The 60,948-nt window shown below is 45.6% G+C and overlaps 2 protein-coding genes and 1 pseudogene across 5 annotated transcripts; 1 reads left to right on the top strand and 2 right to left on the bottom strand.

The window, feature by feature from the left end:
* Positions 1-12,464: 12,464 nt before the first annotated feature.
* On the bottom strand, positions 12,465-14,753 carry LOC133066801 (DNA-directed RNA polymerase III subunit RPC9-like; annotated as a pseudogene).
* Positions 13,948-47,221, bottom strand: LOC133065994 (ergosterol biosynthetic protein 28 homolog). Of its 3 annotated transcripts, none has more exons than XM_061156579.1 (5): positions 47,083-47,221; positions 22,141-22,304; positions 19,673-19,763; positions 16,381-16,499; positions 13,948-16,254 (listed from the first exon to the last, which is right to left on the bottom strand). In XM_061156579.1, exons 2-5 carry the CDS (start codon positions 22,271-22,273, stop codon positions 16,175-16,177), a joined length of 423 nt encoding a protein of 140 aa, XP_061012562.1. In that variant the 5' UTR covers positions 22,274-22,304; positions 47,083-47,221; the 3' UTR covers positions 13,948-16,174. The 3 variants fall into 3 exon arrangements, with proteins under 3 accessions (XP_061012562.1, XP_061012563.1, XP_061012564.1); XM_061156580.1 differs by lacking the exon at positions 47,083-47,221 and adding an exon at positions 46,889-47,072; XM_061156581.1 differs by lacking the exon at positions 47,083-47,221 and adding an exon at positions 37,720-37,764.
* LOC133065996 (ergosterol biosynthetic protein 28 homolog) lies at positions 47,130-58,989 on the top strand. 2 transcript variants are annotated; one of them, XM_061156583.1, is made up of 5 exons: positions 47,130-47,258; positions 49,847-50,010; positions 52,386-52,476; positions 55,377-55,495; positions 55,622-58,989. In XM_061156583.1, exons 2-5 carry the CDS (start codon positions 49,878-49,880, stop codon positions 55,699-55,701), a joined length of 423 nt encoding a protein of 140 aa, XP_061012566.1. In that variant the 5' UTR covers positions 47,130-47,258; positions 49,847-49,877; the 3' UTR covers positions 55,702-58,989. The 2 variants fall into 2 exon arrangements, with proteins under 2 accessions (XP_061012566.1, XP_061012565.1); XM_061156582.1 differs by lacking the exon at positions 47,130-47,258 and adding an exon at positions 47,462-47,502.
* Positions 58,990-60,948: the final 1,959 nt, after the last annotated feature.

The following is a 60,948-nucleotide window of genomic DNA, read 5'->3' on the forward strand; positions in this document are numbered from 1 at the left end:
TGAGATAAGAGGAAGGTGATATTAAAAGGGTTTTTTTTTTTTAACCTTAAATACTATACACAAAAAGGGCTAGAACTGATAAAAGAATTCAGCAAGGTAGCAGGATATGAGATTAACAAACAGAAATCATTTGCATTTCTTTACACCAACAATGAAATATCAGAAAAGGAACAACAGAGGATGAGTTGGTTGGATGGCATTACCAACTCAAAGGACACGAGTTTGAGCAAACTCTGGGAGATAGTGAAGGGCAGGAAAGTCTGGTGTGCTGCAGTCCACAGGGTCGCAAAGAGTTGGTCTTGACTTAGTGAATGAACAACAATAAAAACAATGTTTAAAAAAAAGGAATACCTTTTAACAGTGCTCCAAAAAAAAAAAAAAAAAAAGAGACCAACCTTTAGAAATAAACATGACCAAGGAGGTGAAAGACTATGTGGTGAGAACTATTTAATATAAAACATTCATAAAGGAAAATGTTTCAAAGAAATGGGAAGATATGCCATGTTGTTGGAATGGAAGAATTAATACTGTTAAATGGCCATACTGTTATAGCACTGGGGCAGGTCCGAGCTATAGCAGCCCTGCTCAGCCATTGGTTGGCACTAGAGTGGGCCCCTCCTCAAGCAAGCAACCATTTACAAGGAAGTATACTGTGAAGAAAGCTGAGTGCCGAAGAACTGATGCTTTTGAACTGTGGTGTTGGAGAAGACTCTTGAGAGTCCCTTGGACTACAAGGAGATCCAACCAGTCCATCCTAAAGGAGATCAGTCCTGGGTGTTCATTCATTGGAAGGACTGATGCTGAAGCTGAAACTCCAATACTTTGGCCACCTCATGCAAAGAGTTGACTCGCTGGAAGAGACCCTGATGCTGGGAGGGATTGGGGACAGGAGGAGGAGGGAACGACAGAGAATGAGATGGGTGGATGGTATCACCTACTCGATGGACATGAGTTTGAGTAAACTCTGGGAGTTGGTGATGGACAGCGAGGCCTGGTGTGCTATGATTCATGGGGTCGCAGAGTCGGACACGACTAAACGACTGAACTGAACTGAATACTTCAATAAAAATAAATAAATAAAAAAGGCTTGTGTATACATATGTGCATAATCTACAGAAAGCCCATTGGTGTGTAGGAGCTGCGATCCAGTTGTGAGCAAAACAGATATGCTTCCTCCAAGCAGAGAGCTTACACTCTTGGGAGGACAGCCATCAGTCAAATAATCACACCTGTAAATAAAATTAGGGTAAGTACTATTAAGGGTTATTTGTAAGAATTTATAAAGAAAAACAGGTGAACTAGATCTCAAAGCAGATCATAAGAAACAGTGAGAACTAAGTAAGTGAAAGGAGGGTGAAGGCATTCCAGGCAGAGGAATCAGTGCATGCAAAGGCCCTGAGGCAGGAGGGAGCTAATCCTTCAGGAAGTTAAAGTCCATGTGACTGGAGCAGAGTGAGGGTGAAGATGACTGGAGAGAGAGGCAGCTGTTAGTGCTGCAGGATCCATCAAGGACTTTTCGTTTTATCTGAGAGCAGAGGGGAGCCACCGAGAGGTATGAGGCACAGGAGGGTCAGATCTGTCACTGGGAGAGGTTGCTCTGGCTGCTTCCTGGAGAAGCCAGTTGGGGTGGGGGGGCGAGCGAGGAGACAGAGAGACCTCTCATGAGGCCGCCGTGTCACCCAGGTGAGAATAGAGACTGTGGATGGAACACGGGCAACGGCAGGAGGATGGGGAGCACTGGGCGGTGAGGGCGAGGGCTGGACGGGATTGGATGGGGAAGGGGAGGCACAGGGAGGACTCGGGATGATGCCCTTGGAGGGAGGGGAACGGCCTCCTCCTAGAAATCTTGCCGAGACAAGTTGTACAGGAAAAGCACCTGCATTATACCCGCGCCTCCTGTTTCTCTCTCCTGCTTCTCTACTGGGCCTCCCACCCCTTCCTGCAGCTGCCTCAGGCTCCTCAAGGTCCAGAGGCTCCAGAAGCTGGCTGAAATCACAGTGTGATTCCCATGAAAATCCAATAATCTAATTTGAATGGAAAGTAAATCCTCTCAGGTTTCACTCTTCAGGCTTCACATGCCCTTGAGGCTTCAGGGTGGGACACTTGGCTCAGGTTCACCTTAATTCTGGGAGTAAATGAATAATTAGAAAGAAACAAGCAAGTCCAAAATTAAGCCCAAGGATTTATGGATTCCCTGCAGTTTTTCAAAGCTGGGTGATGTCTCTGCAGTTGATGCCACCAGCTGCCCTGAGCTCCAAGCAGCCTTGAAAGTGCCTCCTAGTATCTCAAACAGGGAGACCAGGAGTGCTGACTGCAGCCTAATTTTTTCAAACATCTTTTCCTTTTACTGTTACATTGACTGCAGATGACAAATGCTCAAGTTAAACCAGCTTAGGCATAAGGGGAGTGTGTTTTGAGGGCAGTAGGGGAGCTCAGACTTCAAGGAGGTGACTAGGCAAGTGGCAGAAAGGTCAGACCTGCCAGTGCCCTGGGAACTGCCCCAGCCAGGGCTGGACGGCGCTCAGGACTCTTTCCTTCACTCTGTCTCCCTGTGTCTCAGTCCCTCTGAACTGCTGTAACCAACATACCTAACACATAGCAGATATTTATTTCTCACAATTAGTTCTACAGCCTGGGAGGTCCCAGGTTCTAGGTGATGGCAGATTCCATGTCTGGTGAGGTTCCAATTCCTGATTCTAAGAGGTTTCTCTTGCTGTGTCCCCACATAGAGAAGGGGCGAGGGAGCTCTCTGGGGTCCTTTTTTATAAAGGCACTGATTCCATTCATGAGGGTTCCACCCTCATGACCCAGTCACCTCATACAGGCCACACCACCTAACACCATCACATTTGGGGGGGTGAGGTTTCAGTATATAAATTTTGGAGACACAAACAGTTCATAGCACCCTGCGTGTCCACTTTCTTGGTCTCTCTTCCTGAAGACTAGTTTTATGCAGGCTGAAGTTTCACCTTTTGACATCTTCAGCTGCCTGAGAAAGGCTGCCATGATGTTCTGACTGAATACAAACTCCCAGAATACTAGCCCAGTCCTAGACTCATCAACCATGACCATGGGGCAAGGGAGCCAATTCCATGGGGGCCACATTGGATCAGAGGAGGGACAGTTCCCAAAAGGAGAGGGCCAATCAACCAGGAGATGAGTCCAGCAGCACACAACAGTTAACTCATATGTCCTGAGAATCAGGGGCCTGTAGAAGTGAGGGACCTGCTTCCCCTCTTCCTGGGGCTGAGATGCATCCACATTTTCCTAGTAAACACCATCACATTCTCCAGAGTAATGACTGGGACCACAACCACGTTGCAGTCTGCCCGTGTCAAATTTCTCATGCACGACAACTTGTGGATACTGCAGACGCCTCCAGAAGCCAAGCACAGCCCTGTGTCTCTGCTGTTACAGATGTCCCTGTGACAATTCACCTTCCTGGACCCTCCCCCTCTCCTTTCTCACTCCTTAACGTGCTTCTTAGTCCCCAGTGCTCCCAAGATCTCCTTTACCTGCCCAGGGGAAGAGCACAAACAGCTTTCTGGCTCACAAAGGCGCTGGCTGATCTCCTTTGGGGTAGGAACCATGTACCAGGCGTGAGTGAGCTCATTTCAGACATGAGCAACACAAGGGCAGCTGCCCCGCCAAGGCCAGCAGGCTCCCTGTCCAGTCCCAGGAGGACAGCCAGGCCCATCCGTGAAGGGGGGCATCTAGCCCCATCTCTCCCCATCACTGCCCTTCCTCCAGCCCCTTTTTGGCCTACCCCACTGGGATCCCTTATCTGCAGCTTGCTCCTCTGCATTCCTCCCTTAATTCTTAGGGCGGCCCTCACTGTGCCCCGCTCCCCGCAGCCCCTTCCTCTGACCGCTCTTGTCTCAGCCTCCCCCACCAGCTCCCTGACCCCAACACCCTGCCTAGGTCCCCCGCAGCCTCCACCCTGTGTCTCACTCACATCTCACCCCCCAACCCCACAAGCATAGCACCTCAAAGTCAGCCCCCACCTCCCTGCCCCTCAGCTTCCCTGGCGGCCTCCCCAGTCCAGCTCCCAGTCCCAGGCCGCCCCCTCCTTCTGCCCCTCCTCCCAGGGTCCTGGGCCCTCCCCTTCCACCTCCTCCACCCCCTGCTCAGCCCCTGGGACCTGCCCCCCACCCCCAGCCCCTCCCTGTCTGCAGTGTCAAGGCCCCTCTGCCTCAACTGGGCAGATGGCTCCTCCTGCTGGCAGGCTGCTCCCACCTTTCCTGTTGGCCTCACTTGTCTGCGAGTTTCCTTTTCAGATCCGTGGATTCAAGAAAAGTGAGTGGATTTAAAAAGGAAAGTTACAGTGCAGAGAGTTTATGGATGCTGCAGAAATGGGGTACTGCTAATGGTACCTAGATGACTGCAGTGTGGGAAATGCCGAGTGAGAGGAGTGGGTACACACTCAGATGGAGAACATCCAGGCGGCGCATACAGTGACATGGGTGACTGCAGTGTGGGAAATGCCGAGTGAGAGGAGTGGGTACACACTCAGATGGAGAACATCCAGGCGGTGCATACAGTGACATGGGTGACTGCAGTGTGGGAAATGCCGAGTGAGAGGAGTGGGTACACTCAGATGGAGAACATCCAGGGGACGCATACAGTGACATGGGTGACTGCAGTGTGGGAAATGCCGAGTGAGAGGAGTGGGTACACACTCAGATGGAGAACATTCAGGGGGCGCATACAGTGACATGGGTGACTGCAGGGTGGGAACTGCCGAGTGAGAGGAGTGGGTACACACTCAGGTGGAGAACATCCAGGGGGTGCATACAGTGACAATGATGTGTCATGTCATTTCAGTGTCGGCACACCTCCTCTCTGAATCAGGTAACCACACACGAAACGATTGACACACCCTGTTTCCATCCCCCACAGCCTCCGTGGCCTACGAGCCAGGACTCAGTGTCCCCTCAGAGCCTGGCCCCAAGTCCCGTCACGGAGCTTGCTTCCCTCTGTCTCCCAGACACTCACTCCCTTGGAAGCTGACATGTCCCCAGCATCTCCACAGTCATCAAAACCCAGCACCCAGCCAGAGTCCTGGAAAAGTCTGAGATGTCACAAGGAATCTGTGGGGTCCAGAGATTCAGCAATCTTTCCCTCTCCTTCGTGAAAGTCAGTGAGAGGTGGGAAGAGGCAGGGATGGAGGGTGGTCTGGGGCTGGTGATATCCACTCATTCATGTCTTCCTTCAAAAAGTGCATTTAGAACCCTGACTATGTGCCACGCACTGGTCCAAGCACAGAGGAAGAGATGGTGAACACTGACAAGTTATTCAAACTGCTGAGGCTTACAGTCCTGTGGGGAAGACACTCAGTGGATAAACAATGAGTACAACATCACGCAAGACAGCAAGACAGAGTGAGGGGGCGGGTAGGGAAGGCCTGTCTGAAGAGGTGAAGTTTAAGCAGAAGTGAGGAAAGAAGTCATACGGATATCTGGAGTGAGTGGACCCCAGACACAAGGACTGGCAGGTGCAAAGGACCTGTGGAAGGAACATGCTTGGTACATTCAAGGCAAGGCAGGGAGGTTGTGTGGCTGGACCAGAGAGACTGAACAGAACAGCGGAGGACAGACAGTCAGATAGGAAGGTGGGGGCCATAGTGCATGGGGTCTTGTGGGCTCTGGTGAGGACTGGACTTTGGTTGGGGTAAGAAGCTATAAGAGGGTTTTAAGTGGAGGAGCGATGTGGTCGACTTGCACTGTAAAATGATCATGCTGTATCGAAAGTGGTTGGGGCCACTGACTGGGCCTTGAGCTGTAGTCTCCACATGGACAGACAGCAACGTTTGCAGCTGCATCTTTAAAAAATAACCCACTAGCATGGTAACATCTATGTCTACAGAGGACCACCTTCCACAGTGTGGAGGAGTGCCTCCTCTACCCCGAGCCCCCAGCCCTCCAGCCTGTTCCCACCGCCAAAGCCATCTCTGCCCCAACAAGTGACAAGGCAGACCACGTGGAGGATATTTTATTGCTTTAATATATCTGGTATATAAATCGAAAATACTAATTATGGTTTCCAATATAGCAATGGTTTCAGTAAACATTTTGTCTATACATTTAAGAGGCTCAAGAGTAAACACTTTCTCCTTATGGGAAATTAAGGCATCATAATTTTCTACCTCCTTTCCACCCCTAACACAGATCTCACACCAGAAGTGTGGACTTCTTTTATGTACAGAGTACTGTATACACACATACACACACACACACACACACACACACACACACACACACAGACGCAAGCTACCCTTGGGCAGTGGCCCAAGCACCCAGCACCACTTCCACGCAGGCAGCTCCAGTATGCTGAGCCTGGGGCAGTAGTCACAACAAAACAGAACAGGGGTCATGGCACAGAGCTCAAGGACATAAGAAACAACCAAAATGTCTTATTTTGAGGAGATTCTCCCCAAGCCCATGACTAGAGCAAGACAACAGGCAAGGCCAGAGGGGGCAGCTTGGGCTGGTTTGAACAGGTGTGTGCATGCATGTGCGCTCAGTCATGTCTGATTCTGTGTGACCCCATGGACTGTAGCCCACCAGGCTCCTCTGTCCATCAGATTCCCCAGGCAAGAATACTGGAGTGAGTTGCCATTTTCTACTCCAGGGGATCTTCCTGACCGAGGGATCGAACCTGTGTCTCTTGCATCTCCTGCATTGGCAGGCAGATTCTTTACCACTGGCAACACCTGAGGGCCCCTGGTTGGAAGGAGTCCCTTTAAATTCAGGATATCTGAGAAAGGATTCTTGATGGAAGAGGGGTGGGGAGAAGGGCTGGGGCTGCAAACACTGTCCCCACCAGAGGTGGACGCGCTTACCTAACCCAGCAGACCCAAGTCCCATTCACGGGCCACCTCTCCTTTTGCCCCTTCCCCTCATCTCTCAGGAGATTTTTGCAGTTCTCACAGGGGAAGGACCCAGGTGAGTCTGCAGTGAAGGTCACAGGCAGTGGGCTGACCCCTGCCTCAGGAGAACACGAGCCCCTGAGTGGCGTCTGGAGAAAGGCAGCAGAGGTGACAGTGAGCACAGAAGGCCCTGGGCCAGGACATCTCCTGCAGAAAAGAACCTTTCTGTTCCCAAATCAGGCTACCAGACTCCCCAGATTCATAAGCACCATCACATCCCAAGGAGGGCAATGCCCTGAACTGGCTTTTTCTTCTCGGCCACATTAATGCTTTTGTCAAGTTTACTGATGTTTGGTGTGATCAGCTCTGAGGAGAGAGGGTTTGCAGACAGATGCCAACATGAGCCGGAAGAACCTGGTCCCGGCGTCCTGGGGGGTGTATTCTGAGAATGTTTTCTCTCTCAAAGAACGTCAGTGGTCAGTCTGGGGCCCAAGAATGACCCTCGTCCAGAGCAGCTGCTGCTCCTGAGAATTGGACTCCTAAGGGTCTTCAGACACTAGAAAAATTAATCTGAATAAGCTTTCTTTCGGGATAATGTGCAGGTTTTGTCCCAAGGGATGGGCTGGAACAGGAAGGTGAGGCAGCAGCCACGACTGACTCTAGGATTCTCTCTGCCTCCCCAGCTCCCAGAACCTGCAGGGGGAAGGCAGGGCCCCCACCTGTGTGGTGGAAAGTGCATCTCCCCCACGGAGACGGGGCAAGCTCTGGAGTGGCTTCCAGGAGGCAGATCTGGGAAAGGGCGGAGGAGCGACTTGGGGGACTCGGACCATCCCCACCTCTTCAGCCAGCCCAGCTCTGCCTGCCAGCCCCACAGCCTTCACCCGAGCAGCTTCTGGGGGAACTAGGAGGAACATCTGTGTCTTGGAGGACAGAGCCTCTGCCTCCTGGAAGCCACTCCAGGACTTGCCCTGTCTCTGTATGGGAGATGCACTTTCCAGCACACAGGTGGGGGCCCTGCCTTCCCCCTGCAAGTTCTGGGAGCTGGGGAGGCAGAGAGAAGCCTGGAGTCAGTCCTGGCTGCTACCTCACCTTCCTGCTCCAGCCCATCTCTAGGGAGATGTTCTCCAGAGGAAGGGTGAGCCCAGCCCACTGTCTGTCTCTTCACTGCAAACTCACCTGGATTATTCCCGCTGAGAACTGCAAAGGTCTCCTGAGAGATGAAAGGAAAGGAGAGGTAGTCATTGAATGGCCCTTGAATGGCCCTTGGGTCTGCTGGGTTAGGTAAGTGTGTCCACCTCTGGTGGCCACAGTGTTTGCAGCCCCAAACCCTCTCCTCATCCCTCTTCCAGCAACAATCCTTTCTCAGACTTCCTGAATATAAAGGGACTCCTTTCAACCAGCCCAAGCTCACCTCTCCTGCCTTGCCTGCATCTGGCTCTACTCATGGGCTTGGGAAGAATCGCCTCAAAATAAGACGTTTTTGCCAGTTCTCCTGTGCCGTGAGCTCTGTAATCAAGACCCCTATGCTGTGTGTTGTGCCCACTGCCTTGGCCTCAGCACATTGGCGTTGCCTGCGTGGCAGCGGTGCTTGGGCCGGGGCCGGGTGAGCCAGGGGTGCCTGCGTCTGTGTGCACACATGCTCTGCCTGAGAGAAGTCAGACTTCTGGCAGGAGGACCGAGTCAGGGGTGGGAGGGAAGTGGGGAGTGATGGTTTTTACTTTTTGATGAGGCTGAAGTGTTTACTCTTCAGTCCCTCAAAATACATAAATAAAATGTTTACTGAAACTATTGCTTTATTTTTAAAATATAATTAGTTATTATCTACTTGTTAATAACAGATGTTTCAAGGCAGTAATAGATTCTCCATGTGGTCTGCCCTGTCATTTGTTGGGCCAGAGATGGCTTTGGGCGTGGGAATGGGACGGAGGGGTGGGGGTCCATACCATGAGAGGTGGTCCTCTGCTGACATAGATGTTGCTATTGAGTGGGTTATTTTTAAGATGAGGCTGGAGAGGTTCACTTCAGTTCAGTCGCTCAGTCCTGTCTGACTCTTTGCGACCCCATGGACTGCAGCATGCCAGGCCTCCCTGTCCATCACTAACTCCCAGAGTTTACTCAAACTCATGTCCATTGAGTCGATGATGCCATTGAGCCATCTCATCCTCTGTTGTCCCCTTCTCCTCCTGCCTTCAATCTTTCCCAGCATCAGGGTCTTTTCCAAGGAGTCAGCTCTTGGAATCAGGTGGCCAAGTATTGGAGTTTCAGCTTCAACATCAGTCCTTCCAATGAACATTCAGGACTGATTTCCTTCAGGATAGATTGGTTGGATCTCCTTGCAGTCCAAGGGACTCTCAAGAGTCTTCTCCAACACCACAGTTCAAAAGCATCAATTCTTCGCTGCTCAGCTTTCTTTATAGATCAGCTCTCACATCCATACTTGACTACTGGAAAAACCAAAGCCTTGACTAGATGGATCTTTGTTGGCAAAGTAATGTCTCTGCTTTTTAATATGCTGTCTAGGTTGGTCATAACTTTTCTTTCAAGGAATAAGCGTCTTTTTATTCCATGGGTGCAGTCACCATCTGTAGTGATTTTGGAGCCCAGAAAAATAAAGTCTGCCACTATTTTGACTGTTTCTCTATCTATTTGCCATGAAGTGATGGGACCAGAAGCCATGATCTTTGTTTTCTGAATGTTGAGCTTTAAGCCAACTTTTTCACTCTCCTCTTTCACTTTCATCAAGAGGCTCTTTAGTTCTTCTTCACTTTCTGCCATCAGGGTGGTGTCATCTACCTATCTGAGGTTGTTGATATTTCTCCCGGCAATCTTGATTTCAGCTTGTACTTCATCAAGCCAGCATTTCTCATGATGTACTCTGCATATAAGTTAAATAAACAGGGTGACAATATACAGCCTAGACCTACTCCTTTTCCTATTTGGAACCAGTCTGTTGTTCTATATCCAGTTCTAACTGTTGCTTCCTGACCTCCATACAGGTTTGTCAAGAGGCAGGTCAGGTGATCTGGTATTCCCATCTCTTTCAGAATTTTCCACAGTTTATTGTGATCCACAAAGTCAAAGGCTTTGGCATAGTCAATAAAGCAGAAATAAATATTTTTCTGGAACTCTCTTGCTTTTTTGATGATCCAGCAGATGTTGGCAGTTTGATCTCTGGTTCCTCTGCCTTTTCTAAAACCATCTTGAACATCTGGAAGTTCATGGTTCACATATTGTTGAAGCCTGGCTTGGAGAATTTTGAGCATTACTTTACTAGCATGTGAAATGAGTGCAATTGTGTGGTAGTTTGAGCATTCTTTGGCATTGCAGAGGTTACACCTGGCCTATTTGGGGACTGCAACTCAGTGCCCAACACGTGACTGGGACTGCTTTCCATATAACGTCCACACAAAGACGGTTTACCTGCGTGTGCCTGCTGCCAAGAGGGCCCACTGTGCTTTCTGGCTGTATGTCCAAGGTGGCTGGAATGTCTGTTCCACAAGCACAACAATCATGCAGCAGATCATCTGGGCTGGAATCCAGTTTTGTTTTCTGCAGTTCTGAATTGTTCCGCTTCCTGTCACTCTTCCCTTTGTAATGCATTTACCTTATGTGCGTTACAAAAATGGGCTGCAGTCATCACTTTCCTGGATATTTCTTGTCTAGTGAGCTGCACTGCATTTGGGACACTCTGGTACCCTATCTGTCAGCAACCCTTAGGCAGAGAAACAACATTAGGATTCCACTGGTTTTTTCTTTTTTTAGTTTTTAAGTCAGATTTCATTTTATTTCTTACTACCCATGGTAAAATAAACTCTTCTAAGATTTTTAAAAATAGTGTAAGTTGGTAGTCACCTGGAAACCATTTATTAACTAATTAAACACTAAATCCATGAAGAAAAAGTACCAAATGCACTCAAGGTCAAAATGAAACAATGACTTAACACTTGTATGCCTTGACAAACCAGCAGCTCCTGGTAAAATTCCTGATACTCAAGATAGATTGAAAAATAAATGTTCTGTTAATTTCAATGTTGCCTGTAAGCAGATCTCAACTGATCTTTAGATGATAAGGCTAAGATTATGCCTATTGGGCGGCGGGTGGGGGGAGCTGAAATAACCTGGGAATTGTAAGAGGTGGGAAGTAATCCAATTAACAGAAGCGTTGAAAATATGTGATCTTACAACAAAGTGAGTACCAATTTGAAAAATGTCCATGGGCACTTTCTTCTCCAAATAGAGAGCAGAGTGAATACAGGGAATTAGTTTTTAACAGTACTCCTAGGATCTAAGGCAACCATATGTCTGGGCCACTAAACTCTCCAAAGCCTGAATATTAACAAGTTCCTTGCATGGTAATTATTCTAATATTTTAAATTGAAAAACTAATGCAACAGTCAACAAATCAGCCTCTAGTTCTTCATACTCAATCCACAAAAAAAGCTACGTAATTGTGCCCTCTTTATTTAGGGTTTTTTTGCAGGGGGAGTGCCACAGCTTGCAGCACGTGGGATCTTAGTCCTTACTACAGATGAAACCCAAACCCGCTGCAATGAAAGCACTGAATCTTAACCACTGGACCACCAGAGAACTACCCTTTTTAAAAGATGCAAACCATTTTGCCCCCCTGTGCAAATGAAGCTTACCTGACTTCAACAGGCTGGGCCTGTCACAAGGCAGAAAACAGGTATTGAGAAAGGCGGGTGACACAGTCATTCGGTCTGGAGTGCCTCTTTTCAACTGCAGTGAGCTGGTGTCCTAACATTGAAGAATAACCAGTGAAACCACTGAACAAAGCCCATGCCAGTAGAGGAGAGGGGCCTTTAGACCTGATGAAGAGTTGTCCAGGCCGTTCTTTTATTCAGTTATTTTTAAAATATTTATTTGGACATGGTATCTTCGATCTTCATTGTAGCATGCAGGGACTTTTTTTTTTTTCCTCAGTAGACACATGTGGGATCTAGTTCCCTGACCAGGGATGGAACCTGGGTCCCATACATTGGGAATGTGGAGTCTTAAGACACTGGACCACCAAGTTCCTAAGCCAATCTTTTCTTATGTCTATTGTTCTTAAGGAAAAGATTCCTCTAAGGTGAGCCAAGCTCAGCGGCTCATTTTAACTTAGAGCAACTCTGCTGCTTCACGAGTTGTCAGCCATCTAACAGGGTTCGCCTAAGTCAGCTCTCATTCCAGCAGTGCTCTGCATCCCTGCTTGGGAAGCTCCGAGGGAAGCAGATGCAATTAATTAGGATACAGCCCATCAAAGCCAAGGCAAGTATTTTACCAGCTGTGTACAGAGACCTTCCCACAACCATGGCAACGGCCACCAAAGAAGTATTTTTACCACTGAGAGGTCCACAGTCATTGTCCTTTTTGACTCACTCCTCTCTTCAGCTCTCTGCCCTGACAGTCTCAGCCAGTCCACCATGTTTGTTCTCCCAGAGGCACAAGGATTTCTTTTGAGCTTATTTTTGTGGTTTAGCCAGCCAATCGGGAAATCGGGCCTGCTGGGATAGAAGGTAAAAATCAAATAAACAATTCTCTGAATGTCTAGGAAATGGCTGCTGGGCCTTCAACTTCAGGAGACAGCTTTGCTCTGCTATGCGGGGTCCTCCTTGTCCATCGCCACGTTGTCGCTGGTATTCTGCAGCTGCTGTGCCTTTGGCCCTGCGGGGAGGATGCTTGTGACGGTGCGGAGCAGAGCTTCGATCTGCTCCTCTGTCAGTCGTTCCTCACTCTACTCCACCATCAGCTGGATCTCAACAGCAGTCACAAGCCTGTAATTCAGCAGCTGAAGCTTTTCAGCTCTGGTCAACTAGTGGCTTTTCATTGCTGTGAGAAATTCTCTCACAATCTCAGGACTCTGGTGCCTGCATGGTGTTTTGGACATGTACTTTAATGTTTCATATGTGACAGTGTGTTTTCAATATGTATTTTAATGTTGCATATGTGATAGTATTCAAGTTCTGTTGCCCAGAACTGTGTTTATTCTTTCCGCTTTCTTTGGCATCCTTCACTTCCATACCATCTCTGCCTCTTTGCCTCGGGTCAGCAGCACACACAGAGCTTCAGGTCGCCCCACCACGGCTCCTGGCTTAGGATTCCACTTTAAATCACCTGGGAAGGGAGACAAGCCTGGGCTGTTCGAGAAACCTAATAGCCAGAGTATCTGCCAAATACTCTGTATCATTTCTGTCGATCCTTTGGGATCTTGCCTTTATTTATCAGGAATCTGTTATGCCCGATGTCCGAATCCCCGAGCGGGAAGAGAGAAGACTTCCAAGACAATGCAACTCGCAAAAAAGGGAAGTTTATTGCTGGCTCGAGTCAGGGCTTACTGCCGCAACCAACGCAGTGGTGCAGGGTCAGAAAGCGCTGAGCCCGAGCTGTTACCCAATTTATAAGGTGTGCATAAGCAGTTGGTAGCTGGCTTAAGCGGACTGGTTACATGTTTGCTAAGTAATCTTATTGGCTCAAACCTTCGAGGGCTTTTTTCAAACTTGGGCGTTCGCGGGCTTTTCAGCTTTCCCCTGATAGGTTCCCTTTTCCTTACTGGGCGCATATTGATTGGCTGGCTCCAGGTGGCCTGATAATCATGTTACCCTGGAAAACCAGGCCTACTCTTAATCTAGGCTGCCTGTCATGGCGCAGCCTCACAGAATCACATTTCCTTGAGGCACACCTAGAAGATCCATATCTTCTTGTGCTTTCATTCATTCCTTTCTTAGATGGGCTCCCTGCAGACCTCCACTCAAACATTAACTCTGTAAGATCACTGCTTTTCTTACTGCCTCCGACAATGGCTGGTAAGGGAAAGATAGTTTGCACCACGGAGCTATTTTTCTAGGTGGGGACATGAGGCCTGGAATTGCTACAACCACTTTTGGTACCATAAAGGAAGCTAGCCTGTGGATGAAGCCAACACAGGAGGGCAGAGTCAAAAAAACGCCAGAGAAATGGAACTGAATCCTGACGAAAACATTTCTGAGGCTTATAATCCTCTTTTTAGTTTCCTCAGCCAATGTTATCTTTATTGCTTCAGCTAGTTCGTTGGGGTCCTTTAATGGACCGGAACCTGGTGGTCCAGAGTCGACAATAAGAAAGTGAAAGAAGGGAAGAGACTAATATTCCCTGGGTTATGCAGCAGGCCTCTGCGCTCCAGGGAATCAGCCAGCAAGAAAGAGAGAGAGAGAGAGAAGGACACGGGGACCCAAGTCTCTGGTTGAGCAAGGGTGCTTTATTGAATTCTGTATGAGTATATATATCATATTACAAGGTAGCTTCTTCAGATAAAGATCAAAAGACCTGACTTTACAAGTTACCATGGAAACAAGGAGCAATAGAGGCCATAAGGCCAAAAGGCAATCCATATCAAAAGAGGGTTGTAAATAATCCCTTTCACCAAATGGAAAAGCTAATGAAGGAAATCCTATGCAAGCATCCCATCTCTATGATCTCAGTCCTGGGAGCTGCTTGCTTCTTCTCTTTCCCCTGACAGGGACTGATAAGGAACAGAGGGCTCATGAGAGATAGGAAACAGCACGCAGGAATCCTACTGTTAAACATTCCCTGACACTAGTTTAAGGAAGATTTTGTTCCTTTCACCTAAAGAGCCTTAACTGATTGAGAATGCCCTTCACAAGCCCCTGCTCCCTTCCCATCTCCTGCCTTTCACTTCTGAACGTCCCCATCTGCAGTTAGTGAGCTTAGTCCTCCAACAAGACTAAGTGCTGCTCCATCTGCCCTAAATACTGCCTCACATATTCAGACATACGAGCTCTGTGATTCAACTCAGATCCCACCTCCTCAGAGAGGCTTTTCCCAGTGATCTATGTTGTGCACTCCCTCCCCTTCCGAATCACAGTACCTGGTTATCTAGAGTTCTCATCACTGCCTGGAGTGTTCTTCCAGGTGTGGGCTTGTTGACAGTCTGTTTCTTGACTACAGGGACATTGCCTGGCTCATTCATTTTTCCTTCCCAAGTGTCTGGCATGGAGTAAATATTCAATAAACACTTGCTGAAGTAGCGAATGGGTTCTCGTGTCTATACACTATGCGTGAGGGTCCGGCCAGTGTGGAGGTGCCCAGGGCTGTGTCTGGATGGCAGCCATCTGCTCCGGGGCCTTGTCCTTGGGCCCCAGGCTCTCTTCATGGTCATGCAGCTGTGTCTTCCATGTCGTCTGGTTCTGCTTTCTCAAGAACCTGTTTCTTCTTTGCGAAGAGAACAAGAGAGGGTTCTGGCTGTCCAGTTGTGTGCTCAGAATTTGGAAGGTGGGGATAGAGATGAGGAAGATTTGACTTCATGAGAAATGAACAAGAGACTAAAGGCAGCCAGGTTTGCCTGGGTCTTGCACTGTCCTCCTCATTATGGTGTATTTGATCTGCAGAAAGCTGGAATCTTCCTCTGCTAGGCCTCAGAGGAGGGCAGGGGCACTCTGGGCTTCAGTTCAGTCAGTTCAGTCGCTCAGTCGTGTCCGACTCTTTGCGACCCCATGAATCGCAGCACGCCAGGCCTGCCTGTCCATCACCAACTCCTGGAGTTTACTCAAACTCATGCCCATCGAGTTGGTGATGCCATCCAGCCATCTCATTCTCTGTTTTCCCGTTCTCCTCCTGCCCCCAATCCCTCCCAGTACCAGGACTGATCAGAGCAGAAGGTTTCTGTATTTATCACAAATCTCATTACAGAAATGCAGCTGACTGTAGGTCTAAAAATAGCCCATACCCTTCCAACCCTGATCCACCCATAGGCTCAAGGAATGGTCCGTGCTCACTGGCCGGGGAGCCCTTCTTAGAAGAACTGCTTGTCCCACGGATGGTTCTGAGTCTTGGGTCCTGCAACAGAGAGAAGTCCACCTGGGTGGACAACCCCTCAAGGCAGCCCTTGGTAGCAATGCTCTGGACAAGGCAGCAGCTTCAGGATTCACAGTTTGCATGCTACCACCACACAAGTCAAGTCGACAGTTAAAAATAAAAGGAAAAAGCAGAAGGCTGGCTAAGCAGTCATGGAAGAGACTCTGTGTGGGAGAAGGGCACACAGCAGGCTTCAGATATACTGGCAGTTTATTGATTTGGACGGAGGTACAGAGTACTCATTCTAAAATGATTCTTTACATACATTTAAATGGCACTGACTTTCTGTATGCATGTAATATGTTAAAAGTTTTTTAATTAAAGGAAAAAAAAAAAACAACACCAAATGTGAAAGGCTAGAAGTGGACGATGGAGCAGAAATGAAACTGAAGAGCATAGAGGAGGAAGAGGTGAGCGAAGGCGGGAGGTGATGACTTGGACATGGTGATGTTGGCCTCAGTTTCTCTTCTTCTGTCTGGATCCTGGTTCTGCTTTTAGGTGCCAGAGCCCCACTAGCATGCCCAGGATTGAGATACCTTAAATACAGACAGACAGGATTAGTGGCCGACATAAGCACCATGCTTTCTTATATTGCTTGTATAACGCTGGTCCTTAAGGCAGGGACAGCTCCTGTGGGAGTTCCAGGGTCACTCAATACTTACTTGCCACCGTGAGGGGTGCTATGATGCCAATTGTGGGAGCCATGATCCCAAATACAAACAGCTCAAACACTATGTGCCCCATGGCAATGAAGAAGGTCAACAGCGTGATGTAGTAGAGCCTACAGGGGAACAGACAGAAATGGGACTGAAGGTATAGCTTATTCAGTGCAGAGGAAGTGGTCAGACTTGAAACACACAAATCAAAACCCAGGAAATAACTATGGCTAAAGAAAAAGGAGACTTGGTCCTGTGAAAGACCTGGTTGCTTGATCCCATCACCTTTAGTCATGTCTAGGGCAAAACTGAAGCTTTCAACGGCTAAATTGAGAGGAGAATGACCCAGCCATCCAGAGTGGTTTTGCAAGTCTTAGCAAGGTGGTGAAACCAGTGACAGTAAAGCAGAGTCTGGAGTATGGCAATCCTACATAGTGTAGATGATTTTGGATCAACCACACTTACACGTTCTACTTGCTCAAATTGTCTTGACTCTAATCCAAGCCCGCTTTGCACGTGTCTGGTCAGGGGCTGGTCAGCGCTCATCTGAAGGATGCCACCGAATGAAGGGCATGAACGAGGAATGGGTGGTAAGGGCATTTCTGGGGCTTTTGGATGCTTTTGCAACATGGGTGGCATCTTAAAATACTTTGCATCTTAACCTAGCAAATTGGTCAGAGGGAGGACACAGTGACAACCTCACAGGAAGAGAACTTGTTCCTCAGTTTTGACAAGGAGGTGGGGAAGACAGAAGTTATAGGATGATGGGCCAATTTGATTGCTGGTATCTTTTTTAAAAACTATTTCATAATTAATTCATTTAAAAAATCAAATTAATTTATTTAATCAAAAATTTTAAAATTATGAAATACTTCAAACATACAAAATATCATACATAATAGAATTTGTCTCTATACAACCAATATCCTATTACGTCAAATCTCAGTGTCTTGACATTCTTGCTTCAGATACATTTTTCCTAAGAAATAAAATATTACAAAATTCAGTTAAAGTTTCCTGTGGATCCTCTTTCCACCCTGATCCCATTCTACTGCCTCCCTTCTCCCCAGAGGAAATAATATCTTAAGGTTGATTTTTGTTATTCCTGTTCATATTTTTACACACTTAATAAACATGTATGTAAGGGTTGATTTTTTTTTTGAAGTGAAAGTATTTTTTTTTTTTTTTAGAGAAATACACGTTAAATGGGCAGAATGCAGACTGTCTCAGAAAGTAAGAGCAACTGGGAATTGATTTCAAATTTCTGGTTAGGGAGAGGATAGAATCAGAGAGCATATCAGAAGCACATAGACCAAAATCCCAGGCTTTAAAAATAAAGTTGGAAATAGAAATCAGCATTTCCAGCTGTCCTGTGTTGGGTGAAGGGGAAATGAATGGGTAAGAGACGTAAAGATAAGTCTCAGCTGTCTCAGCTCATCCCCAAAGCACAACAAACAAAAGATACAACCCTTCTACTTGTCAGTAACTCTTCATCATGGTAAAGGTTGTTAAAATGATTGAAGTGAAGTGAAGCCACTCAGTCGTGTCTGACTCTTTGTGACCCCATGGACTGTAGCCCAATAGGCTCCTCCGTCCATGGGGTTTTCGAGGAAAGAGTACTGGAGTGGGTTGCCATTTCCTTCTCCAGAGGATCTTCCCAACACAGGGATCAAACCCGGGTCTCCTGCATTGTAGGCAGATGCCCTACCATCTGAGCCACAGGGAAGTCCCTAAAATGATTATGCAGTCCTTACTCCCTCCCAGTCACCCTGAGAGGGTGCAGGAGTCTCATTTTCTACATGAAGGGACTGAGATGCAGAGAAGGTCTATAATAAACTTGCTGCTTCAAAGCTATTACCGCTATTACCAATAGAAATGAGACCAGAGCCCATTTTCCAGTTTTCATTCTTGGGCCTCAGAGTGTTTCCACTAAACCATGTTGCTTCCAAAAATACATGTCAATCTAGAACAAGTAGTCCATAGTTTCAGGTTCAAAAATATGAAAAAATAAAGTTGAACAGATCACAGTACTAATAGCTCTCAAATCCCACTTGTCCTAGTCTTCCTCAGTTTAAATGAATTGAGTCTCTAATACACAGATCTACAGAATCAGCAAAAAAAATCACTGCTTTCCAGGGCTACTAGAAGGAGACTTAATCAATGTCATGTGGAAGCATCTGGTACAATAAGAGGGGCTCAATAAATATCACCATCTCCTCTCTTGTCCAGATGTTGAGAGTCTGGCTAACACAAAATAATTTTAGTATGAAGCTCTTTTGGTGGCCTCATTTGGGGACCTGAGCAGTTTCCACCTTGATTGAGGTGATAATTGGTGCTGGAAAGAAAGCTTGAGCCCCTTCTAGTGGCCAGTTTGGATTACAACAGTATGTAGTCTGTATGAGGACTTCCCAGGTGGCAAAGAGGTAAAGAACTTGCCTGCCAATGCTGGAACTCAAGAGATGCAGGTTTGATCCATCCCTGAGTCAGGAAGATCCCCTGGAGTAGGAAATGGCAAACTGTTCCAGTATTCTTGCCTGGAAAATACCATGGACAGAGGAGCCTGGTGGCTACAGTTCATGGGGTCGCAAAGAGTTGGACTTGAGTGTGCACCCACACATGCACGCCGTCTGTGTGAGTCCTCTGAAGAGGCAGAATACAGAGGAGTGCTCAGTTCTCTGTGACCCTCACCTCATGACTCTGTGTAAACATACAGCTGTTTACTGGTGGGCTCATGATGTCATGGATTGTGATTTTTTTTCATCCCTGCCTCTCAAGGAGGAATGTGAGAATAAGGTATGTCATGGCCTCTCTAAAAAGAGCAAGCACACTACCTCTTTAGTAGAAGAAAGGCTGATTCATTAGTAAAGAAGTAGAGGGATATGATGCAGGCCACTGGATCACAACATAACCAGTTTGCTTGTGTCCGTTTCAAAGATTTTTTAAGATTTAAAGACCTTCAGGACTGGAAGGAATGGTACCTAGTAATCTTTTATCTTCACATCCTAGGTTACTGTATCAAATCATAGGCCATATGATGGAATCATAGTGCATCATAATAGTGCTTCTTGACTCTGGGCACTTATTAGAATCAACTGAAGAAATTTTATCGAATTACCCAGACCAGGATACCAGATCAGTTAAATCATACACTCTGGAGATGGGCCCAGGAACCCCTGGTATTTTCTAAAGCCTTGCTTCGTTGATTTTAATCATAAACAAGTCTCCAAGGGAGGAACACAATGGCTCTGCTTAGCACCCATTGCCAACACAGGGAGATGCTGTTCCCTCCCTTACATACGTTTTGTTGTGAATGTCGATGGCACAGAGGCCGCAAACCACTGATGAGAGCAGCATCCAGATTCCGAAGGCCCGAGCTTGGAGGCCATTCACTGTGCAGCAGAAACAAGCAGGAGTGTTGAGAAGGGCGGGTCAGGGTTCCCTCCAAACTCCTCCAACTTCACTGGAGGAGTCAGAGAGGTGAGCCTGAGATCCCCTTGGCTGGGCAAAGTACAGTCTCTGAGGCTGCACGTGGGAACTAGAAGGAATGGAAAGAATTCCAGAAGGAGAACTGGTTCACCTTTTCAAATGCCTACAGTTGAATGGGCAAGTTACAAGAGTAGAAACACAATGAGTAGCCCACTTCAGCAGTACCTCCTGGGTTAGTGGTTTATGGCTCTGCCTGGAAGCTGCTCTGGTATTGGTGAAGCCCAGTGAGTCTGAATCAGGGTATGTGTGGGGCAACACGGTGGAGAGAGGTCTGTCAATACAAGATGCCTAGGAGGACAGCACACTTTCAGTGAGGCTGATGCAGGAGAGAACACAGAAATACTAAGCTCTGTCTAGAGAGCCACACCTGGTCTATAAGAGACCCAGGTCCCTGGATCTCCTGAATTCAGATCTATATTATGTGAATGAAGTCCTCACTAGGCTGGTCTCCTGTGCATGTGGGAAGGGAACAAAGTACTGGTGTTAGCCAGGGCCACTCTGCTCTTGCTAGCTTCATTCTGGCACTGCTGTGTTAAATTTCTTGTCCAGAGAGCTTAAATCAGAGTCCATCATAACAGTGCTTCTTGACCCTGGGCATTTATTAGAATCAACTGTAGAAGTTATAAAATTACCAAGACCTGGATACAAGATCAGTTAAATCATATAGTCTGGAGGTGGGCCCAGGAACCCCTGTTTTTTTCTAAAGCCTTGCCTTGTTGATTTTAATGTACTGATATTGATCTATGGTGTAAAGCAAAGATACCTTCTTTGCTAGTCTGGTGAACAAGAGACATTTTAAGGGGCAAGACTCACAACCAAAATACCTTTCAGGATTTTCCTTTAAGATTTTTCAGCCTTTGGAAAACCAGAGAGCAACACCAAATTCGCAACCCCACAGATCTTTAGATGGTAATCATTTTGAGAAAAAAAATCCCATATCCCAAACTAATATCTAGTGGTTAATCCTGGAGAGCTATATTCTTTTTTTTTTTCCTTTTCACATTTTTTATTAAGCATTTTGATAGCTTTTCTGATGAAAAGACAGGAAATTTCTCTTTTCTCTTTCTAAATATGTCTCTCTGAGTGAGAAATAAAAGTGGAGTATCTCAGTAATCCTAACCAGAGTAGACATCAGGTAAAATTCTTCCACTGGATGCTCCAGGGTCCTGCTATCACCAGCAAAGTACCAGGAGGTCATTAGGGACCTATTTCCGGGCTCTATGTGCATACAGGCCTGCGCAGGCTCACACACACAGTTCTGCTCACCTAGATGCCCTTCGGCAAATCACATAACCCCTGGGCTTTTCTGTCTCAATTTTAAATTCAAAGGGCTAGGCCAGATGACCTCTAAAAGCCTGTGAATCTATACAGAGTTCCTGGACCACCGGAGGACAGAACTGGAGGGTGAAAACTTCAATTGTTCCACCAAGTTTTCCAGGTTCTCTAAGCCTATTGTACTTGAGCTTTGTTCAAAGTGAGCCTTAGCCTGCTTACTTTCATTTTTATACCCAGATGTTGCAGAAATGTCAGCTAGGTCAGAGCCTGAATCTGGGTTACCTATAAATGTGACATACAATTGTCACTACTATGAAAGGGTGCTGCAGCTCAAGCCACCCCACATATCAGGGCAAGGAAGCACACGCTGAGATGTGCAACCACTCTCTACAGAGAGACGTAGGACACTGGGGGAAGGCATCAGGGGCCTGCGGAAGTTCTCTTTTCGAAACCAACCTGGAGGGATTTTGGATATCTTTTCAGGGTCTGTGTCATGGTTTGAGAAGACCTTGGCTTAGTAATTCTCCATATGCAATGTAGGGTATAAACGATATGCACCATGACCTGATTTCTGAAAGAAGCTAACAGGAAAACCTTCTTCATGGTTTCCTATCAGGCAGCAGAGTCATCAAGGAACTCTGTTTCCTCAAGTGTCCTTGTAATGGTATTTGTACAGACCAGCTGCCGAGGGCAGTGTAAAATGTAGGGAAAGGTATCCAGAGAAGCTTGCAGGCAAAAAGACCAACTGTTATCCACCACGTCTGTTACTCTAGTAGCTGAGGCTCCATAGCTTAGGCAGCATCAGAATCACCCTGGAAGTTTCTAAAAAGAACTTCCTGTGACCCATCCAGGGGGTGAAAGATTCACTAATTAGGTCTGGAGAGGGAAATGGCCGTCTGCGTTTTGTTTGGTTTTAGTTTTTCACAGCTATTGTGATGTACAGCCAGGTCTGGGACCACCACTTAGGCCACTCCCACAAAGGATGCAGATTTTTTGCTTTCTTACCCAGGTCTGGCTTGCTGATATAGATCTTTTCATAGAGAAAGGTGTGGTCTCGGAAGCCCTGCAGCGAGCAACACACAGCTATGACCGACGTCATCACCAGCCAGCTTCGTAACACGTTCAGGAATCGGCTCATGGCTCCCCTCCAACCTGAGAGGGCTTTTTGCCTTGGAAACAAAAGCAAAGGGCAGGAGACAACAGATGGTTAATGTGCTTCAACCATAAGCTCTGCAGTTAACCTGTGTCCCACTCATGAGGGCTGTACTAATCTTACTTGGTCAGTCATTTCATAAACTCTTCTCCCAAGTACCTGAGGCTCATCTACCCCCATGCACCTTTCATAGGGTTGGCACACTGCCTTTGAATATCTACCTTAAATCAAAGTGTGCTGACCAGAGTAAAAAGGCTAAATAATGCAGTGGGTGGAAATGACAAACCCAGTGGGAAAAATGGAAAGAAAGGAAACAGAGGAGAGGAAGGTGTCCAAACATCACTATAAAGAAACAAAATGGACTTTGGTGTAAGATTTACGGAAATTGGTCTCAATATTTCATCATACTAATAGTGGTGAGTCAAAAGTATACTCTGAAATAAGTAGCACCATGTTTATTTTTTTCTAAGGAATTTCCCCAAAATATTAGCCTAAATCAGAACTCTCTTCTCTTGGCTGAAATCAGTCCCCTGGGATCTTTACTTCTAACCTGGTGCTTCACATCATTCTTTGGTAATGCAAGTACCTCAAAGCTGATTATAAACTTCTAACAGAAACCTGCCTGGCTTCTGGTGACTGATCCTTCCAAGCACAGATAAGCCTTGTACGTCTGCATGGCATCTATGGTTTGAGGGCAATATTTACATGCTTTAAGTTTTCTCTTCGGACAGGGAGACCATGTTCCATAAATTAGGAAAACAATATAAAAGTTAAAAATAAAAAAATTGTGGTGACTTGAGAAATAGTGAGAAAACTAGAGAAGGAAACAGCTATTTTGATGTTGGGTTGTGGAAGAAATTAGTTATTGATTATTTGTATACACCATGTGCTGTGCCAAACACCTACCATATATTATCTCATTGAATCCTTAAACAAGGTCGGGAGACACTATTAATATTTCCACTTACAGATGAGGGCTGCAATAGAGATGTTAAGTGACATGCTTGAGGTTACACAGTCAATAGGTGAAAGAGCTGAGATACAAAGCATGGTCTGTTGGTCTCTAAGATGGTCTCACTGAGCATATTTTGATGAAGTTTCCATTTTTGAGAGAGGCAAGAAAACCATAGCCACCTGTCTTCAAGTGGCATAGGAAATACCATCAGGCTATGTACTTTTTATTTAAAAAACAGAACAAAATGTTAGATCAACCCTTGCTGAGCACTGATTCAAATTATCTTGGTTTAAATGAAAACCATGTAGATAAAAATCTAATCATGGAGTTGCTTCTTCCCATCTTTGTTATGTGACCCATGGTTTATCTACTGTCTGGTTAATTTCTTTGGCCTGAAGTGGCACTAAATTACCATGCTTCCTTTGTCACTTTGACAGTAGGCCTTTTGTTAGGGTCCTAAATTACTCAGCTGAAACAAATGATAAAGTCAGTAATGTCTCAAGACAGTGTGACACACCAAAAAACAAAGAAAGTTCCAGAGGTAGAAGGGTCAGTGGATGAACCTCTCAGTACAAATGGGTCACACAAGTGGACTCTGTCAAAGTCCAGAGAGAATGAAGCTCTAATGGAATCACAAGCAGCTACAGCATGGGCCAAGATACACACACTGGCCTCCCCTCACCATCCTCCTTGTTATCTCACCCTCCCTCAGTAGGAGACTTCAGCTCTCAGAGTCAGAAAAGCTGCATGGATGGCCTCCCTCTTTGACAGAACTTATGCCTGCTTCACAGACGCTCTCAGAAACTCCAGAAGATAGCTGATGAAGGCAGAGCCGGAGCATTCTTCCAGACTCCTCTGCCAGCCCCTCAGCACGGCTTCCTTAATGCTCTTGGGGGCCTCTGAGAGAATCCAACACGTGTTCCCAAATTTTGCCCTGCCCCAGGCCAGGAAAGGTGTGGTGTTTTGTAGAGTCGGGAGTGAGTGGTTCCTTTCCTGGCCTCACTATTCAGTAGCTGTGTGACCGTGGGCAAGTAATTCACACTTTACAGCTTAGGTTTCCTTACCTGCAAAATGAAGATTAAAATGACCTATTCCAAGGGTTATTATAAGAATTACTTTAGAAAGCAAAGGTACCCCATGGCTGACTCATGTCAATGTATGACAAAACCCACTGAAATGTTGTGAAGTGGGAGGAGCCAAGATGGCGGAGGACTGGGACGGGGAGACCGCTTTCTCTCCTACAAATGCATCAAAAGAATAACTGAACGCAGAGCAAACTTCACAAAACAACTTCTGATCGCTAGCTGAGGTCATCAGGCGCCCAGAAAAGCAGCCCATTGTCTTCGAAAGGAGGTAGGACAAAATATAAAATATAAAAAGTGAGACAAAAGAGCTAAGGACGGAGATCCGTCCCAGGAAGGGAGTCTTAGGCGGCATTGCTTGGGGTAGGGTCCGGGCCTGAGTGCCCTGAGGACAATCGGAGGGAGCTTCTGTGAGTTGCCAACTTGAACTGTGGGAGACCAAAAGAGAGAGGGAAAATTAACCGGCCCGAACACACTGCCGGCCGTTCGCAGAACAAAGGGACCAAGAAAGTCCAAAGAAGAGCTCGCAGGCTGCGGACCGGCCCAGCCCCGCCGGAGGCAGGAGGCAGGGGGGAGGGGAAGGTCGCGGCGAGACACAGGGCGCAGGCACCCGACCGGCGCGGGCGGGGACTGGGGCTGGGGACGCGGAGGGCAGAAGGCGCGCGCACCCGACTGGCGCCAGCGGAAACTGAGACTGGGTCCGCGGAAGGGAGGGGGCGCGCCACACCTGGGGAGAGTGCGCCCACCAAGCCCCTGGCTGCCTGGACCGCTCTGACGGGGAAGGCACAGAAAGCAGGCGCAGCTTTTCCTTCCGCGCTTTTGTGGAACACCCGAGGGCTGGAACCTCGCGCAGCGCGGGGCGCGCTCCATATAGAACAGCCGGGAGCCTGAGCAGCGTAGACGGAGAAAGCAGCGCCAGCCCCTCCCGGCAGCGCCGGCCCCTCCCGGCAGCGCCGGCCCCTCCCCGCAGCGCCAGCCCCTCCCCGCAGCGCCAGCCCCTCCCCACAGAGCCAGCCCCTCCCCGCAGCGCCAGCCCCTCCCCGCAGCGCCAGCCCCTCCCCACAGAGCCAGCCCCTCCCCGCAGCGCCAGCCCCTCCCCACAGCGTCAGCCCCTCCCCGCAGCGCCAGCCCCTCCCCGCAGCGCCAGCCCCTCCCCGCAGCGTCAGCCCCTCCCCGCAGCGCCGGCCCCTCCCGGCAGCGCCGGCCCCTCCCCGCAGCGTCAGCCCCTCCCCGCAGCGCCAGCCCCTCCCCGCAGCGCCAGCCCCTCCCCGCAGCGTCAGCCCCTCCCCGCAGCGCCAGCCCCTCCCGGCAGCGCCAGCCCCTCCCCACAGCGTCAGCCCCTCCCCGCAGCGCCAGCCCCTCCCCGCAGCGCCAGCCCCTCCCCGCAGCGTCAGCCCCTCCCCGCAGCGTCAGCCCCTCCCCGCAGCGCCAGCCCCTCCCGGCAGCGCCAGCCCCTCCCCACAGCGCCAGCCCCTCCCCGCAGCGCCAGCCCCTCCCCGCAGCGCCAGCCCCTCCCCGCAGCGCCAGCCCCTCCCTGCAGCGCCAGCCCCTCCCCGCAGAGCGACGGAACTAGCTACCTGAATAAGAGTCCACCTCCGCCCGCCTGTGTCAGGGCGGAAATGAGGCTCTGAAGAGACCGGGAAACAGAAGCCAAATAAACAAAGGGAACCGCTTCAGAAGGGACTGGTGCAACAGATTAAAATCCCTGTAGAAAACACCGACTACACCCGGAAGGGGCCTGTAGATATCGAGAAGTGTAAGCTGGAACGAGGAGCTATCTGAAACTGAGCCGAACCCACACTGACCGCAACAGCTCCAGAGAAATTCCTAGATATATTTTTACTTTTTTTTTTTTTTAAGTAAGGAAAAAAAAATTTTTTTTAATTTTTTTATTTTTTATTTTTCTCTCTTTTATTTTCCTTTAAAATTCCCTATTACTCCCCCATTACTCCTTAACTTTCATTTTCATAGATTTTTATGATTTTTTTAATTAGGGAAAAAATTTTTTTCTTTTTTCTTCTTTTTTTTCTTTCTTTTTCTCTTCTATTTTCTATTTTTCTTTTTCTCTTATTTCTTTTAACGTCCTCTAGTACTCCTCTACTACTCCTTAATTTTCATATTCAATACACTATAACCTTACAAAAAAAAAAAGAGAAGCCCTATTTTTAAACCGAAGATTATTCTCCCCCAATCTTGACTCCCTGTTTTCTACCTCAGAACACCTCTATTTCCTCCTTTCCCCTTCTCTTCCCAATCCAATTCTGTGAATCTTTGTAGGTGTCTGGGCTATGGAGAACACTCTGGGAACAGACAGCTGCGTAGATCTGTCTCTCTCCTCTTGAGTCCCCCTTTTTCTCCTCCTGCTCATCTCTATCTCCCTCCTCTCTCTCCTCTTCTTCATGTAACTCTGTGAACCTCTCTGCGTGTCCCTAACGGGGGAGAATCTTTTCGCCATTAACCTAGAAGGTTTATTATCAGTGCTGTATAGTTGGAGAAGTCCTGAGACTACAGGAAGAATAAAACTGAAATCCAGAGGCAGGAGACTTAAGCCCAAAACCTGAGAACACCAGAAAACTCCTGACTACATGGAACTTTAAGTAATAAGTGACCGTCCAAAAGCCTCCATACCTACACTGAAACCAACCACCACCCAAGAGCCAATAAGTTTTAGAGCAAGACATACCACGCAAATTCTCCAGCAACGCAGGAACATAGCCCTGAATGTCAACATACAGGCTGCCCAAGGTCACACCTAACACATAGACCCATCTCAAAACTCATTACTGGGCACTCCATTGCTCTCCAAAGAGAAGAAATCAAGTTCCACGCACCAGAACACTGACGCAAGCTTCCCTAACCAGGAAACCTTGACAAGCCAATCGTCTAACCCCACCCACTGGGTAAATCCTCCACAATAAAAAGGAACCACAGACCTCCAGAATACAGAAAGCCCACTCCAGACACAGCAATCTAAACAAGATGAAAAGGCAAAGAAATACCCAACAGGTAAAGGAACATGAAAAATGCCCACCAAGTCAAACAAAAGAGGAGGAGATAGGGAATCTACCTGAAAAAGAATTTAGAATAATGATAATAAAAATGATCCAAAATCTTGAAAACAAAATGGAGTTACAGATAAATAGCCTGGAAACAAAGATTGAAAAGATACAAGAAATGTTTAATAAAGACCTAGAAGAAATAAAAAAGAGTCAATTAAAAATGAATAATGCAATGAATGAGATCAAAAACACTTTGGAGGGAACCAAGAGTAGAATAACGGAGGCAGAAGATAGGATAAGTGAGGTAGAAGATAAAATGGTGGAAATAAATGAAGCAGAGAGGAAAAAAGAAAAAAGGATCAAAAGAAATGAGGACAACCTCAGGGACCTCTGGGACAATGTGAAATGCCCCAACATTCGAATCATAGGAGTCCCAGAAGAAGAAGACAAAAAGAAAGGCCATGAGAAAATACTCGAGGAGATAATAGCTGAAAACTTCCCTAAAATGGGGAAGGAAATAGCCACCCAGGTCCAAGAAACCCAGAGAGTCCCAAACAGGATAAACCCAAGGCAAAACACCCCAAGACACATTTTAATCAAATTAACAAAGATCAAACACAAAGAACAAATATTAAAAGCAGCAAGGGAGAAACAACAAATAACACACAAAGGGATTCCCATAAGGATAACAGCTGATCTATCAATAGAAACCCTCCAGGCCAGAAGGGAATGGCAGGACGTACTGAAAGTAATGAAAGAGAATAACCTACAACCTAGATTACTGTATCCAGCAAGGATCTCATTCAGATATGAAGGAGAATTCAAAAGCTTTACAGATAAGCAAAAGCTGAGAGAATTCAGCACCACCAAACCAGCTCTTCAACAAATGCTAAAGGATCTTCTCTAGACAGGAAATGCAGAAAGGCTGTATAAACGTGAACCCAAAACAACAAAGTAAATGGCAACGGGACCACACCTATCAATAATTACCTTAAATGTAAATGGGTTGAATGCCCCAACCAAAAGACAAAGGTTGGCTGAATGGATACAAAAACAAGACCCCTATTATATGCTGTCTACAAGAGACCCACCTCAAAACAAGAGACACATACAGACTAAAAGTGAAGGGCTGAAATGTTGTGAAGTAATTAGCCTCCAACTAATAAAATAAATAAATAAATAAATAAAAAAGAATAAACAAACAAAAAATAATAAAATTATCATTAAATATTAAAAAAAGAAAAAAAAGAAAGAAAGCAAAGGTACCTCTCATTGTGCCAGGCTCCGAGTGGCCACTCATTCGTTCATCGTTTCACTCATTCTGTACCTACCAAGCTTTCTTCGTTCTCCCAGCTCCCTCTCCGCTTGGTCTCTGAAATCTCTTTTCTCCCTACAATGTTGCCTCCCAAACATCTTCCTTCTATCCCATCTGCATTGTTCCAGGCTGTGCGGATCCTCTCCATTAGAAGCCACACAGATACCTACCTCCCCCCCACCACATACACCCTACCTGGCGAGAGTACTTTCAGCACAGAAGCAGCAGCAGCAGCAAAGAGACTGCCCCAGCACAGCTCCAGACCTGAGTCTACCTGAGCCCTTGTCCCCGCCCCCACTCTCAGCCCGGCTCCAGGATTGGTTTGTTGCCATCAGTCCTCGTTCTGATTGGCTGTTTAGGTTATGCTGGAGCAGGCAACCCCTTTACTGCCAATCTGTGGTTGGCGCTGCCCAAGCCCACCCCCTGATGCTGAAGCTGAAACTCCGATACTTTGGCACCTGATACAAACAACTGGCTCATTGGAAAAGACCCTGAAACTGGGAAAGATTGAAGGCAGGATGAGAAGTGGATGACAAAGGATGAGGTGGTTGTGTTAGGTAGTTAGAATAGGAAAAGGAGTCCAGAATGGTGGTGGCTAAAAGAGAAGGAAGGGAAAATAGAACAAAGGAAGGTCTGTGTGCCGGAGTGAAGACCTCAGGTAAGACAAACAGCACTCCTGGCTAGGCCAGTTTACATAGCACAGGCCCCGGGGGAGGAGAAAAAACATATAAAGAGAGGAGCCAAAATTGGGCCAGGGGCCTCTCTTCTCGCGCCTTTTGGTTTGACATGCCCTCACGTCTGGAGGATGTATTTTCCTTTACTTTCTGAATAAAACTGAGCTGTAACACTTTTCCACTCAAGGGCTGTAACACTGGTCTATCTGAAGGCTGTGACACTGGTCCGTCCGAGGGCTGTAATGGTGGTCCATCCATCGCTTCAAATTTTTGTTGCAACAAGACAGAACCGAGGAAATTTCAAACTCCCCTGACATCTACCGTGCCATGACTTGGATTTAACCTGGCTGAAACAACATCAGCTCTTCCCCTGCAAGGAGGAGGCCAAGCACAGCAGGAGCCCAACTCAGCCAATGCTCCCATGGTGGAAGCTCCACCTGAAGAAAACCCAGTGCAGGAGAAGTGACAGAAGCCTAGTGTACTGGGAACCAGGACAGCGAAAAACAAACTCAGCAGAAAGCTCCTGTGGCTCAGTCTCAGATTGCAGAAGACCTCCAGTTAAGGTAGGAGGTCCTTGTTCCTATGGCTGGAAGGACATATACCTAACAAATCTTAATTTCTTTACAATCTCTCGTTTCTTGTTTCCTCAAACCCCCCATGAACAGGTAGGTGATTGGCAGTGGGTACAAATGAGGGACGCTGGCAGGGGCTCTTCCTCAGTGTGTCCCAAAGGCTCCACTATCTGCTGGGCCCCAGTAGGTGTTGCCCAAGTGGTTGGGGGTTCTTCTGTCCTTAATCTTCTTTGTGCCAAGGATCAGGCCAATGAAAACTGTGAGCACAGGTCAGGTATTTAGCGGATTTTCTGGCAGGTAATGAAGATTCCTTGGCATGTTTTTCCCACTGGTTTTTCCTCCTGTCCTTTGCTCCTCTCTCCTGGGACTTGAGCCCGGCCGAAACCCATGGTGTCTGGCTTCAGGACCTAATGAAGCTCAGGCTCTGATGTCTCATTGCAAAAATTCGGTTAGAGACACAGCAATAGGTAACAGGTGGATTTATTCAGATTCAGAGAAAAGCACATGCCACAGGGTGAGGGCCATCGCAGAGGAGACTGAGGTGGCCATGGAATGTGGTGTGGTTAGTTTCCCAGAGCTGAGTGATTTATTTCATATGGTAATGAGTGGGAGGATCATCCCAACCATTGGGGAGCCACCCACTCACTGTCTTTTGACAGTGCCTTGGAACTGTCCTGCCACCTCTGGGTGTGTCATTTAGCTTACACATTGGGGATCAAGGTTTAGTTTGACTTGTCATCTTGGGCCCATTTGATTTTAATTGGCTTATGTTATGGTCTTGCGCTATGTCATTCTTTCAAAAGTTGTGCCCTGCCCCCTTCCCTCCTGTTTCATGCTCTTTCCCTGAGGCCTGTCCAGGCTCACAGTGTTGCCTCTACAATCTTCTGGAGGGACAACCTGAAAATAGCTGGCCCTTGGGAGGGAAATACTGTATAATATCCAATCCCTCTGGATAGTCAGGCCTTCACCTTCCATGTTTCCTACAACATGTGCAACAACAGCATCTCTCAGTGAACCCGCTAGGGAGGATGACAGGCATGCAATGCCCACTAGAAGGCCATCTGTCGGTGGCATCCCTTCAAGGGCAGTTGGGCTTCCGGGGATAATGTTTGCCACTTTGGGAGTTAGCCCTGCAGGCTGTTTGGGCCCAAATCCTTACCACCTTTCTCTTAAAGTTACAGACATACTCCCAAATCAAATCTCAACTCCACTTTTATGGAGCATTTGGTCTGTTGCCTCTTATCAATTTGTTCTTAAGCCACTTACTAACTCCTACAACCAGGACCCTGCCCCCTTGTAGGTGACATTGCTCCACCCTGCTTGTTATTAAGACACTCTTACTGTCCCTAACAGGGCTAGATAACCCACTCCTTTGTCATTACTTCTGTTATTACCTAAAGTGGATCTATGATAATGAAATGTTTACCATTGGAGACACCCTAATCTGCTCTTATGGAGGACTAGGGGAGGAAATCAGTGACTTAGATTCCCTTAGAGCAGTAAGAGGATAAGGCTTATGGCTGCTTCACCAGGTTCCCAGTCTCAGGGCACAGGCTTGGACTGCTTTACATCATGATATCATTCCCATCTGCAGTGAACAAACTGGCAATGAGTTAAAATTACAACCCCTTAGTCCTACCCAGCACTGGTCATGCTGGAGAACTTGGGGATGCTCAACTCCAGTCCAGGGGTCCCAGGAGGCCAACCTGCCTCGACCTGCATGGGTATCTGTTCCTCGAAAGGTTGTCACACCTCAACCTGCTTGGATATCTGCCAGTCCAGCGGTCCCAGGAGGTCGACATGCCTCAACCTGCCCCAACCTGCCCTGACCTGCCTGGGGATTCAATCTCCAGGAGGCTGCCATGCCTCAGCTTATCTGGGGATCTGCACCCTGACCTGGGGATGGCTGGCTCTCAGATTGCAACTGTACTGGGTAGGTACTTCAAAAGACTCACCCTTAAAGAAGTCCACCCATGGAAATTGGAGGAGGCCTATTAGATTTTTCTTTTTCTTTTCCTCCCTGTCATCACTGTCTTTCTGATGGGAAATAACCAATCCACTTCCCAACAGACGCCCTTGAGATGTATCCTTGATAACTGGAAGCTGTTGCATTCTCTCAGTCTAAGGAGAAGTTGCTTAAAATTCTTTTGTGCCACTGCGTGGCCACAGTATCCTCTAGGGGACAAGGAACACTGGCCTCAGATGGAATTTTAAATTACAATGCCACTGTGCAGCTAGACTTATTCTGCAAAAGACAAGGGAAATGGACAGAGGTCCCCTATGTCCAAATTTTCTTCCGACTAAGAGATATGAAGGAACTCTGTCTTAAGTATGGGATTGTTGTATGCCCTGAAAGTGAGCCTACTGTTTTAGCCACATGCTCCAGGAAACAAACTCACTCAGAAGGACAATGCAGATAGTGGAGTGCAGTTTATTACACTGGTGGGCCCAAGGCAGAGTCTCCTCTTAGGCAAGGACCCCGACCAGTTTTTGCGAAAACCTTATTTACCCTAAGTGTACATGTTCAAACCCACCTCCCCAAATTCCTTGAAACTAGTCTGGACAAAGTAAAAGAGAGATACGATCAAAGTTAACCATTGATTCGTGTGCCATAAGCCTAGGTGGTTAAACAGTGGACATTTATCAATAGGCCTGTGTTCATACCCCAATAAGCATAATAGAATTTACGACTCAGTTCTGTTACAGAGATAATTAGCATATTCTTTTAGGTGACGGAGAGTCTAGGTAGGTACAAGTCCTGAGGCTCTTTCATCTGGGGGGTCTGGTTTTCCATTGGTATGCCGTTTCCATAGACACAGGGCACAAAGCTCAGAGTCCATTGGGAGGGTGACCATGCGTGTAGCCAATGTTCACAGTCTGGCCTAAGACGGAGTCCTGCTTTCAAAATGGAGCCTGTTCTGTCTGTTCCTTCCTTCACTACTAGGCAAATGTGCTAGGCACAGACTACCAAGAAAAGGAACCCCTCGGTGAAGGCTCACCTCCCATGGCTCCCGAGTTGCCTGGTGCTCCTTCCTTGTATCCAAACATGCCTCCATATCCAGGAGCACCCCCTCCACAAAAGGCAACTCGAGTATGTCCCTTAGTCAAAACTGGAGGAGAATTTGTACCAACCTGGGTCCATAAGACTAAGAACCTCTTAGAACTAAGATGGATCAAACAAGACCTGGGAAGCTATACAGATGACCCAGGCAAATATATAGATACATTCCAACACATTACCTTGGCCTTTGATTTGACATGGAAGGACATCGTAGTCATATTTAGTCAAATTTTATCTGACCCTGAACATACTAGGGTCTTAAAGGAAGCCCAAAGGTATGCTATGGGGCTTCACAGGGCAAGCAATAAATACCCAGTAGGGGAAACTGTGGTTCCCTCCTCAGATCCTAGTTGGAATTATAATGACCCTGAGCACATCTGGAAAAGGGATCATTTTCTGACCTGTGTGAAGGCAGGACTGAAAGCAGCCCAGCAAAAAGTAATCAGCTGTGCCCGAGTCTCAGCAATAACTCAGGAGCCCAACAAGAACCCCACTGCCTTTCTAAGAAGGCTAAAGAGGCCCTCCAGAAGTTTACCAACCTGGACTTAGACTCCTACAAGGGACAGGTGATTTTAAAGGACAAATTCCTGCCCCAACGTGCATCAGACATCAGGATAAAGTTACGACAGCTATAGCAGCAGGACCCTACTGCCTCTTTAGATGAGATGGCCCAGATAGCCACCAACACCTTTTATAACGGAGAACAGGAGAGGGAGGCCAAGGCTCAGGAAAGGGAGAAAAGGAAAGAGACAAGGCATGCCTGATGCTGACTGCCTTCCAGGGAAGCCCTATGGCAAACCCCGAGTCCATGAAGGACAAGGCACGAGGCAAATGCTTAATCTGTAGACAGGCGTGGCATTGGGCCAAAGATTGTCTAAACCATGAGAAGTCTCCTAAAATGGCTTGCTACAAATGCCATCAATTGGGAGAATGGGTGGCACTCTGCCCTCAGGACCCAAGAGCCTCAACGTCAAGTGCCAAGCCTTCCCTCACGATGGTTCAACAGGACTGAAGTGGCCTGCTCCAGCCTGTCAATCATGGGGCTGGAGCCAAGGTTGCAACTGGATGTGGCAGGTAGCTCCGAGAATTTCTTGGTTGACACAGGGGCTACCTACTCTGTCCTGATGTCCTACTCCAGAGCCTTCACCTCCCAAACTTGTACCATTTTGGGTGATACAGGAAAAACAATTACTAAAAGATTGACCCAAGCACTTCTTTGTTGCTGGGACGGACAAATATTTTCCCAGTTTCTGGTGGTTCCTGAGTGTCCTCCTCCCTTATTGGGAAGAGATCTTTCCCTGCCTTTGAAATCTTGCAGCTATTGCAATCCTGATAGAAGATGCTTTAGAACTCTCTCTTGGGGGCAAACTATTTTTTACCAGCCACCAAGTGAAACAACTCCTGAATGGGAGAGGCCATTTATGGATGTCTGATCAAAGAATCCTCAGATATCAAGTGCTGATGGAAAATTCAGGCCTGACTATATCCCCTTGTGAGGTTCCTAACCCTGCCACCCTCCTGCCTACCCCCGAGGGCTCTCTCCTCTTTCACTCTTGCCTAGAAACCTTGGACCACTGGACAAAACCCCCAGAGGGATTTTCAGAAGATCCTCTGACCAATCCTGAGAAAATCTGGTACACTGATGGAGGCAGCTTTGTCTTGGATGGAAAAAGAAGAGCCGGATGTGCAATAGTCTCCAATTTTGAGCCCATAGAGGCTAAACTTTGCCACCAGGTACTTCAGCCAAATTTGCTGAGCTCATAGACCTGACTTGAGCTTTAGAGCTGCGAAAAGGAAAAAGAGTAGCCATTTACACTGACTCCAAGTATGCCTTTCTGGTGCTACATGCTCATGCTGCTATTTGGAAAGAAAGGGGCCACTGGCCACCTAAGCGTCCCCAATCAAATATGGTGATCAATTCCTTAGGCTCTTAGAGGCAGTTCATCTGCCCGCTAAGGTTTCAGTCTCCCACTGTAAAGGACCCCAAAAAGGGAGCACTGAAGTGGCACGAGGGAACCAAGCAGCTGATCAGGCAGCTAAGAGAGCAACATTATAGAACAATGACCTAATAGGGGTTGCCACCTTAGTTCCACAGACTAATTTGCCAGAAACTTCTTCATATATTGAAGGGAGACTCTTAAAGCTAAGAATGAGGACTTTCAAGAAGATCATATGGGATGTTTCCAAAGGAGTGACTCCTTTTTCTGCCTGGAAGTTGGTTAACTCCTTACATGCTGCCACTCATTTAGGGGAGAAGGTCCTCCAAAGATTACTAGAAAGGTCCTTCAGAGGAACAGGCCTCCAAACAACTATAAGGCAAGTGGTTGGTTTCCTGTTGTCCCACTTGCCAATTAAAAAACAACCCCCAAGGAGCTCGAAGACCCCAGCTGGCCCAGCCCTTCCAAGGATGTGGCACCTACCCAGAAGAGGTCTTGCAGAGGGACTTCACCCAGATGTCAGTTTCTCAAGGGTATAAATACCTATTAGTCATGATAGATACATTCACAGACTAGATTGAAGGCTTTCCCACACAGACTGAGAAGGTTGAGGAGGTGGTTAAAAAAAAAAAAAAAAAAAAAACTGCTCCATGAAATAATTCTGAGATTTGGTCTGCCCAGGTCATTACAAAGTGACAGTGGGACATCATTTACTTCTAAGGTCACCCAAAGGTCTCTAAAGCATTGGGCATTACTTAGTATCTCCATTGTGCCTGGAGGCCTCAGTCTTCAGGAAAAGTAGAAAGAGCCAACCAATTCTTAAAATCAGTGATAAAAAAGCTAACCCAGAAGACCTCCCTGGGATGGAAGGAGGCTTTACCAATAGCTCTCCTCCACACCTATATTGCCCCTAAGGAATAGGTTGTTCTTAGTCCTTATTAGGTGCTATATTGAGGCCTCTTGTTTATGTCAATGACCTCTTCCTAGATCCAGAGGCTCAGACCCTCTGGTTTATACCATGGCCATTGGGCAATATCCACAAGGATATACGCTTGTGGGGTGTCAACCAGGACCCAAAATATTCTAAAGCGTCACCACTATATGGGTGACTCAAGTCCTAATTAAAGGGACTTTAATTAGGGACTCAAGTCCTAATTAAAGCCTGGAAGGATGGGTCCGCAAAAGCTCAACTCCAGCCCACATGGAAGAGCCCCTACCCTGTAATACTTTCTACCCCCACAGCAGTCAAGGTACTAGGACATGACACCTGGATTCACTACTCACAAGTCAAGCCACGGAAGAAAACAGAAGAGGACACTCAGTACACCTGTGAGCCCCTGGGAGATCTCGGATACCTATTCAGAACTACAAATGAGTGCCATTCTAATGAACACCCCCAAAATTAAGTTTCTGGGGATAAGATTTCTCTGGATAGCTCTAAAGAGCCAACACAGCTGGGAAGGTGTTGTATCCCAAAATAGACAGGAGATAGACCTCCTGATCCCTAAACAAGGAGGGACTTGAGCCATCTTGAATGAGACCTGTTGTTAGTCCTCAAGAAAAAATTATAGATCCTACAGGACCTCAAAGAATGAGCTGGGGAGTTCTTGGAGTGGCTATAATCTCTCTTTGGGGGATCCTCCTGGCGATGGGAAATTTGGAGTTGGGTAATGCCCCTACTATTCCCTGTCATCACTATATTAATGCTGCTTATGACTGCTCCATGTATTATCAATTGTCTAACCCATTTTGTCTCTGCCCAGGTCAAACATGCTACAACATGCAGTGCCAGTTCAACAAAGATATATAAAACTACCGCCAACCACAGGAAATATCACTCACCCTTAGATGGACACCACTGTAAGGACTCTGAGGCCTGAGACTAGCAAGATGGCGAGGCCCAATGCCCCTCGCCATCCCAGTTCAGCAGGAAGTAGCCAAAAAGTCCTCACGCCCCTATTCCCAAGGAACTGGGCCGCCCATCTCTTGAGGGGGGAATGTTAAGGAGTTAGAATAGGAAAAAGGAGTCCAGAATGGTGGTGGCTAAAAGTCAAGGAAGGGAAAAGCCTGCCAAAATAAAACAAAGGAAGGTCCAAGGACCAGAGTGAGGACCTCAGGTAAAACAAACAGCACTCCTGGCTAGCCCAATTTACATAGGGCAGGCTCAGAGGGAGGAGAAAAAACATGTAAGAAGAGGAGCCAAATTGGGCCAGGGGCCTCTCTTCTCTTCGTGTCTTTTGGGTTGGCATACCTTCATGCCTCGAGGACATATATTCCTTTACTTTCTGAATAAACAGCTGTAACACGGAGCTGTGACACTGGTCCATCCAAGGGCTGTAATGCTGGTCTGCCCATCACTTCAAATTTTTGTTGCAATGAGACAGGACCGAGGAAGTTACAAACTCCCTGGACAGTTGGATGACTTCACTGACTGGATGGACATGAGTTAGAGTAATCTCCAGGAGCTGGCGATGGACAGAAAGCCTGGCATGCTGCAGTCCATGGGGTTGCAAAGAGTCGGACATGACTGAGCGACTGAACTGACTGAAGCCTCACCCCCAGGACACCGCCCTTGCAGCGAACCCTCTTGTTGAGCGCAGCAGAACAACTCCCGGTTCGGAGTCAATCTTTTTGGGATGGAGGGGGAAAGAGCAGGGAAAAAGAAGTCAAGACTTCTGTGGAGCCCTGCTAGGGAAGGAGGGAGGAGGTAGGTGCAGAACACTGTCCCCACCTGCCCACCCGAGCGGTGGAAAGATGAAACAAGTAAAGGTCTGGACCCACGCTCTCCTCCCTGGAGAGGGGCGCCCCTGAGTCTGGGCGGCGCCAGCAGCTGTACCTCCCTTTCCTTGTCCAGGAACAGCCGATGGCTTCCGGGTGCTGTGGGCTGAATCGCAGCAGCTGCGGCTCTCTGCATCCTTTCCATGGGAAGCTTCTGAGGACCTTCCTGGGCTGGGGTGAGCCATGGGTGGATCTGAGAGCCTGATCCCTTTAGGGAGGGGACACTCCTCGGGCGAGTGCCCTCAATCTTCCGATCGCCCTGTTTCTTCCTGCCCAGCTTGCAGCCTAGACAGGTTGGCATCCCTTTGTCGCTTGGAGGTTTAGTTTGTTTTTTATTAATTTAAGGGACTTCCCAACATTTTGGGAAATTCTGAGAAATCCTGTTGGGGATACTCGGAAGAAAACCTTGAGATTGTACCCTACTGCCCATTTCGCTGAACTTGTGTAGGGATCCTTGTGGGAATTGCCTTTCCTCGCCCCCTATTTACGTTATCAGATATATTAATGCATAGAAAAATAAGGTTTGGAAAGATTGAATGCTCATCTTTGAGTAATAGGATTTATGGTCATTCAAATATTTTCTTATCTGTTATTTCTATTCCATCCTCAAACACACAATGGAATGTACCTTTTCTTTATTATTTTAATTAGAAATAGGCTAATTTTAATGTCTATTTGATATTTGGATCATAGTTTATGATTTTCAGTAAGGGAGAATAACTTTTGAGAGTGTTTGGATGGACAGTCTCCCCCCACCACCCCACCCAACTATTTATAGCCTTGATTCAGCAGAATATATTCATTTTTTGCTGGAATTTATTTCAGTGGAATCATGATCTTATTTTACCTGTGCTTGTCATAAAGTCTAAAGAGATATTTGCTAGGATCTTAAAACTTGTGTTTTTCTTAACTCATGTCAGTTTTCGCTAGCAAGGAACCTATATTTTATGCAATCAACCACCTATCTCACATTGTCCTCAAAGTTAAGTAAGCCTGTCCTTTTGGTGCATGTTAGATTTAATATGTAAAAGAAACACGAGAAACTTAATAGCCACTCTTCAAATACACAGAGGACAGACAATATGTTTGAAAAATAAAATCTTGATCTTTGTGTCATATGTGAGGCACTGTGAAAAAAGCTAAGCCTCGAGAGGTTGGACAGTATTTAGGTAAATATCCATTTTCATTACATAGAAGATCACCAGCAATGATGAACAAAAAGACAGCTGTGTTACATTTCAGATCCTTTGTCTCTCTTGCAGGAATCTGTGCCACCCAAATTGTTTGATCCAGTGAATGTGCAAGGAAAGGTCTCTGAGGCCCCCGTCTGCTGACTGCATCACAAACTCTAAAGGAAATGCCAGTCATGATGGCTTGGGACCTGGAGGAAACAGCATCATCCTTAGAGAGTGAGGAGGTGGTAAGCCAAGAGTAAGGAATAGCAAGCCTGCTTTTGATCCTTTGCCTTCAGGTTGGAAGATAGTTCTCTTTTATTTTACTCCTATCCTCTTTTACCAATATCCTTCCTTTGGTGTTATCTGACTCTGGTTTTAGCCTCCATACATGGTCTAATTTGGGATCTTTTTTAGGGGTGACCATCAGCTATCTGAAATGAGATAAGGCTCTGTTTCTGGCCTCATGAGTGAACATCGGCCCTAGATGGTACAGGTAGTAGCTCTTAGTCAACTCTTGATCAGAGCTCCTAACATAGGAGTTTTTTAATTTTTTAGATATGGAAGAAAAGTAGGTCTCCCAACACTGTGACATTGGTTATTTTCTCCAAAGCCTTTAGGATGATAGAGTGATGATAATAATAAGTTATTTGAGTAAGTGTGGGACAGGCCATTAGAATTCTGAGGCCTGTGCTGTCTATTGAGACACATGGCTTTCTCAAGCTCTTTTAGATAAGAGTCAAGTTTCTTAATTGCTGGATTCTCACAATAATATAAATGAAGATAGTGCTAAGTGTAGCTGTTATGGGTGATGGTAAGGGCTTTGACTGCTGTATCCCATTTAACAATAACATCTGAAGATGTTATTATTCCCAATTAACTAAGCTCAGCCCCACAGATATCAAAGAACTTCCTTAGGGTCGCATGGAGATTAAGTGATAGATTGAGATTTGGACCTAGGTTCCAGGATTTTGAAGCTCTTAGATGTTTGGCCTCCTTTAATATTATTACATGACACAGAGAGCAAAGAGAGAATCTGGCTTAACGATAAGATTAGTTTTTAAAGTTTTCTGTAAGTCCACTAGGATTCATGTGCTATGTCATCTGAAAAGTGGGGATAGTATCTCCCAGGCTGAATATAATAGAATAATGTGTATAAAATTACCTTTAAATGACAAAGTGCTATACAAATGTTAGGGCATTATTCTTGCTGGACTTAATATTGATTTTAAAGTATATTTCTTATAATACAGTAGAAGATTATATTATTTAATTAGAAAAAATTATTGAAGCATTAGTAAAGGTTTGGGGAGAGGCTTTTCATCACATTATGTCATAGAAAATAATACATATTTGTTATTATTAATGTATTTGGGTCATTCTCATTCAGGATAATTAAATGGATAATTTCCTCTGGGAACTTTGCCTTTTTGTGACTTTTTCTCTGTGCTGCCTCTTAGCCATTTCACCACATTGTTAACTTGTGCAGGCATCCATCTTTCTGATTCAAAATCTTCTTTTACTTTATGACCATCTCTTTTATTAGTGGTTGGGAAGATCCCCTGGGGAAGGAAATGGCAACCCACTCCAGTATTCTTGCCTGGAGAATCCCATGGATGGAGGAGCCTGGTGGGCTACAGCCCACGGGGTCGCAAAGAGTCGGACACGACTGAGCGACTTCACTTCACTTAGGGGTTGGGCTCACAAGCATTAGATTGAACTATAAGAAATTTCTATTTTGGTAAGTCAAAGATGGTCAAAATATTGAGGATTTTAGATGACTCAACATGATTTCATTTTATTTTAGATGATTCAAACTAATTTTATTTTAGTAAGTACTCTATACATACTTGCTGCCCGAATGACTAACTTAATAAATGAATACATCTGGAATTTACTAATGTATAAAATAGCAAGATCATTCATTTAGAAGGTAAAACTTCAATTTTATTTCCTAAAGACAGCAACATGAAGACTATTTTTGCTTAGTTTGCATAAGCTCCCTGTTCTTGGGTGGTCTCTCATTAATACTTGTAAGTGGAGAATACCAGGAACATTATAGATACCTGGACCACCACTGTGAGCCTTCACCATTTGGTAACTGAATGATTGCTTGAGGTTAAAGGCTTGCCAAATTGTAGTCCTTTCTCATCACACCAGATGAGAAGACTGTAATCACAGGTGATCTATTAGCAATTTTAGTAACTGCCATAACTTAGAAGTAGTGATAAATATCAATGTTATTTTGAGATGTCTGGAACAACTGTCATATGGTACAAAAAACCTGTCATTTCAGATGGAGTCAAAGCACAGGTAATGCTAATACTACTATGGCTTGTTGCCTATATTCATAATTGAGAAGTGCTAAATTTCTAGTAGAAGTTAGTGAAAATACAGGTGTAATTCCACCCCACCTCCACCTCAGTTCATGTTGATGGACGTTTGCTCCTCTTACTTTTAAACTCCTACTGTTGAGTTTTGATTGTTAATGTTCCATCAGCTCATGTCTATGAAACACTTGTTTTATACTTTAGGAATCTTAAAGTCAATCTTGTTCACACTTGGAGGAACAGGCTTATATTTCTAAAGTTTTGGAAGTTCGAAGGTCTTAAATCCTCTAGGATGTTGACTTGATCCCAAGATATCTCTCCATGCACATCTGCTAGATCTGCTCAGATCCCCAGGCTATATTAAAGTATTCATAGTTTGCAATCCTGGACATTAGAGCTAGAAACTGTCCAGGCATCCTTGTTTTGCATGACATTCTTTGCAATAGTAAATGTAAAGGGGCTATTTTTCTATATTTTCCTTGGGGATCCCAAATTACAGATTTATACAAATAGATGTGGAAATGTTCATTTGGTATATAGGTTCTTTAGTCCTTAAAAAGTATTTAATTCTGATTGTAAAAGCTGCCTTTATATCCGTTAAAAAGATCATCAACAAATGATTATACAGCAAGTGCTACAGTTCGGAGAAATACATCTCTATGGGCTGCAGGAGCTGGGGAAGGCTCCAGGGAGGTGGTGAGATGAGCTGGGCTATAGAGAGAGGGATTATTAACAGAGAAAGTGGGGAAGGCATTTCCAGCACAGACATTGGGATGAACGAGGCTTAGAGGCTTTGAGTTATGTAGGCTGGATCCAAAGAGTGAATAGTATCTGTTTCTCATGAAATAACTGTTTAAAAACCAAAATGTTCTTAGGCTTTCAATAAAGTAAACCATAAAACTAGTCTACTTTGGTTACTAATCCAAGTTTTTTGTTCTTTCATGTCTGTAAAAGTGTAATTTCTTAACATGTCCTGGTTTCTGGACATGTTTAAAGTCCCAATTTTCATTTTCCTAATCATTTTGATTAGCAGTGGCCACAGGACTGGAAAAGGTCAGTTTTCATTCCAGTCCCTAAGAAAGGCAATGCCAAAGAATGCTCAGACTACCACACAATTGCACTCATCTCACATGCTAGCACAGTAATGCTCAAAATTCTCCAAGCCAGGCTTCAGCAATATGTGAACCATGAACTTCCAGATGTTCCAGCTGGTTTTAGAAAAGGCAGAGGAACCAGAGATCAAATTGCCAACATCTGCTGGATTATCGAAAAAGCAAGAGAGTTCCAGAAAAACATCTGTTTCTGCTTTACTGACTATGCCAAAGCCTTTGACTGTGTGGATCACAATAAACTGTGGAAAATTCTGAAAGAGATGGGAATACCAGACCACCTGACCTGCCTCTTGAGAAACCTGTATGGAGGTCAGGAAGCAACAGTTAGAACTGGACATGGAACAGCAGACTGGTTCCAAATAGGAAAAGGAGTACGTCAAGGCTGTATATTGTCACCCTGTTTATTTAACTTATATGCAGAGTACATCATGAGAAATGTTGGGCTGGAAGAAGCACAAGCTGGAATCAAGACTGCCAGGAGAAATATCAATAACCTCAGATATGCAGATGACATCACCCTTATGTCAGAAAGTGAAGAGGAACTAAAGAGCCTCTTGATGAAAGTGAAAGAGGAGAGTGAAAAAGTTGGCTTAAAGCTCAACATTCAGAAAACTAAGGTCATGCCATCTGGTCCCATCACGTCATGGCAAATAGATGGGGAAACAATGGAAACAGTGGCTGACTTAATTTTTCTGGGCTCCAAAATCACTGCAGATGGTGACTGCAGCCATGAAATTAAAAGACGCTTATTCCTTGAAAGGAAAGTTATGACCAACCTAGACAGCATATTAAAAAGCAGAGACATTACTTTGTCAACAAAGGTCCGTCTAGTCAAGGCCATTGTTTTTCCAATGGTCATGTATGGATGTGAGAGTTGGACTATAAAGAAAGCTGAACGCCAAAGAATTGATGCTTTTGAACTGTGGTGTTGGAGACTCTTGAGAGTCCCTTGGACTGCAAGGAGATCCAACCAGTCCATCCTAAAGGAGATCAGTCCTGGGAGTTCATTGCAGGGACTGATGTTGAAGCTGAAACTCCAATACTTTGACCACCTGTTGCGAAGAGCTGACTCATTTGAAAAGACCCTGATGCTGGGAAAGATTAAGGGCAGGAAGAAAAGGGGATGACAGAGGATGAGATGGTGGGATGGCATCACCGAACCAATGGATATGGGTTTGGGTGGACCCTGGGAGTTGGTGATGGACAGGGAGGCCTGGTGTGCTGCAGTTCATGGGGTCGCAGAGTCGGACATGACTGAGCAACTGAACTGAACTGAACTGAATCATTTTGATTCTTTTCCCTTTACTGCCAACTGGTGGGAACATGCTTTTAGTGACAATGCAGGGCCTGCCATAAGTGTTTTTAGGTCGACCTTACAGAATTAACGATTCATCTACTACCTGTTTTCTCTTTTCAGAGGTTCTCTGAAAAGATTCTCTGTCAGGATGTGGCTTTCTACAGATAGTATGATTCAGGCCTTGGCTCTTGTCAGCTGTGTGTGCTTATTGTGTTCCTGACTCTTGTCAAACATTTTTACCTTTTATAGTAATGCATCATTTGTAGGTGCTAAGGCACAGTGGTGCCAGTTTGCAGCTAAAGGTGGATTGACAAGGAACTTTAGCTTCTAAAGTTTCTTTCTAAAGCTTGATAGTTTAACCTGCCTATTTTTTCCTCTATCCTCTAACTTAGAAATATAGTGAAGAAAAAAAAAGTTGAAAGGGATCATAGGAATAATTTGCCCCATTTTACAGGTATTTAAGGTGGTGCTTTTTAATACTGTTCATACTATTTATGGGGCTCTCAAGGCAAGAATTCCAGCTGAGCTATTTCAAATCCTAAAAGATGATGCTGTGAAAGTGCTGCACTCAATATGCCCGCAAATTTGGAAAACACAGCAGTGGCCACATCATTCCAGTCCCAAAGAAAGGGAATGCCAAAGAATGCTCAAGCTATTGCACAGCTGCACTCATCCACACGCTTGTAAAGTAATGCTCAAAATACTTCCAGATGTTCAGCTGGATTTAGAAAAGGCAGAGGAACCAGAGATCAAATTGCCAACATCTGCTGGATCATCGAAAAAGCAAGAGAGTTCCAGAAAAACATCTACTTCTGCTTTATTGACTACACAAAAGCCTTTGACTGTGTGGATCACAATAAACTGTGGAAAATTCTTCAGTAGATGGGAATACCAGACCACCTGACCTGCCTCTTGAGAAATCTGTATGCAGCCCAGGAAGCAACAGTTAGATCTGGACATGGAACAACAGACTGGTTCCAAATCAGGAAAGGAGTACATCAAGGCTATATATTGTCACCCTGTTTATTTAACTTATATGCAGAGTATATCATAAGAAATGCTGGGCTGGATGAAGCACAAGCTGGAATCAAGATTGCCGGGAGAAATATCAATAACCTCAGATATGGGGATGACACCACCCTTATGGGAGAAAGTAAAAAAGAACTAAAGATCCTCTTGATGAAAGTGAAAGAGGGTGAAAAAGTTGGCTTAAAACTCAACATTCAGAAAACTAAGATCATGGCATCTGGTCCCATGACTTCATGGCAAATAGATGGGGAACAATGGAAACAGTGACAGACTTTATTTTTCTAGGCTCCAAAATCACTGCAGATGGTGACTGCAGCCATGAAATTAAAAGATGCTTGCTCCTTGAAAGAAAAGTTATGGCAAACCTAGACAGCATATTAAAAAGCAGAGACATTACTTTGTCAACAAAGGTTTGTCTAGTCAAAGCTATGGTTTTTCCAGTAGTCAGGTATGGATGTGAGAGTTGGATAATAAAGAAAGCTGAGGGATGAAGAATTGATGCTTTTGAACTGCAGTGTAGGAAAAGACTCTTAAGAGTCCCTTGGACAGCAAGGAGTTCCAACCTGTTCATCATAAAGGAAATCAGTCCTGAATATGCATTGGAAGGACTGATACTGAAGCTGAAACTGCAATACTTTGGCCACCTGACTGAAGAACTAACTCATTTAGTTAGCTGGTGAAGAACTAACTCATTTGAAAAGACCCTGATGCTGGGAAAGATGGAAGGCGGGAGGAGAAGGGGATGACAGAGGATGAGATGGTTGGATGGCATCACCGACTCAATGGACATGAGTTAGAGTAAACTCCAGGAGTTGATGATGGACAGGGAGGCCTGATGTGCTGCAGTCCATGGTGGCGCAAAGAGTCGGACACGACTGAGCAACTGAACTGAAACTGAACTAAAATTTTGTCAGCTTTGAGAATCATTTTAAAGAGTTAACTTTTTATTTTGTTTATTTTTGCTATTGTTTTTCTATTCTTGATGTTTGTTGTTTAGTCGCTAAGTCATGTCCAACTCCTTGCTACCCCTTGGACTATAACACACCAGGCTCCCCTGTCCTTCACTGTCTCCTTGAGTTTGCTCAGATTCATGTTTTTGAGTCACTAAGTTGGTCATGCTATTCAACCATCTTACCCTCTGCCATCCACTTCTCTTTTGCATTCAATCTTTCCCAACTTCAGGGTCTTTTTCTATCAATCGGCTCTTTCTACCAGGCATCCAAAGTATTGGAGCCTCAGTGTCAGCATCAGTCCTTCCAATTAATATTCAGAGTTGATTTCCCTTAGGATTGACTGATTTGTTGTAGTCTGAGGGACTCTCAAAAGAGTCTTCTGCAGCACCACAATTCTAAAGCATCAATTCTTTGACACTCAACCTTCTTTATGGTCCAAATCTCACATCCATACATGACTACTGGAAAAACCATAGCTTTGGCTAGGCAGACCTTTGTTTGTAAAGTAATGTCTTTGCTTTTTAATATGCTGTCTAGGTTGGTCATAGCTTTTCATCCAAGGAGCAAGCGTCTTTTAATTTCTTGGCTGCAGTCACCATCTACAGTGATTTTGGAGCCCCCCAAAATAAAGTCTCTCACTGTTTCCATTGTTTCCCCATCTATTTGCCATGAAGTGATGGCCCAGATGCCATGGTCTTATTCTGCTGAATCAAGGGTATAAATAGCTGGGGGGGGGGGGGGGGTGGGAGGGAGGAGGGGAATCTTCCCTCCAAACGCTCTAAAAAATTATTCTCCCTTGTTGAAAATCACAAACTATGATCCGAATATCAAATCAACATTAAAACTAGCCTATTTCTAATTAAAATACTTTAATAAAGAAAAGGTACATTTCATTGTGTTTGAGGATGGACTGGAAATAATAGATAAGAAAACGTTTGAATGACCATAAATCCTGTTACTCAAAGATGAGCATTCAAACTTTCCAAACCTTAATTTTTTATGCATTAACACATGTGATAACGTAAATAGGGGACGAGGAAAGGCAGTTCCGACAAAGATCCCTACAATGTTCAGCGAAATGGGCAGTATGGAACAATCTCAAGGTTTTCTTCTGAGTATCCCCAACAGGATTTCTCAGAATTTCCCAAAATCTTGGGAAGTCCCTTAAATTAATAAAAAAACAAACTAAACCTCCAAGCGACGAAGGAATGCCAACCTGTCCTAGGCTGCAAGTTGGGCAGGAAGAGACAGGGCGATCGGAAGATAGAGGGCACTAGCCCGAGGAGTGTCCCCTCCCTAAAGGGATCAGGCTCTCAGATCCACCCATGGCTCACCCCAGCCCAGGAAGATCCTCAGAAGCTTCCCATGGAAAGGACGCGGAGAGCCGAAGCCGCTGCGATTCAGCCCAGCGCGCCCGGACGCCAACGACTGTTTCCAGACAAGGAGAGGGAAGTGCAGCGGCCAGCGCCCGCCGGGACTCGGGGGCGCCCCTCTCTCCGGGGAGGAGGGCGCGGGCGCAAGCCTTTACCTGTTTCATCTTCCCATCGCTCGGGGCGGGCAGGCGGGGTCAGCGCTCTGCGCCTACCACCCTCCTCCTTCACCGGCCGGTCTTCAAAGAAGTCTTGAATTCTTTTATCCGCTCTTTTCCCCGCCGTCCCCAAAAGATTGTCTCCGAAGCCGGAGTTGTTCTTCTGCGCTCAACAGGTGTGTTCACTGCAAGGGCCGAGTGCTGGGGTTGAGGCTTGGGCAGCTGATTAGCGATAAAGGGGTCCGAGACCCATGGCGTCCCCCAGAACCGGAACAGCCAATCAGAACGAGGACTGATGGCAACAAACCAATCCTGGAGCCGGGCTGAGAGTGGGGGCGGGGACAAGGGCTCAGGTAGACTCAGGTCTGGAGCTGTGCTGGGGCAGTCTCTTTGCTTCTGTGCTGGGAGTACTCTCGCCAGGTAGGGTGTATGTGGTGGGGGGGGGGGGGGGGGGGGTAGGTATCTGTGTGGCTTCTAATGGAGAGGATCCGCACAGCCTGAAACAATGCAGATGGGATAGAAGGAAGATATTCGGGAGGCAACATTGTAGGGAGAAAAGAGATTTCAGAGACCAAGCGGAGAGGGAGCTGGGAGAACGAAGAAAGCTTGGTAGGTACAGAACGAGTGAATCGATGAACGAATGAGTGGCCACTCGGAGCCTGGCACAATGAGAGGTACCTTTGCTTTCTAAAGTAATTCTTATAATAACCCTCGGAATAGGTCATTTTAGTCTTCATTTTGCAGGTAAGGAAACCTAAGCTGTAAAGTGTGAATTACTTGCCCACGGTCACACAGCTACTGAATAGTGAGGCCAGGAAAGGAACCACTTACTCCCGACTCTACTAAACACCACACCTTTCCTGGCCTGGGGCAGGGCAAAATTTGGGAACACGTGTTGGATTCTCTCAGAGGCCCCCAAGAGCATTAAGGAAGCCGTGCTGAGGGGCTGGCAGAGGAGTCTGGAAGAGTGCTCCGGCTCTGCCTTCATCAGCTATCTTCTGGAGTTTCTGAGAGGGTCTGTGAAACGGGCATAAGTTCTGTCAAAGAGGGTGGCCATCCATGTGGCTTTTCTGACTCTGAGAGCTGAAGTCTCCTACTGAGGGAGGGTGAGATAACAAGGAGGATGGTGAGGGGAGGCCAGTGTGTGTATCTTGGCCCATGCTGTAGCTGCTTGTGATTCCATTAGAGCTTCATTCTCTCTGGACTTTGACAAAGTCCACTTGTGTGACCCATTTGTACTGAGACGTTCATCCACTGACCCTTCTACCTCTGGAACTTTCTTTGTTTTTCGGTGTGTCACACTGTCTTGAGACATTACTGACTTTATCATTTGTTTCAGCTGAGTAATTTAGGACCCTAACAAAAGGCCTACTGTCAAAGTGACAAAGGAAGCATGGTAATTTAGTGCCACTTCAGGCCAAAGAAATTAACCAGACAGTAGATAAACCATGGGTCACATAACAAAGATGGGAAGAAGCAACTCCATGATTAGATTTTTATCTACATGGTTTTCATTTAAACCAAGATAATTTGAATCAGTGCTCAGCAAGGGTTGATCTAACATTTTGTTCTGTTTTTTAAATAAAAAGTACATAGCCTGATGGTATTTCCTATACCACTTGAAGACAGGTGGCTATGGTTTCCTTGCCTCTCTCAAAAATGGAAACTTCATCAAAATATGCTCAGTGAGACCATCTTAGAGACCAACAGACCATGCTTTGTATCTCAGCTCTTTCACCTATTGACTGTGTAACCTCAAGCATGTCACTTAACATCTCTATTGCAGCCCTCATCTGTAAGTGGAAATATTAATAGTGTCTCCCGACCTTGTTTAAGGATTCAATGAGATAATATATGGTAGGTGTTTGCACAGCACATGGTGTATACAAATAATCAATAATTATAATTTCGTCCACAACCCAACATCAAAATAGCTGTTTCCTTCTCTAATTTTCTCACTATTTCTCAAGTCACCACAATTTTTTTATTTTTAACTTTTATATTGTTTTCCTAATTTATGGAATATGGAATCACTGAGAGCCAAAGTAGAGAAAACTTAAAGCATGTAAATATTGCCCTCAGACCATAGATGCCACTCAGACATGCAAGACTTCTCTGTGCTTGGAAGGATCGATCACCAGTAGCAAGGCTGTATCTGTTAGTAGATTTATAATTACCTTTGAGGTACTTGCATTACAAAAGAATGACATGAAGCACCAGGTTAGAAGTAAAGACCCCAGGGGACTGATTTCAGCCAAGAGAAGAGAGTTCTGATTTAGGCTAATATTTTGGAGAAATTCCTTAGACGAAAATAAGAATGGTGCTACTATTTGTACACTATAGTATTGACTCACCACTATGAGTATGATGAAATATTGAGACCAATTTCTATAAATCTTACATTAAAGTCCATTTTATTTCTTTATAGTGATGTTTGGACACCTCCCTCTGTTCTGTTCCCTTTCTTTTCATTTTTTCTGCAAGGTTTGTCATTTCCACCCACTGCATTATTTAGCCTTTTTTTTTTTTTTAACTCTTGTCAGCACACTTTGAGTTAACATAGATATTCAAAGGCAAAGTGCCAGCTCTATGAAGGGTGCATGGGGGTAGATGAGCCTCAGGTATTTGGGAGAAGAGTTTATGAAATGACTGATGAAATAAGATTAGTACAGCCCTCATGAGTGGGACACAGGTTAACTACAGAGCTTACGGTTGAAGCACATTAACCATCTGTTGTCTCCTGTCCTTTGCTTTTGTTTCCAAGGCAAAAAGCCCTCTCAGGTTGGAGGGGAGCCATGAGCCGATTCCTGAACGTGTTACGAAGCTGGCTGGTGATGACGTCGGTCATAGCTGTGGGTCACTCGCTGCAGAGCTTCCGAGACCACACCTTTCTCTATGAAAAGATCTATACCAGCAAGCCAGACCTGGGTAAGAAAGCAAAAATCTGCATCCTTTGTGGGAGTGGCCTAAGTGGTGGTCCCAGACCTGGCTGTACATCACAATAACTGCGAAAAACTAAAACCAAACAAAGCACGGGTGGCTATTTCCCTCTCCAGACCTAATTAGTGAATCTTTCACCCCCTGGATGGGTCACAGGAAGTTCTTTTCAGAAACTTCCAGGGTGATTCTGATGCTGCCTAAACTAGTGATCCTAAGCCACTAGAGTAACAGACGTGGTGGATAACAGTTGGTCTTTTTGCCTGCAAGCTTCTCTGAATACCTTTCCCTTCATTTTACACTGCCCTCGGCAGCTGGTCTGTACAAATACCATTACAAGGACACTTGAGGAAACAGAGTTCCTTGATGACTCTGCTGCCTGATAGGAAACCATGAAGAAGGTTTTCCTGTTAGCTTCTTTCAGAAATCAGGTCATGGTGCATATCGTTTATACCCTACATTGCATATGGAGAATTACTAAGCCAAGGTCTTCTCAAACCATGACACAGACCCTGAAAAGATATCCAAAATCCCTCCAGGTTGGTTTCGAAAAGAGAACTTCCGCAGGCCCCTGATGGCTTCCCCCAGTGTCCTAAGTCTCTCTGTAGAGAGTGGTTGCACATTTCAGCGTGTGCTTCCTTGCCCTGATATGTGGGGTGGCTTGAGCTGCAGCACCCTTTCATAGTAGTGACAATTGTATGTCACATTTATAGGTAACCCAGATTCAGGCTCTGACCTAGCTGACATTTCTGCAACATCTGGGTATAAAATGAAAGTAAGCAGGCTAAGGCTCACTTTGAACAAAGCTCAAGCACAGTAGGCTTAGAGAACCTGGAAAAGTGGGTGGAACAGTTCCACTTTTCACCCTCCGGTGCTGTCCTCCAGAGGTCCAGGAACTCTGTATAGATTCACAGGCTTTTAGAGGTTCTGGCCTAACCTTTGAATTTAAAATTGAGAGAGAAAGGCCCAGAGGTTATGTGATTTGTCGAAGGGGATATAGATGAGCAAAACTGTGTGTGAGCCTGCGCAGGGCTGCATGCACACATAGCCTGGAAATAGGTCCCTCATGACCTCCTGGTACTTTGCTGGTGATAGCAGGACCCTGGAGCATCCAGTGGAAGAATTTTACCTGATGCCTACTCTCGTTAGTATTACTGAGATATTCCATTTTTAGTTCACACTCATAAAGAGATGTATAGAATTAGAATAGAGAAATTTCCTGTTGTTTCATCAGAAGCACTTTCAAAATGCATTATAAAGAATGTAAAAAAAAAAAAAAAGAATTTAGCTCTCCAGGATTAACCACTAGATATTAGTTTGGGACATGGGATTTTTTCTCAAAATGACTACCATCTAAAGATCTGTGGGGTTGTGCATTTGGTGTTGCTGTCTGATTTTCCAAAGGCTGAAAAATCCTTAAAGGAAAATCCTGAAAGACATTTTGGTTGTGAGTCTTGTCCCTTAAGAGTTCTCTTGCTCAGGAGACCAGCAAAGGAAGTATCCTTGCTTTTCACCGTAAATCAATACCAGTACATTAAAATCAACAAGGCAAGGCTTTCGAAAATACCAGGGGCGTCCTGGGCCCACCTCTAGAGTATATGATTTAACTGATCTGGTATCCAGGTCTTGGTAATTTTATAAAATTTTGTCAGTTGAATCTAGTAAATGCCCAGGGTCAAGAAGCACTGTTATGATGGAATATGATTTAAACATTCTGGACAGGAAATTTAACACAGTAGTGCCAGAATGAAGCTAGCAAGAACAGAGTGGCCCCAGCTAACACCGGTGCTTATTCCCTTCCCACACACACAGAAATCCAGACTAGTTAGGCCTTCATTCACATAATATAGATCTGAATTCAGGAGATCCAGGGACCTGGGTCTCTTAAAGACCAGATGTGGCTCTCTAGACAGGGCTCAGTATTTCTGTGTTCTCTCTTGCATCAGCCTCACTGAAAGTCTGCTGACCTCCTGGCATCTTGTATTGACAGACCGCTCTCTACAGTGTTCCCCCACACTTATCCTGATTCAGACTCACTGGGCTTCACCAACACCAGAGCAGATTCCAGGCAGACCCATAAACTACTAGCCCAAGAGTTACTCCCGAAGTGGGCTGTTTATTGGGTTTTTACTCTTGGAACTCGCCCCCCCCCCCCATCTGTAGGCATTTGAAGAGAGTCTGAACCAACTCTCCTTCTGGAAGTCTTTCCACTCCTTCTAGTTCCCACGTGCAGCCTCAGAGACTGTACTTTGCCCAGCCAAGGGGATCGCAGGCTCAGCTCTCTGACTCCTCCAGTGAAGTTGGAGGAGTTTGGAGGGAACCCTGACCCGCCCTTCTCAACACTCCTGCTTGTTTCTGCTGCACAGTGAATGGCCTCCAAGCTCGGACCTTTGGAGTCTGGACGCTGCTCTCATCAGTGGTTCGTGGCCTCTGTGCCATCGACATTCACAACAGAACGTATGTAAGGGAGGGAACAGCACATTCTCCCTGTGTTGGCAATGGGTGCTAAGCAGAGCCATTGTGGTCCTCTCTCGGAGACTTATCATTAAAATCAAAAGGCAAGGCTTTAGAAAATACTAGGGGGCTCCTGGGTCCACCTCCAGAGGGTACGATATAACTGTTCTGATATCCAGGTCTTAGTAATTTGATAAAATTTCTTCAGTTGATTCTTATAAATGCCCAGAGTCAAGAAGCACTATTATGATGGACTATGATTCCATTGTATGGCCTATGATTTGATACAGTAACCTAGGATGTGAAGATAAAAGATTACTAGGTACCATTCCTTCCAGGGATAGAAAACATCACAGGCCTGAAGGTCTTTAAAGCTTAAAAATCTTTGAAACGGACATAGCAAACTGGTTATGTTGTGATCCAGTGGCCTGCATCATATCCCTCTACTTCTTTCCTAACGAGTCAGTCTTTCTTCTACTAAAGAGGTAGTGTGCTTGCTCTTTTTAGAGAGGCCATGACATACCTTATTCTCACATTCCTCCTTGAGAGGCAGGGATGAACAGAAATAATCATCCATGACATCATGAGCCCACCAGTAAACAGCTGTGTGTTTACACAGAGTCATGAGGTGAGGGTCACAGAGAACTGAGCACTCCTCTGTATTCTGCCTCTTCGGAGGACTCACACAGACTGCGTGCATGTGTGGGTGCACTCTCAAGTCCAACTCTTTGCGACCCCATGGACTATAGCCACCAGGCTCCTCTGTCCATGGTATTTTCCAGGCAAGAAAACTGGAACAGTTTGCCATTTCCTACTCCAGGGGATCTTCCTGACTCAGGGATGGATCAAACCTGCATCTCTTGAGTTCCAGCATTGGCAGGCAGGTTCTTTACCTCTTTGCCACCTGGGAAGTCCTCATACAGACTAGATAGTGTTGTAATCTGAACCGGCCACTGGAAGGGGCTCGAGCTTTCTTCCCAACACCAATCATCACCGCAATCAAGGTGGAAACTGCTCAGGTCCCCAAGTGAGGCCACCAAAAGAGCTTTATACTATAATACTTTTGTGTTAGCCAGACTCTCAGCATCTGGACAAGAGAGGAGATGGTGATATTTATTGAGCCCCTCTTATTATACCAGATGCTTCCACATGACATTGGTTAAGTCTCCTCCTAGTAGCCCTGGGAAGCAGTGATTTTTTTTGTTGATTTTGTAGATTTGCATATTAGAGACTTGATTCATTTAAACTGAGGAAGACCAAGACAAGTGGGATTTGAGGGCTGTTAGCACTGTGATCTATTCTTTTTTATTGTTTCGTTTTTTTGAACCTGAAATTATGGTTTACTTGTTCTACATTGACATATATTTTTGGAAGTAGCATGGTTTAGTGGAAACACTCTGAGGCCCAAGAATGAAAAATGGAAAATAGGCTCTGGTCTCATTTCTATTGGTAATAGCTTTGAAGCAGCAAGTTTATTATAGACCTTCTCTGCATCTCAGTCCCTTCATGTAGAAAATGAGACTTGTGTATCTGTTTTTACTCTCAGGGTGAGGGGAGGGTGTAAGGATTGCATAATCATTTTAACAACCTTTACCATGATGAAGAATTACTGACAAGTAGAAGGGGTGTATCTTTTGTTTGTTGTGCTTTGGGGATGAGCCGAGACAGCGGAGACTTATCTTTACCTCTCTTACCCATTCATTACCCTTTCACCCAACATAGGACAGGCAGAAATGCTGATTTCTATTTCCAACCTTTTTTTTAAAGTCTGGGATTTTAGTCCATGTGCTTCTGATATGCTCTCTGATTATATTCCCTGCCTAACCAGAAACTTGAAATCAAGTCCCAGCTGTTCTTACTTTCTGAAACAGTCTGCATTCTGCCCATTTAATGTGTACTTCTCTAAAGAAACCTACTTTCACTTAAAAAAAAAAAAAGACATCAACCCCATACATAAATGTTTGCTAAGTGTGTAAAAATATGCATAGGAATGATAAAAATCAATCTTAAGATGTTAGTTCCTCCTGGGGAGAAAGGAAGCAGGAGAATGGGATCAGGGTGGAAAAGGATCCACAGGAAGTTTTAACTGAAATCTGTAATATTTTATTTCTTAGGAAAAAAGTATCTGAAGCAAAAATGTCAAGATAATGAGATTTGATGGAGTAGGGTATTGGTGTATGGGGTAAATTCTATTATGTATGATTTTTTGTATCTTTGAGATATTTCATAATTTTTAAATTTCATAATGAAGAAAGATACCAGCTATCAAAGTGGTCCATCTTCCTATAACTTCTGTCTTCTCCACCTTCTTGTCAAAACTGAGGAACAAGTTCTCTTCCTGTGAGGTTGTCACTCTGTCCTCCCTCTGACCATTTTTCTAGGTTAAGATGCAAAGTATCTTAAGATACACCTCATTTTGCAAAAGCATCTAAAAGCCCCAGAAAGTCCCTTGCTACCCATTCCTCATTCATGCCCTTCATTTGGAAGCATCGATCAGATAAGCACTGACCAGACCCTGGCCAGACAGGTGCAAAGCGGGCTTGGGCTAGAGTGAAGACAATTTGAGCAAGTAGAATATGTAAATGTGATTGATCCAAAATCATCTACACTACCTAGGATTGCCATACCCCAGACTCTGGTTTGCTATTACTGGTTTCACCACCTTGCTTAGACTTGCAAAGCCACTCTGGATGGCTGGGTCATTCTCCTTTTGATTTAGCAGTTGAAAGCTTCAGTTTTGCCCTAGACATGAATAACATTGATGTGATCAAGCAGGACCAAGTCTCCTTTTTCTTTAGCCATAGTCATGTCCTGGGTTTTGATTTGTGGGTTACAAGTCTGACCACTTCCTCTGCACTGAACAAGCTTTACCTTAAGTCCCATTTTCATCTGCTCTCCTCTAGGCTCTACTACATCACGCTCTGGACCTTCTTCATTGGCATGGGGCACTTCCTCTTTGAGATGTTTGTTTTTGGGACCGTGGCTCCCACGATTTTCATGCTGGCAATCCTCACGGTGGCAAGTAAGCATTGAGTGACCCTGGAACTCCCACAGGAGCCGTCCCAACACTAAGGACAAGCCTTATACAAGCAATATAAGGAAGCACGGTGCTTATGTCAGCCACTAATCCTGTCTGTCTGTATTTAAGGTATCTCGATCCTGGGCATGCTAGTGGGGCTCCGGCACCTAGAAGCAGAACCAGGATCCAGACAGAAGAAGAGAAACTGAGGTCAACATCACCATGTCCAAGTTGTCACCTCCCGCCTTTGCTCACCTCTTCCTTCTCTATGCTCTTCAGTTTCACTTCTGCTCCATCATCCACTTCTAGCCTTTCACATTTAGGGTTTTTTTTTCTTTAATTTAACATTTCTAAGCGATAACATGCATATAGAAAGTCAGTGCCATTTAAATGTATGTGAAGAAACATTTTAGAATGATGTAGGTCCATCCAAATTAAGGAACTGCCCGTATATCTGAAGTCCACTGTTTATCCTTCCCCCACCCACAGCCTCTTCCAGCACTGCTTTTCCAGCCTTCTCCTTTCTTCCTTTTATTTTTAACTGTCGACTTGACTTGTATGGTTGGAAGATGCAAACTATTAAACTTCAAGCTGCTACTTTGCCCAGAGCATTGCCACCAAGGGCTGCTATGAGGGATTGTCCATCCAGATTGGGTTTCTCTCTGCTGCCATACCCATGATCCTGAACCATCCATGGGATAAGCAGTTCTTCTAAGAAGGGCTCCCCGGCCAGTGAGCATGGCCCCTTCCTTGTGCCTACAGGTGGATCATGATTGGAAGGGTCTGGGCTATTTTTAGAGCTTCCAGTCAGCTGTATGTGTAATAATATTTGTGATAAATAGAGAAAACTTCTGCTCTGATCAGTCCTGATACTTTGGCCTCCCCTAAGCCCAGAGTGCTCCTGCCCTCCTCTGAGGCCTAGCAGAGGAAGATCCCAGCTTTCTGCGGGTCGAATACACCATAATGAGGAGGACAGCACAAGACCCAGGCAAACCTGGCTGCCTTTAGTCTCTTGTTCATTTCTCATGAAGTCAAATCTTCCTCATCTCTATCCCCACCTTCCAAATTCTGAGCAGACAGCTGAACAGCCAGAACCCTATCTTGTTCTCTTCGCAAAGAAGAAGCAGGTTCTTGAGAAAGCAGAACCAGACAACATGGAAGACACAGCTGCATGAGCATGAAGAGAGCCTGGGGCCCAAGGACAAGGCCCCGGAGCAGATGGCTGCCATCCAGACACAGCCCTGGGCACCTCCACACTGGCCGGACCCTCACGCACAGTGTATAGATGCGAGAACCCATTCGCTACTTCAGCGAGTGTTTATTGAACACTTACTCCATGCCGGACACTTGGGAAGGAAAAATGAATGAGCCAGGCAATGTCCCTGTAGTCAAGAAACAGACTGTCAACAAGCCCACACCTGGAAGAACACTCTAGGCAGTGACGAGAACTCTAGATAACCAGGTATTGTGATTCGGAAGGGGAGGGAGTGCACAACATAGATCACTGGGAAAAGCCTCTCTGAGGAGGTGGGATCTGAGTTGAATCACAGAGCTCGTATGTCTTAATACGTGAGGCAGTGTTTAGGGCAGATGGAGCAGCACTTAGTCTTGTGGGAGGACTAAGCTCACTAACTGCAGATGGGGACGTTCGGAAGTGAAAGGCAGGAGATGGGAAGGGAGCAGGGGGCTTGTGAAGGGCATCCTCAATCAGCTAAGGCTCTTTAGGTGAAAGGAACAAAATCTTCCTTAAACGAGCTGAAGCAATAACGATGACGTTGGCTGACGAAACTGGAAAGAGGATTGTGGGCTTCAGGAGTGGTTTGACCAGGATTCAGCTCCATTTCTCTGGCGTTCTTTTGACTCTGCCCTCCTGTGCTGGCTTCATCCACAGGCTGGCTTCCTTTATGGTAGCCAGCAATTCCAGGCCTCATGTCCCCACCTAGAAAAATAGCTCCGTGGTACGAGCTATCTTTCCCTTATCAGCTATTGTAGGAGGCAGTAAAAAAAGCAGTGATCTTACAGAGAGTTAATGTTTGAGTGGAGGTCTGCAGGGAACCCATCTTAGAAAGGAATGAATGAAAGCACAACACAATATGGATCTTCTAGGCATGCCTCAAAGAAATGTGATTCCTGATAAATAAAGGGAAGATCCCAAAGGATCTAAAGAAATGATACAGGTATCTGGCTGATACTCTGGCTATTAGGTTTCTCTAACAGCCCAGGCTTGGCTCCCTTCCCAGGTGAGTTAAAGTGGAATCCTAGTGTTGTTTGTTGGCCTAAGGATTGCTGGCAGATAGAGTGCCAGAGTGTCCCACATGCAGTGCAGCTTGCTAGAGAAGAAATGTCCAGGAAAGTGATGACTTCAGCCCATTCTTGTAACTCATATCAGGTAAATGCACTACGAAGGGAAGAGTGACAGGAAGGGGAACAATCCAGAACTGCAGAAAACAAAACTGGATTCCGGCCCAGACAATCTGCTGCATGATTGCTGTGCTTGTAGAACAGACATTGCAACCACCCTTGGAGATACAGCCAGAAACCACAGTGGGCTCTTGGCAGCAGGCACACTCGGGTGAACTGTCTTCGAGTGGACGCTATATGGAAAGCAGTCCCAGTCACGTGTTAGGCACTGAGTTGCTGTCCCCAAATAGGCCAGGTGTAACCTCTGCAGCCTCATCTTAAAAAGAACCCACGAGGGGGGAAAAGACCTAAACAGACATTTCTCCAAAGAAGACATACAGATGTCTAACAAACACATGAAAATATACACAACCTCACTGATTGTTAGAGAAATACAAATAAAAACCACAATGAGATATTACCTCACACTGGTCAGAATGGCCATCATTAAAATGTCTAAAACAATAAATGCTGGACAGGGTGTGGAGAAAAGGGAACTTTCTTGCACTGTTGGTGGGAATGTAAATTGATACAGCCACTATGGAAGACGGTAAGGAGATTCTTTAGGAAACTAGGAATAAAACTACCATATGACCAAGCAATCCCACTTCTAGGCATATACCCTGAGGAAGTCAGGGTTGAAAAAGACACATGTATCCCATTGTTCATTGGAGCACTATTTACAATAGCTAGAACATGGAAGCAGCCTAGATGTGCATCAACAGATGAATGGATAAAGAAGTCATGGTACACATACAGAGTGGAATATTACTCAGCCATAGAAAGGGACACATTTGAGTCAGTTCTGATGAGGTGGATGAACATAGAACCTATTATACAGAGTGAATTGAGTGAGAAAGAGAAATACCGTATTCTAGTGCACATATATGGAACCTAGAAAAATGGTACTGAAGAATTTATTTACAGGGCAGCAGTGGAGAAGCAGACATAGAGAATAGACTTACGGACATGGGGAGAGGGGAGGAGCAAGTGAGATGTATGGACAGAGTAACTTGGAAACTCACATTACCGTATGTAAAATAGATAGCCAACGGGAATTTGCTGTGTGGCTCAGGAAACTCAAATAGCAGCTCTGTATCAACCTAGAGGGGTGGGATGGGGCGGGAGATGGGAGGGAGGTTCAAAAGGGAGGGATATATGTATACCTATGGCTGATCCATGTTGAGGTTTGACAGAAAACAAAATTCTGTAAAGGAATTATCCTCCAATAAAAAAACGTAAAAAATAATAACCCACTCGATGACAATATCTCATGGTATGGAGCCCCCACCCTTCCTTCCCATTCCCACCCCAAAGCCATCTCTGCCCCAACAAATGACAAGACAGGCCATAATAACTAATTATATTTTAAAAACAAGCAATAGTTTCAGTAAACATTTTATTTATGCATTTTGAGGGACTGAAGAGTAAACACTTCAGCCTCATCAAAAAGTAAAAGCCACCACTCCCCACTTCCCTCCCACCCCTGACTCGGTCCTCCTGCCAGAAGTCTGACTTCTCTCAGGCAGAGCATGTGTGCACACAGACGCAGGCACCCCAGGCTCACCCGGTCCCGGCCCAAGCACCGCTGCCACGCAGGCAACGCCAATGTGCTGAGGCCAAGGCAGTGGGCACAACACACAGCATAGGGGTCTTGATTACAGAGCTCACGGCACAGGAGAACTGGCAAAAACGTCTTATTTTGAGGCGATTCTTCCCAAGCCCATGAGTAGAGCCAGATGCAGGCAAGGCAGGGGAGGTGAGCTTGGGCTGGTTGAAAGGAGTCCCTTTATATTCAGGAAGTCTGAGAAAGGATTGTTGCTGGAAGAGGGATGAGGAGAGGGTTTGGGGCCACAAACACTGTGGCCACCAGAGGTGGACGCGCTTACCCAGCCCCAGCAGGATCTAGGGGAACCCTCAGGATGAACGGCGTCGGCGAATGAGAGAGAGAGAGAGACCAGACCAGGATATGCAGCAGAGTCTTGCAGTTGCTTTATTTTTCACCATCGCCTTTATACCCTAAGTTGGTACATTTCTAAGGGGCAGATAAGCATACAGACTTAGTTTAACTTTACATCAGCTTGTCCTTCACGAAACCAGGTGTGCTCTGTATATTTTTGTTTATGAGAGTCTTTTCCCATAGATTTTTTGTACATTATTCTCTGGCCTTGAGCTTAGCAGAAAACAGAAAATTGGCAGTCTCATGGTGCAGCAAGTCGCAACATAATAGAAATACAATCCTGTTAACATAAAAGTCAGTCTTTTTGCAGAAATTCTCAGCTAAATTTATCGAAAAAATTTAACACACACAGACTCTGTGGCTCTGGTGAGGGAGCCCCTGTTTAGCACTCCTGGTTAAAATTAACAATTATCTTCTTGTTTTTACACTAGGGCTAAACTCTTATTTTTCTAGATCTCCAACTATATTAACAATAGTTTCCACTGCACAACCTCAGCACATTAACATCAATCAAATGTTGATCTAATAACCACTTTTAAAACAATATTTTTTGTATTCTCTAATAGGGCTTCCTCACCCCCCAAAGGGCTCTGTGCCTATTAGGGCCTTTTTTAAGGTTAATCTCTATGTATAATATCTTTTGGCTATCAGGCCTGTTGACAATTTATGGCTTGCACCTGGTATAACTTTAAGCAACCTCAGTAGCCGACTCTGTCTTTTTTTGTGGTTAATCTATTTTCTTTCTATTAGGTGTCATCTCCACGGGAACTAGATAGGATTACATTTTTACAGAACAGAAATGCAAAGGATTGCAAAAACAGCAGATATGGCACAAAACAGGCTCTTAGTCTAAAAGTTAATTACCTGCAAGAAGTCACCAGCTAATCTCTATCTAAACTATTTTCTATTAGGCACATATGTTGCTATATTTTGTGGGGCTTTTCTCACCCTGTGGAGGGACCTATGCTTAACAGTTTCTTTTGTTAGCGTACTGTGTTTAGGATGTTAAGAACAATCATGAGCATTTTTTGCAATGAGAGCACATTTATCAAACGAGCCAGAATGCCAGCAAAAGAGTTTGAATTGAAGCATTTCC

Source organism: Dama dama, chromosome 12 (assembly GCF_033118175.1).
Source record: "Dama dama isolate Ldn47 chromosome 12, ASM3311817v1, whole genome shotgun sequence".
NCBI classification, from domain to species: Eukaryota; Metazoa; Chordata; class Mammalia; order Artiodactyla; family Cervidae; genus Dama; species Dama dama.

Bases quoted from the DNA above. Each gene is read 5' to 3' on its own strand.
- LOC133065994 (XM_061156579.1), bottom strand. From the start codon at position 22,273: ATGAGCCGATTCCTGAACGTGTTACGAAGCTGGCTGGTGATGACGTCG. The intron at 19,764-22,140 runs GTAAGAAAGCAA...TCTGCTGCACAG, and splicing joins TATCAGCAAGCCAGACCTGG to TGAATGGCCTCCAAGCTCGG. The intron at 16,500-19,672 runs GTATGTAAGGGA...GTTCCCCTGTAG, and splicing joins ATCGACATTCACAACAAAAC to GCTCTACTACATCACGCTGT.
- LOC133065996 (XM_061156583.1), top strand. From the start codon at position 49,878: ATGAGCCGATTCCTGAACGTGTTACGAAGCTGGCTGGTGATGACGTCG. The intron at 52,477-55,376 runs GTATGTAAGGGA...GCTCTCCTCTAG, and splicing joins ATCGACATTCACAACAGAAC to GCTCTACTACATCACGCTCT. The intron at 55,496-55,621 runs GTAAGCATTGAG...TCTGTATTTAAG, and splicing joins GGCAATCCTCACGGTGGCAA to GTATCTCGATCCTGGGCATG.